Here is a 72,089-nt window from a genome sequence, read left to right as displayed (position 1 = left end):
TCACGGACAAAACAAAGGAGCGGCTCGCCACATATGCTCCCACTTGAGCTGATCAAAAAAAGCCAGTTGTCATTTATTTGTAGAGGTTAATGGCCAAAACCTGAGCTTGGATCCTGGCTCGAGTGGGGGAGATTGTGCATTCCTGTCTGAGGGGAAAGTGGACTCATTCCATCTGGAAAAGCCCTCTCGCATAGCGGGAATGGGACCAGCGTGCAGCTGGAGCCATTGGGTAGAGTGGCATGGAGACAGACTGTCACGCCAAGCCCTCATTGTGCCCGCTGGAGATGGGTATTGTGGCACGGCGAGGGCTGCCAGGCTCCGACGCTGCTCATTTTAGCTCATTTTTTTTGAAAGCTAACGAGCACACATGTCCTCGGTCTGAGACGTCAACCGACATGAAATTCGAGACAAAGCCGAGCCTACAACTGCAGCACAAAGGAGGAATTCTGCTGCCAAGCTCCGCCCCCTTCCACACCTCCTCCCCCGGAGCGAGCGAGCGAGAGAGAGAGAGAGAGCGAGAGAGAGAGAGAGAGCGAGAGAGAGAGAGAGAGAGAGCGAGAGAGCTAGCCAACCAGCCATGTGCGTGTCAGACCTAATTCCCAGTGTGTGTTCAGTGCTGGAGGCACATGTGGCCACTTCCCAGAAGGACGCTTCAGAAACCGTTGGCAAACAAAGACGTGCTGCGCCCAGACCGTATCAGTATTGGTAATCTGCAGATAAATACAGAGGTGCATTAGAAGAAACTGTGTTTTAGTGCCGGCTGGGTTCGATGTGTCACTCAGAGCACAACACAAACAGATCCATTATTCTCGGCGCGCGCCACGGAGACAGATGAAGCCTGGCGAGATCCCTCAGGGTTCGGTCCACGGCCTGCTCACATTCTGACTGGTGACCGTCATTACACTTATTCGGTACCGAAGACAAAAGCATTCCAATGGGAACAGTGTGCACAGTAATGTGCAATTCACACCAATGGTTTAGGCCACGTCTACATTAATCCGGATACATTTGAAAACGGTCTTTTCGTTTAAAAACGCTCTCCGTCCACACTGGCGTTTCCGAACGTTTTCCAAACGTTTCTCATCCACACTGAAACATGTGAAAACGCCACATTTACCTTACTGCGCATGTGTAAAACCTCACAAAAGCTCACTGAGATGATACAGACTGAAAAATACATAATAAAGTTATCGTGCAATTCTTCTGACAGGATCATTTTATCCACTGATCGTCCATGTCGCACTCAGTCACCATTATATGTTTGGTCTAAAACGCAACTGAAGTGTGCAAAGTAACATTTTAGCAATTGTGTGAAAGTGAATAGCACATAAAAGGCACAATACCGGTATAAACATGAATATCTATGGGTTCAATATGCGTCACATGGCTAAACTTACGTCATTGTTTTTGAATACCTCTGTTTTGACAGTCCACATGAAAACAGTGTTTTCAAATGTATCCACTTTGGAGAGCGTTTTCAATAAGCTTCTTTTTCATTAATAAAAACACCGTCTCAATGTGGACGGAGGCCAAAACGGAGAGAAAAAGATGCGTTTTCAAACTAAAATGTATTAGTGTGGACAAGGCCTTAGACCGGAAAAAAAATACTCACTATTCAACAAAATATAACTCTTTATAACTCTCTGAGAAGCCATGTTGTCACAGCCAGTGTTAAAGTGCAGTCCATATTTACCATGTTTACATCACAGCCATCATTGGTGATTTGCTAAACTGCAAAACAATGTCCGTATTTTAGTATTTTTGTCTTATTTTCCAGCTAATTATTCAAAAATCAAGTGAAAAGCAACACTGCATAATATTAAGACATTAACAACATCCAAAAACCCTTATAACAAAACAGATTTAATAAAAGTAACACTGCATAATATTAAGACATTAACAATATCCAAAAACCCTTATAACACAACAGATTTAATAAAAGCAACACTGCATAAGATATTAAGACATTAAAAATATCCCAAAACCCTTAAAACACAACGGATGTAATTTAAGCAACACTGCATAAGATATTAAGACTTGTTTTCATAGATTTCCTGTTTAATATGAGTAATTTTTACACTGTTTTTAAGTATAAACAAGTTAAAAACAAGTGTAAAAAGTGCAGGAAGAAAAAATACACTCAAATACATATGAAAGAGACCGTATCTAAAAACAAGTCTTAATATCTAATGCAGTGTTGCTTCAATTAAATGCATCTTGGTTTAATAACTTTTGGATTATAGATAAAATCTAAATAAGTAGTCATATTTTTCCCGTGTATTCCAACATTTTCGTTCTAGGATTTGACAAAAATGAGTCCAAGATCTCCTGAAACAAAGACCAAAACTGTTATAATAGACATTTTAAAATGTTATTTAGGAGTACACACTTGCATATAGATTAGTCTCAAAGCTAACAGACAGTGACTAAAAGACACAAAAAATGTGTCTTGACCAATCACAAAACACTGCTCCAGCCGACCAATCAGAGCACAGTGTGCTTTTCAGAAGGAGGGGCTTCATAGAGACAGGAACTAAACAGAGCGTTACTGACAGACTGGGAAGAGAGGAGCCGCAACAATGGAGAATATGGGGAAAATAAGGTGTTTTTTGAACATCACAAGTCATGATGTGAATGCAGCATAAAATGAAATAAAAACAGGGACCCAATGCTTTAGAGAAAAATAGACCTTGCTATTCAAAACTGCATGCAACAAATCTCCAAGTTTAATTATGTGTGCTTGAGTGTTTCTGCTTTTTCCTCTCCACAGATGCAGAGCAATGTGACAATACCCATTTAAAACTTTAACCTTGTCAAGAGACAAACATGCCAAAACCTTAGGAATGCAAATGCCACCCACGCCTGCTGGCAGCCAAGTGTGTGTGTGTGTGTGTGTGTGTGTGTGTGTGTGTGTGTGTGTGGACAATCAGGTTCGGCACAGCTGTGCTCAAGAACTTTTTTAAAAGCGTGTCAAAGTTCCAGCAGACTTACTGCAAAAGTCTGCCATGCCAGTGTGGCCGCCTGTCGCACGACCGCAGACCAATTTTCCTAAACGTTAAACATATTACTTGTGTTTCTGAGAAAAAAAATGCTTACTGGGGAGTTCTTAAAGACCTCTGGCCTGGTGTTAAATGATTCCTTATCCAGAAAAACTCGTTTAGAGGATATGAGCCACTCCAAACCACGTTTGAACAGTTACTGACTCACTGGCTGCTTTTATGGGGGTGCTATGAACTCTTATGAGGCACAAAAGCAGGCTTGTAACCGAGTCAAACACAAAGAATGACTTATTCGCTTATCTTACGGCGCGACTCGAACAACTCATTCACTTAACTTCAACTTAATGTGCCGATGGCTTCAACCTTTCATCCCAAACACAAAGACTAATCATTCTGGTTAGGCAAGAGGCTGCAAACTAAACAAAAGGATCACGGTGTCTTTTACAAGCAATTTTGCACAATTCCATCATGTAGGAGTAAGTCAGATTACAAACGGGTGAACTCGCATAAAAAAATAAATGCATTTCCCAAATGCTCCCAACCCTTTGTTTTCTTTCTCCGTGTGTAATTTACAGACTGCTAACCCTTTTGGTTTAACACGGGTGATTTATCACGCCGCACCCCATTTCTGAATCCAATTCCGTTTTGTAGCGTTATGCCTTTTCGCACGGCTTGCGGACGGAATTACAATCATTATTACAGTTCACAACTAGCCTCTTTCCACCGGTGTTCACGGCATTGTCAATATCCACGCTGAATTAATGGACGCCGCCCAATTCTCACAGTGCTAAATATGTCATTTATGGCATATTCTGGAAGAAGTCAGGCCCATCCATTCGTCTTGCTTACGCACCCATAAATCTCGATCGGTTTTAGGCTCTGCCAGTGAATTGACACACACTCCCGCCTCCCGCGCTCCACTAAATAAAAATGATAAAGGCCTGTCAATAGTTTGCATACTCTGGCTCGGAAAGCAAATCGAGCCTCCGCAGTGCCGCAGCGTTTCCATTTCCCTCGTCTGGCAGCCTCATTTCAAAACCTGATGGGAAAACATGCCACCACACACACACACACACACACGAAAACAATAAAACAGCACCTTCTGCTATAGAGAATCATCATCACGTCAGGCTTAAAGGAATAGTTCACTTAAAATACAGTCATCATTTACTCACCCTCAAGGTGTTCGGTCTTCTGCTGAACACAAAAGAAGATATTGTGAAGAATGTCGGGAACCGAACAGTTGATGAACCCCATTGACTTGTATAGTAGAAAAGGAAATACTAATGAAGTCAATGGGGCACTGGAACGGTTTGGTTACTCATATGCTTTAAAATACCTTCTTTTGTGTTCAGCAGAAATTCATACAGGTTTGAAACCACTTGAGGGTGAGTAAATTATGACAGAATTTTCATTTTTAAGGCGAGACACGGCAGGCAAAAATATTGATTTTTCATGCGGTGGTCAGTTTTGAGATTTTGGGCTAGTTTACTCCTTCATTATGTGTTCTTTCAAGCTGCTATAAAGAAAACGTTGAAAATATACATTAAGATGTTTATTTTATTACATTTTGTTTACTTGCGGCAGTAAGTTTCTCCCGAATTTACCAGGAAGTTAGTATTCCAACACGACACGCCGAGATCCGTCTGTTCACTGAAGTCTGTCATGACCGGTGTCGTTGTAAAGCTCGGAGTCTCCTGCACAACGCTATCCCAAATATGGGCATTTCCTTTCTATCAGTAACCAATCGTGAATGTCCAAAGGGGGATTTAAAGCTAACGACGATTTCTCATTTAGAGCTATTAAACTCTTTAAATGCCGTTTTCTCAAAATGAGTTTGTCATTCTCCAGTACAAACATCTCAGCCTGTGTACACCAAACTCTCCAGTTATACACTTAGCAGTATTCTGAAGATATTTTCAGAGGGATTTGTTAATAAATCATTCCTGGCCTGATTTATGTGACATTTTAATAAAAAAAATATGTCGAAAATCTATTTTTTAAGGCTATGGACAGTTTATTTTGATTCCCTAGGTAATGAAAGCATATATCCTGAATTTTTATTTTCATCTTGTGTGTAAACAAAACGAAAAAAGAATTTTGCATCTGGCTTTATCAAATGTTCAGATCTATCTACCGAAAATATATGCAAAATTGTGCATATTTAATGAGATAATGCCTAATTTGCATAATTAAACATACAAATTTCTAAAACTTGTAATACATTTTTTTAATATACTTGTGTAAGTAATCAACTGAGGAAGTTTCATGGTGACATCTTTTATTTTAAAATTTTACCCTATTCACTCTGTAGTGAACTATTCCTTTAAAGATAGATAAACACTGAAAAGCACAAGCACATTTTTGTGAATAACTGATGAATCATTCACAAAACTATAAACATGCATTAAGGAAGTAGGCAGGCGCAATTGTGATTCACGTTTGATGACTCCCAACACACACTTCCAACCAAAGAGCAAATCTCGTGTGCAGCGTCACCAGCCCCACGCGTCACCTGTTGGACTTCAGGATCTTCTGGTTCCTGCACCGACTGGCACTCGCTTCTCGCCGGGGCGGCTGAAGGGTGAGACCATGATGGGCGAGGCGTTGGATCAACAACACGATTCACACGGGGCCTGTGTGAGCATGTGCGGCCCCCGGAGGAGCCTGCTTTTGTTTTGTTTACCTAAAGCCGGGGCGTTTGAACAGGACCGGCCCTGGGAAGGTTAAACTCTCAGCGTCCTGTTCTTCATAGCTCATTAAAGCCGGCGAGCAGACGGAAGGAGGAGGTGTGTGTGTGTGTGTGTGTAAGTCTATCCAGCACATGGGTCCCAGAAGGGGGAGCTGCAGCAGGAAATGGTGGATAAGTGGTGACCCGGGTTTGCTTTTGAAACTGATCGTCAGGAGCACAGCTGCTAGCTCTGCTCCGTGGTCAGGTTAACCACGCTTAGACAAAGAGAAGAAAAACAAGAGAAAAGGGAAATAACAGCCCCTCGTCATCATCAAACGTACCGCATCGAGCTCCTCCTCGACACACTCGCAGCGGGCCTCTTTAAAGGGAGCGTTCAGACAAAAATCGAAAGCATGCGATTATTTACTCGCCCTCAAAACCCGTATTCATTTCTTTCCATTATGAAACACTAAAGGAGAGCTTGAGCTGAAGGTCACGGTAGCTTTTTTTTCATTCAACAAAAGTAGTATGAAAGTAGTCAAACTCCTAAAAAAGGACTAAAAAAGCAGCACCATACAAGTGCAATAATAATAGAGCTGTTATTATATACAAATTGAGAATCACGATTTTTTTGTGTGTATCAAATAGAGATCATGATTCTCACGCACAACTAAACATGGTTCTGACAAAATATTAATTGCAGCAGTCCATTTTATAAATGTTTTATTAATCTGAATTATTATTTTTATTTTTTAATTGGGTGAATGATTCAATGACTCACTCAAAAATACTTCACTTGTTTCATTTGTCGCCACCAATCCTTATTTAAAGTGTCAGGTTACTTTCAAAAGGTGATTTGCTCTATTTTGATCTTTACCGTAGACATCAGTGTAAATATCCAAACTTTTATCCCAGTTCTTCTATGATAATTGGAATATTTGTCACACAGAAATAATGATAAAGTGTGTTTGAAAAGACAGTTTGTGAAGCGGTTTCATACCTATACATGATAACGGCGCTCTCTGGATCAAAACGCAGATCTTAATGTTCACAGTGATCATACTTGTCAAAGAATAATAGACAAGCAAATCATTGTCATTTAGGAATGAGATCACGGCGGTGTTTTAATCGAGATCGCGATCTTTTAACGATTAATCAATGCAGCTCTAAATAACAGTAGTCCAGTTCTGTCAACAAAGTGCAAAAATCCTTCTGTTGACAAAAACAGACAGGAACAAAATAACACAGCGAATATTAATGTTTTTGGAAGAAGAAAACTCAAGTAATGCAATCATAGTCAATAATGAGGGCTGACCCGGTAACCTGAAGACCCGGTAACTCCCCCAAATGAACCCAATACATATGCAATTAAATCAGTTAATATATACAGGTCATAAGCGTAATATTACAACTTACATCTGCACAAAATGACATTGTAAACTGAGAGGAATCCTTCAAGAGACAGTATCTGTGCATGAGTCTTATGAACTACTTTACTGGTGCTTGTTTGTCATTATTGGAGCTTGAGGACGAGTAAATGATGACAAAACATTCTTGTGGTGAAACATTGATTACATGATGGGCCAGAGCAGTTTTAGGGTCTTAAATTTGCAATGTTTTTGTGTCCCTCGATGGACTTTACATGTCAAAGCCATGCTGCACTTCACACAGAGGCCTCCAAACAGCCATTGAGAACCCAAAAAAGTAAAAATGGTTGCTTTAGCATACCAAAGTACTTGAAGCGCTTTCACCGAGCCTCTTCAAAGACACACAAAGACATTAGCGGAGAGCGGCGCACCAATCAAGCAGCGAGCGCCAATCTAAAGCTCCTTATGAGCAATAGTTAGCTATTAATGTGAGCTTAAAGGTCTCATTCATCACCACGCCGTTTCCAGGTCTCAGCTGCGGCCTAGATAATGAAGACCGATTGGGTCTTGGAAACGAGGGACTCGCGGTGCAGCGAGGGTTCGGGACAAATAACCCGCTCGCCGTCCATCAACATATGGTTGCGTTACGTTTAAGGCCGGTCTCCCTGCGAGACTCGCCCGGTTTGTGCGTCAGCGCGCTTCGGGGTATCCGTAAAAACCCAGACTCGCTGCCAGGGTCTCGCTGTAGCCTGGATTAGGGACAGGACAGGCAATCTGGCTTTTGAGGTAATTCCCTGCATTCGGGTCCAATGCCGTGAGCGCGGGAATACTGAGCCTTTTTATCGGGCCTGGTGCCGTATGGACCTGCGGTGAGCCCTGATGTCCTCAAACGCAGGCCAGGAGAACGAAGCGGGCGTAAAGCAGTGTAATGGAAAACAAACAGAGCCAAGAGAGAGTCCTCGGCATCCCTGCCCCCACAAATTCAACTCCTCGCCCCCCTCGTCCTCACCCTCGCTGAAGGTTAATGGTGCTGGAGGAATACAGATCAGCGCAAGATGGATGAAGAGGTGCTGGAAAACTCTCCCGCAGGTCTGGAGTCTAGAGATTAACTAAATATTAACTAACAAAAAAACCCATACAGCTGCGGCCCTTAAAGCAATTAAAGACGCTCACTCCTCCATCAAACGCCTCCCTGTGAAACAAACCAGAGAATGAGCTAATAATATTTAGACTTCCCATGCTCCTTGCCCAAGTGCAAGCTGAAGGTTAGTACAGAAAATCTCTTAAAGGGGAAGTGTGCGGTGTTCAGAATAACATACTACTCGAACTACTTCTGCACTGTTATATCCCATGAACACTACCAGTCAAAAGTTCGGAATTATTCGAATAATATGCTCAGCAAGGCTGCATTTATTTGATCAAAAATACAGTAAAAATTGTGAATTTACAATAACTGTTTTCTATGTGAATATATTTTAAAATGTAATTTATTCCTGTGATCAAAGCTGAATTTTCATCATCATTACTCCAGTCTTCAGTGTCACATGATCCTTCAGAAATCACTCTAATATGATGATTTGATGATCAAGAAACATTTATGATTATTATCAGTGTTGAAAATAGTTTTTGCTGTGCTTAATATTTGTGTAAACCGTGACACACTACCATTCAAAAGATTTTTTTTAAAAGACAGAAAGTAAATTAATACTTTTATTCATCAAGCATGCATTAAATTGATCAAAAGTTACAGTAAAGACATTTATAATGTTCCAAAAGATACTATTTAAATTGTGAAAAAAAAAAAAAAAAAAATCATGGTTTCTACAAAAAACATTAAGCATCAAAAACTGAGCATAAGTGATTTTAAAACATTTAAAAAGTCGAATTATTCGAACCTTTTGACCTGTGCATGGCTTGCATACTCAGATAGCATACTACTATTTCTGGCATAATAAACAGCAAGCAGAGCAGAGCACACTGCACTGGGCGCTATATCCCACAATGCAATGCTCTCGACTTGACCTTCCATTTTCTAATTGACGAATGAACCGAAAGTAGTATCAGTCAGCAGTCACATTTAATGACTTCTTAATTTAAAAGAGGAGAACCGGATGCCACTTGCTAAATAACACACAATCTGATGTCATGTGACTGCAGCATTAAATATCTGACATGTTTACCATTGCATAATATTTACATACTATCCCATGCATGAGGCCACAGGAGAGCAGGATTTGTGAATGGCAAACTAAATGTGAAATGACAACACAGCGAATGTAGTACGTCCAGATCACATTCATACATAGAACATACTTTTTTAGTGGTCGCAGAGTACTTATTAAAAATAAGTGGATGCTAAGCTTATAATGTTGCACGTCAACGTCAAATACAGAATGAAACGCGTTATTTTAATGTGACGTAACTGTTGCAAACATTGGGCTGTCAGTTAATAAACACTTGTTGACACAAACTAGATGTATTTTTTGAAATGGTAACAAACCATAAGTACTTCAAGTATTGTTTTGATAAGTACCTCAGTAGTCATGCAACCCCTCTCTCAAAGACAACTAAAGAATAACCTTTTGAAATCACTGACCCCGGCCTTGGGTTCGTGTGCTTGAACTCTCTACTTCAGCTCGATACTAACTCGACAATCTCCACCACCAGAGGAAAAATTGATTCTGCAACAACAACATTGAATTCCATTTGCATTTCAATTTAATGCTGATAAACACCCAATGAATGCACTGAAAAACACATCAACGGCTTCTTTCAATGCACAAAAAGCATAGTTTATTGCCATGCATTTGAATGATCACCCATTATCTTCATCTGAATGTATTGATTCAGACAATAAAGGGAAACAATGATGGGGAGAGAGAGCGAATGAGGGCGAGGAGTCTTCATTCAGACTGTGAACACAACCCAAATAATAAAAATACTAAAATCACAGTCTACAAACACCTATAGCTTCATGAGGGCTTTGGTGCTGCACGAGCCAGAACGCATTATAACCTCTAAGATCACTGATAATGGAGAGTGAGATTCAAAAGGTATTCGCTTCATATGACAACACCATATGCACAGATGGGCCGCATATGGATCTTAAGCTGAAGAACAAAGACGCCGACTTGGCTGAATGCATGCAAAGGGAATAAAGCAATAGCCAGTCAACATATGTAAAATGTAAGGATGCATGCATGCTAAAGTCTACACTATTATATTCTGAATCCAGTCTGACTTCTGACCTATAATGCTGCCTGAATCATAATCATACGCTGTTCGCTCGTTCTGAACAGAGTCTGGTTTCTCCCAAGGTTTTGGTTCCTTGACACCGTCGCCTTTTTCGCCTTTGGATTTTGGCCTGCTAAGTTAGGGACATTTAATTTAATATTCAACAGTATTATTGATCTGCCTGCATTGACACCATTATGTGAGAACTGAACTGAGCTGGACGATGACATCACGGATTACTCCAGAGCGGAACTCCAGAACTAAATACTTTTTTACAACAAAAATGAACCATCACTGAACTTACTTAAGATGGACTATGACACTATTTTCTTCTAGAAACAAACTTTGTTGCATTATTTTCCTGTTATCTCTGTAAAGCTGCTTTGAAACAATCTGTACTGTAAAAAGCGCTATATAAATAAAGGTGACTTGACACTTTGACAGAGAGAATGCCAATGCATCTCCATTATAAAAACAGAGCAAAATAAGGTTTACAACCAAAAGTTGCAATGCAAATCGTGCACTTCAAGAGCTTCTGTTTGGAGCATGTTAGGCGTTAGAAAGTGATTTAAGATAGTGGTGTTATTCATTTAGGGCCTTGTGACCAAACTCCACCCGTCCAGGGCACTGGATGCCGCTCAAGTATGTAGATGTTGGGAAGCGGAGCACATTCCAGTCAATCACGGTCTGAAACGCATACACAAGCGCCTACTGGGAAACATCTTACTTCAGGCTTGAACATAATACAGGGAGAAACAATACTGACGTAAAGGCAGTGTGTCGTCGTGCCGCGACCCTGTCGAGAGGAAGTCCAACTCCTTGATCCTCTCCAGATACTTGACTCTCAGACTGAAGTGCGCACATACCCAGAAACACTACGATCCTCCAGAAAAAGGTCAAACGCTACAGAAAATGACTGCCGACTGCTTACTGTACGCACTTCATTTACCTCATGTTTGAGATACGAGATTCAGTGATTTTACCACAGCCACAAACCCTCAAGTACTTCATTTCTTCTATAAAATGGTGATAAAAGCAATATGATAAAAGTTCAATAAATAGTTAAATCTACTTATATTACAGAGTACATAACACACACCGTTTCTGCCCATCTCTGATTGGTTAGTTAATTACTCAGTTAATCTTGAGTACTTATAGAGTACAGTATTGCATCCTTCATATCTCTAAAGAGTTTTAGTTTGATCAGATTTATAAAAGGCCAACTCTTTAACTGTCAGAATGCATGAAATAGCTTTAGACATCCCCTTTAATAATCAAAATAGTTAATTGCATTAAAATATAATGTGTATCTGCAATTTAACACTCTGAATTCACCTTATAAAACACAAATAAATATATATTTTTAGCAGTTTTAGGGCATTTTGAGGGCTTTGAAGATCAAATAAACCACTGCCAATTCATAAAACGCATATATAATGATAAATCCTACAAATCAAATTGGAAGCTCGCCGATATTGATCATGATTATGTGTGAATTTCAACTTGTACGTCACTAATTTAGCTGGGTTTTATGGCAAAACTCTATTTCCCATCATTCCCTGTGGAAGCATGACTAAAACACAAGGCATCGATTAAACACACACCTAATGCATACTATAAAAGCTTCCTATCTTCATTCACAAAGAAATGTGAGGACGCCCAGCAAGTCTTTATTCTGACCAACATCACTTAAACCCTCATTTGGATTACAACCTCTGAACTCATGAGAGACGGATGAGCCGTAGAAGCTCAACACCAGAATCCTCCATCTTTGCTTTGACGAACACAAAGCATCAACCTGTGTCATGCATGGAAACATTTGAGTTAAAAGCTAGGATGACTAGCTAAGCTTCTGGTTTTCCCTTTCCTGAAACGAGGAGCTTTGGGGCAACGCAGTAGTTTGGAATGTAACATTCAGGCTAAACTTCACGATGAAGTCAAAATGCAGTTCGTTATGATGTGATATTTCGCAACGTAGCTCTCCAAATCTCTGCAACGGACCGAATTCCACAAGAGTGAATCTCTGGGCTTTTATGTGACTGGTAATGCTAGTGATCAAGCTCTTGCTTAAGCAAGCCTTTTAACTGAAGTATGAGTTGTGTGGAGCAAACTAGCGTCTGATAGAGCAGACCCTGCAGCAGAAGAGCACAGCTTATGCCCTCCACCACAAACTACATCAAAGAGCATTGTGGGTGGAGCGCTAACTTTCAATACATGGTGCAAATCTGTAGACTTACTGTCAATCTGACTTCTCAAAGCTGCTCAGGGACACGGAGCGTTCAATGCCAGTCAGTGCTTTAATGCTAAATTACAAATAATGGTGACACTTTACAATAAGGCTTCATTTGTTAACATGAACAAACCATGAGCAAAACATTTATTACTTGATCTTTGTTGAAGTTAGTTAATAAAAAAATACAGCAGTTCATTGTGTGTTCATGTTAGTTCACAGTGCATTAACTAATGTTAACAAATACAACCTTTGATTTTAATAATGTATTAGTAAATGTTGAATATAACATTAACAAATGCTGTAGAAGTATTGTTGATTCTCATGTTAAATAATGCAGGTAACTAATGAAACCTTATTGTAAAGTGTAAGCAAAATAACTTAAATAATGGTAACACTTTACAATAAGGTTCATTAGTTAACATTAATTAATGTATTAACTAACATGAACTTACAATGATCAATACATTTATTACAGTATTTATTAATCTTTGTTAATGTTAGTTAGTAAAAATACAGCTGTTCATTGTGTGTTCATGTTAGTTCACAGTGCATTAACTAATGTTAACAAATACAACCTTTGATTTTAATAATGTATTAGTAAATGTTGAAATTAATATTAACTAAGATTAATAAATGCTGTAGAAGTATTGTTCATTCTTAGTTTATGTTAACTAAGTTAGTTAACCAATGAACCTTATTGTAAAGTGTTACCAAAATAACTTATCTAATTTTAAAGAGAAAACTTGCATTACATATGAAATGCAGAATTTCTGGGAAATTACTTGCATCATATGAGCTTGCTAATTATGAAATACTGCATTCTATTTAAAAAAACAACAACCGGTTTTTCACACACTTTTCAAATGTGTAGTGCAAATCATCTTAGAAATAAACTCTAATTCTGCATTTTTAATCCAACTTGAAATAAAAAAGGACTTCACTTTTGAAGTCTCATTTAAAAAAAAGTGTGGTTCAGTGGTGTATCAAGTCAACCACATTGCATTGTGGGACACAGTAGAGTATTCTATGCATTTAAAAAAATGTGTATACATGCATACGTGTTATATATTGCTGGAATAGTATGCTAATTACATCACGCATCAGTTCATTTACATATTTTGACATTTAATAATTTATTTCAGGAACAAAGTGAGAAAAGTCTTGGTATCTTCCTCCAAAACATCTCAAATGTGTGATCGGAAGGTGAAGAAGCGGCATCGCGTCATGAGTCTTATGAAGCATCATAAAGCAACAACACAGACACACTGACCTCGAATCTACCAGACGACAGCCTGAAACGCCCAGATGCCTCTCTCTCAGACACACATGGCATTTCTGACGGCCACAAAACCAACAGCCTCATGCAAGATTTAAGTTGTACATCTTAAATTTTGCACTTCTGTGTATGAATGACAGAAATGTTAACGCAGGCATAAGGCTTTTCTTTCCACTGGTTCAGTGAGCTGGAACACACATTACAGCATGTGCATTTTTTATTCTTTCTCTTACACACACACACACACACTCTCTGGGTTAATAAGGCTGATGGAAATCAGCATCTCCTCTGATGCGAGATCAATAAACAAATCAGTTTATTCTGTCCCGTTATATCATTACGCCACTATGACACCGTCTTCTTGATCTGATCGATACACCTCAGGGACTCGCATATGGTTCTGCCATTAACATCAATGCTAGAATTTCAGAAAACTTGAGTATTTCCGAGAACAAGCCGCAAAACGTCCTGACTCAAACTATAATAATGGAAAATGACATCACTCAGTCTCTTTGAGATTTAACCGTCAAGTTATTACGGCAACTGAAAGCGGTGACATATACCATGTTGACCTCTGACCTTTGCAGCCGCCTCTGTTATTTTATTACACATCAAACGGCGCACGCATCACATGATCCACCATATCTGCTGTTAATTCCCATTGATCTTTAACAGCTGAGCATATTGGCAAACATATCGCAACCAAAAGGCACCTAATAGGATCAGCATTAAATAACCGATCGGCAAGCCTAATAAAGTCGTGACAGATGGAAACATAACACACGGCTGGAAAGAGGGGGGGGGGGGGGGGGGTGAACTTGAACCTGGTGACCTTTCAGGCTCGCGTGATCAATATGAGGATCACAGCAAGGGATGCATAAGCGCTGCTTATAAATATATGACGTTTGCGACTGCAACCCTCGTTCCCAGAGCTTTAATGCCACGCTGGTTTCCACAGCAATCCGTTCGGAGGAGCGCACGCTACAGGGAGCGTGCAATAATCCCGCAGTGTGCTCCTACATCAATTGTTGATGAAAACAAACACACTTCTCCCACAAGATCAGATTCATCCTTCACATTCTCTACGTGCACAAAAAAAGATGAGGTATGTAAATCTAGGGTAACATGGCCAACAGGAGGAAGCCACGGCCATGTTTATGAGAAATATGGCTTTATTGCATCCCCTCCCCCTACATATGATAGAAAGCAAAACAAATTCCTGTCCTGAATTCGGTCTCGGCTCGTTCGTCACGGTGAGCTCTACCTATCGGGGCTAATCCGGGTCTGCTGAAAGCACACACACACACACACACCCCACCACCAGCCCTGCCTGCGTCGCAAGATTGCATCTTTTATTTATCGCTGCTTGGCTTTATTTTTGCAGAGCATTCCATACTGGGATGCAATCAGCCAAGAAACCCTCCCCGTGCGCGCAGGCTTGTCATTTCCCATCGCCGGAGCTCGGAATGAGGCGCACACAAAGGGAAAAATCGCTTCTCTCTGAATCAAAAGCAGAGAGCTCCACGTAGTCTGTTGGAAAAAGGGCAAGAGCCCTTGATCTTCCGAGACAGCCAGTCCGTTTTTAAGAGGCTCCGGGCAGGGAAGACACACAGGCTTGTGTGTGTATGTGTGCGTTCCTGAGAGCAGAAACCCATTTTGGCTGAAGGGTGAGGGCATAAAGCCCAGCTGAGGCGCCTCTCCTCCAGCAGGCTACGGACGTGGAGGAGGGGGGAATGGTCATGCAGAAAATTATGTTTGCTGATTGCATTACAATTCAAATTAAGCAAAGGCACTAATGTGATTAAAATCTTGAATTGTTTCCAAAGGGCGGAGAGCCACGGCTAATTGCGGGGACTTTTAAAAACAAAGCTGGATAAAGTTGCAATACGACAAAACGGGTGAATCATTAGATATAGTGCTGGATAACGCATTTGCAGCTACTCTGACAATTTCGAGAAGCACGCTGACGTCACAAGGGTCAGCTGGAACGTAGGGGCCATTTAAAAAAAAAATGAGGCACTGCGTCTTTAAATCGCCATTCCTCCCACCCCTTTCCCAAATCTTTTCCATTTAACAAGCAGTGAAAGAAAATAAAAAGCCGCTTTTGTTTCCCTTCCTTTTGGAGAGTGACAGAAAGCTGAAAAGACACAAGCGAACATGAAAATGGGAACAAAGTGCCAATTTCAATAGGGATGCCTGACGGCTATTTGATATGCGCACCCACTAAATAAAAAACCAATAGTGTTTCGCTGCGAAAACAGAGGCTTTGCTATAAAAAAAAAATATTCGCTTATACCCCAGTACTGCTTTTTAGTTGACATGACAGCTCTACATCCAGAAGTAGACTTACTACGCCAATAATACCTCCCCCCCACCACCATCACCACCCCCCACGCTTTCACTTCAGAAAAATAAACAGACCAGACAACCTTCGCAAGATTTGACATTTCAACCGCCATACGTGAAAATACACGATTAATACGCCACCACACCGACTAAAGTTGAACACCACACAACACAGATGCGACAGAATAACGAAAACAACGCGTTTTAAACGCTGAATGGATTGCGCGACATCGAGCTCCACTTCCGCGCTGTTTATCTCGCACGGATGCATTGTAGCGCTTTTGTATTTAGAACGTTCGAAAAATGTATCGATAAGTTCGAAACGAAACGTCATCCAGGCACCCTGTCGGGAGATTTAAACCCGTTGTATTCCTCCCTTTGTTCGATGCAAATTCAATAGTCCCTTTCATTCCGACTCGTGTTCCTCTTTTAAACGACAATCGAACGTTTTCTCTCGACCGTGTTGATGGTGACTGGAATATAAATAAATGTAAATATTTTCCAAGCCGCGAGAGTTTACATCCACACACTCACCGACTTGTAATACGTTGTCCACACAGCCGCTCTCCAGCAATGCGATGCCGCGTCGGAACGGTAACCGCGTCTCGTCAACGCTCTCCCCGCTGGACGCGCTCTCCTCTCCGCCCGTGTTGAACGAGGAATACATGCAGATCTCCCGTTCGCTCCTCGGGAAAGACCAGTACACGATCCGCCGCTGTACGGGCTCCGGGATGCGCTCGAAACGCTCCTCCACCCGTTGGAACGGCCACTTCTCCGCTACTTTCCGCGCTGCAATGTCCAAAAGCGATTCGGGGCTCTGGGTTTTGCTGGATCCCCCTTGACCAGAACCCGAACCTCCGCATACGGTTCCACCGGCTCGCTGCCCCGGTCTACATGTCGTGCTATACCCGGGTCGGCAGCAGAGCCGTTTAGCTGGGGGCTGCTGAACGCGCTCCGCCATGATCGCACTGCTTTAACGGCAAGGGCGGAAGTCGCCGTACTATATAAACGGGATAAGGAAAGGAAAAGGCTGCGACGCGCATCGATTGTTCGCCGTGTAAGGACAGCCTGGACTTATTTGGTCAAAAGGGCGGGGCTTCGGAGTCTTTGTGTAGACTAAATAAGAAAGGGGCGTGGCCTGTGCGTCTGCAGCCGTGCTAAAAAAGGAATGGGGGCGGAGTCATTGCTGGAGTCATAATGAGTGTCATAAGTTCACAACAGGAAGAGGCAGGAGAGGTTGGAATATCCTTATTTTGACACTGAATTAATCTCACTTCTTAAATCTCTTCGTTATATAAATAATAATAAAAATCCCTAAGATTTATGAAGAAATATTTAAAGAAAATACAAATGTGTATTTGTATTCCCAAATGTGTGCAACTACTGAGCAAGACACCTGATATTGGTGAGAAAAACTCTTTAACACAAATAACGTAAACATATCGTGCATTTAAGAAGGAGCAATATTCATATACTGTACCGGACTAAAGTTTGGAAACATTAGGTTTTTTAATGTTTTTGAAAGAAGTGTCTTCTGCTCACCAAGCCTGCATTTATTTCATTAAAAACACAATAAAAACAGTAATAGCCTATTGTGAAATATTATTACAATTTAGAATAGCTGTTTTCTATGTGAATAGATGTTAAAGTGTAATTTATTCCTGTGATCAAAGCTGAATTTTCAGCATCATTACTCCAGTCTTCAGTGTCACATGATCCTTCAGAAATCATTCTAATATGATGATTTGATGCTCAAGAAACATTTATGATTATTATCAATGTAAAAAAAACCTTTTTTTAGCTGCTTAGTATTTTTGTGTAAACATACTTTCTTGAATAGAAAGGTCAAAACAGCATTTATTATAAATATAACTTTGTTGTCATATTTATTAATTTCATAAATGTATTTACTGTTTTTTTCTATCAATTTAATGTGCCTTTGCTAAATAAAATTATTATTTTATTTTATTTATTTATTTTATTACATCTTACTTGCCCCAAACTTTTGAATGGCAGTGTATCATGATTTCCAATTTTTTTTAATTAATAATATTAAGCAGCTAAAACTGTTTTCAACATTGATAATAATCATAAATGTTTCTTGAGCAGCAAATCATGATTTCTGAAGTAATGATGCTGAAAATTCAGCTTTGATCACAGGAATAAATTGCACTTTACTATATATTCACATAGAAAACAGTTCTTTTAAATTGTAATAATATTTCACAGTTTTTACTGTATTTTTGATCAAATAAATGCAGCTCTGCTGAGCAGAAGAGACTTATTTCAAAAACATTAAAAAAATGTTTCCAAACCTTTGACCAGTACTGTGTGTATATTAGAAAACTTTTTTTTTTCTCATTTCAACCCTTAAATAATAAAATCTTTCTCTCATAACATCTGTACACTAGTTTGAAAACCCCTGACCTAAAGGGAATATGGGCTGGTAACTACTAAACTTTGGACATTCATAGATTTTACGGTTACACTTTATTTTAAGGTGTCATTGTTACAGTGTAATTATATATTTAAGTACTGAGTAATAATAACTACATGCACTTACTATAGGGTTAGGGTAGGATTAGGGTTTGGTTGAGGGTTAGTTGCATGTAATTATGCATAAATTACTGTTATTACTTTGCTAAGTACATGTAACATATGTAACAAGGACACAGTAAAATAAAGTGTTACCAATTTTACATTCCCAAATATAACGACCTTGATATACTTGGTATTGCATCTAAAAGAAAATTAGTGTATTTGCTCATCATTCCTTTTATAAATATTTCTTCCCTTGTTCAAATGTTATCTTTCATGCATTGCTAAATGCCAAACAGCTATAGATAAATGAGATCTATTCATCTTAAATGTGCAGTGTAAAGGGAAAAGGTTCGCTCCCAATTTAAACGGATCAAACATATGCTCAGAGAATTATCCTCCACATATCCTGAAGGGAAATCCATGCACACTTTAGGAGTCGTATCAGTTATCATGCCTGTCTTTCATATTTGGCTTGTTTTAACTCGTATCTTTGCTACAGTCATACACGCTCATATTAACTCCAGTTCATGAGGGGTAAAGTCTTTTTCATTTTCTTTCTAGGTGATTCCTTGTCCTGCATCTGATCAGGTGACAGATCTGAAGCCCACAGCAGGTGTCTGTGATAAAACTACAAAAGAAGAACTTGCCACCTAACGAGAAAGAACGCTAATTTAATTTCATGCAAGAGTCTCACCGGTGATATTAAAAAGTGTGGCCTCAGGGTAAGTTTAATTGATTGAGAAATGTGATGTAACTAATTGCAACTCATTGGCGGGATGTTGTAATCTCCAGCCGATCAATGCAATGCATTTCAGATTAGCGTCCGCACAATTTGAGCTTCCCTCATCTGTCATTGCAGATTTTTTAATGGACACATGCAGCGAAGCATACCGTGCCGTAGCGTTTAGTAGACTGAGTTTTTGATGAAAGCATGTGGTTCAGTTTAATACTTCTAAAAATGAAGCACTTATCTTTTCTATTTCATTTACTGAACTGTTTTTTATATAGACTTAGTTTACATACTTAGGTTTTTTAAACTATTAAAAGTTTGTTTACATGATAATGTCAAAAAACCACATGCACTTCAAATCATTCATAATAAACTCTCTTAGAAAAAAAGGTTCTATATAGAAGTCTAGGGTTCTTGACTTAATTTTAAAGAACCCTTTATGGCAAAAAGCTCTTATATAAGGAGAAATGTCTTAAAGTCCCCCTGTAGTCAATCATTTTATCTTAAAGAGGTCATCGGATGCCCATTTTCCACAAGTTGGGATGATTCTTTAGGGTTTTCATGTAAAGTTTATAACATACTTTGGTTAAAATTCCTCAATGGTTGTGTAAAACAACACCCTTTTACTTCCTCAAAAACAGCTCTGTTCACAGCGACCCATTTCGGTGCATGTCTCTTTAAATGATAATGAGCAACTGCTGAATATTTGAGACTATAGAATATATATAGATCTGAGTATGTGAGACTATAGCTTGAATTAATCACTTTTCTGTGCATGACACATTGACATTACAGTACAGAATGACTCTTGCCTCTTTCGGCATAATCCTGAACATTGTATAAGCATTTAAGGTAGAGTAGGCAATATCTGAGAGGCTGGCAATAGCATTTGAAAGAATGAGATCCCACCCTCCTTTCAAAAGCCACGCCTCCTTCAAAATATCTGCATAGCGTCACGAGTAGTGGTCGACCGAGATATAGTCCGATATTTGGCATTTTTAAAATTAATTTTAATAGTTTTTCTTTTTGGCCGATGTGTTGGAAGTGGGACTTTTATTTTGACAGCGCTGACAAAAGCATTGGATTCATATATTGGCCATCGGCCACTCTGCTCTTTAAGATATCGGCATCGACCATAAAAAAACAATATCGGTCGCCCACTAGTCTCAAGACGAGCTGCGTTAAATTGCCTCATGTCTCAAAGCACATAACATTACAATAATAATGAACGTAAACAACTTACAGAGTTCGAGTTGTATGACCTGACTGCTGCAGATTAATTTCGCCGTTGATAGTGTTGACATAAAAATGCATAAAACATATGCATATAATGCATAATAAGTCGGGGAAGGCCTTGTTTTTTAAGTTTGTTACAAGCTGTTCACACAGAAGTAATAAAAAAAGCAATTAATACATAAAAAATCGTACATATATTTTTGCATAATACTTTCATGTTTAACAAATTATTTCAATTGCTTCTAGTGATGTTTACATGTTGTTTAATGCATATAAAATCTAAGGTAACACTTTATTTTACAGTGTCCTTGTTACATATGTTACACTTACCATAGTAATAACAGTAAATTATGCATAATTACATGCAACTAACCCTCAATCACATCCTAATCCTACCCTAACCCTATACACTGTAAAAAATTATCGTGATTTTAACGGTAAAAGACGGTAAAAATGCTACAGTGGAAAACTGTTAATTGGTTAACAGAACGTTTTCGTACTATATACGGTGAATAACTGTGATAGATCTAACCGTTCATTTCATGTAATTTTACAGTAAAATGCCGTTAAATTTACAATTTTTGGAAGTGAAAAAGTAATTGTAAAATTTACAGTGAAAAAACGTAAATTGATCGGTAAATTAACATTATATCGGATTATGAAATATTTTTTTTTACTGTAAATTTAACTTAAGTCTGTAAAATCTAAAATGTTGCTACTGTATTTTTTACGGTAAATTTCTGGCAACCACAGCTGCCAGTTTTTTACCTTAAATTTAACAGAATTTTTTTTACAGTGTAGTAAGTACATGCAGTTGCTTTATATTACTCAGATGTATAATTACATTGTAGCAATGACACCTTAAAATAAAGTGTAACCAAATCTAATGAGTTTGTCCGTATAAAATCAGCATAAATACGCTAATCAACATTCAGTTGTTGCTTTACTCTTGAAAAGTTCAGATTGCTCCGTCATAGGACAAACTTTTCTTCATGCATATGGAGTTGTATCCTGGATAACTGCCCTGCTAATTAGGATAATTGATCAAAGGATCCGTACTGGCTTGGCCAAAACAAATCTGTTTGATCTGACAACATTTTGGCATCATGTAAATGACAGCTGGCAAAACAGCGAGTCTGGGGATTTGGACTGGCCCGAGTCCCCTGTACTCTGATCTTTCCCATGTTTTTAATTATACAGACACACATATTCACCAGAGCAAGACTTCTTTGCTGATATATTAAACTCTAACACTTTTGTTTCCCTGTAAAGTGCGTCGATGGATTTACGACGGCTTCGGCTCGTTTCATGTCAGTTTCAGCATGACGAGTGAAATGTCACATGTGCAAACATAACTATATTTCAGGGATAAAGCATTTATTCATTTGATTCTAACTCGTTAATTATTTTCTCGGCCTTATGTCCTTCCATACCTGTATGCCTTGCTTTTTTCTGCGATTCTGTGAATATTTGTGAGTATTTATGTTTCTCTTTTCCATATATTGTTCGTATGACTTGTGTACTCGATTCTTCTGAAGTCATATATGATAGCTTTGTTCTTTTTCAAACTTGATGTGTCATGTTTAGTGACAAGACTCACTGACATTAAACCTGACACGTCTTCATAGGCCATATATGATTGTAATATTAAACATAATATAATATTTTAGTGTCATATTGATTTAATGTTGCAATGATTAAACATAATGCAAAACAAAGTTTCAAAATATACCTGTTCTAACAGTGTTATTTTATATTTATTAATATTTTAAATGAGCTTTTATTTATATATTTTAGTTTCATTTTTAGTTTTTTTTTTCTTCCATTTTTTTAAATTGTTTCTATTTAGGTCACATTTATTTTAAGTTTTTTTAGTTTTAAGTTTAATTTGAGGTTTTTTTTTTTTTATTTTTTATCTATTTACAGTTAATAATTTGAGTGTTTCAACTTAAACTTCTTTCAGTTTATTGCCAAGGCAACATTTCTAATTTCTGGTATCAAAACTGCTTGTTTTTAAACTTTATTTATTAACAGAAACTGGGTGTATGGATGGATTAAATTAACCACAATTCATTTTGTGATTTCATAAGTTTCAGTATGTTGTTGAATTAATCAACAGTTATTGAGGGTAATATTTTCATTATTAAATCATTTTTATTACATTATAATAAATACATTTCAGTTGATTTATGTATTGTTTTTAGCATTTTTCAATAAGATTAGAGTTCAATTATTTAATAATATTTAATACCAATACTTTTTTGTCATCTAAAGTTTGTTGAGAAGCACTAGATTAACGTATACACTGCATGTACATGGCTTCATTCTGTTGGTCACAAACAAGAGATATGGGAAGAATAAACAAGCTAATATCCAGCAAGCCGAAGCTTCTGAGAATTGTGGGTATCCAGTAACGTTTTGCATTGTTCCCAAATACCTGTGTGAATCTCATTAGCGTCCAGTAACCCCTCCTGGTGCCGAGCAATCGGACCAGCGCTGTCATATCTCTGCACTCGCATCACGCTGGGGAGAAAATGTATGGGCCTCATTTTGAATATCTTTATTATTGTTCCATCTTGCCCTGCAGACAGGAATATGGAGCAGATATAATGACAGAAGCGCTTCTCCCTGCGTGAGCCACTGCGGGGGGGCAGGAGAGGCCATTCATCTATACTCTTAGTCACGTGCACATTTCATACGTTCATATGCATATAACTTTATGCACATAATTCAGCTTTTGAAGGGGACTCAGTACTCCAAAATTTCACGTTTAATTCAAAGCCATTTCTTTGTAATTATTTGTTAAATTTAGCAATTTCTGACTGAAAATTGTTCAATCCTGCACTACAAAATGTTCAATCATGTGTGGACGTTTTTTTATCCTTTTACAGAGTATCCGCGTTCAATGCAAGAGCAACTTTCTGCTTTTGACATGAAATAATGACAGAATTTCAGTGAACTATGTCTTTAAGTTGAATATTTTGGCTGTTTTTAAAAATAAAATCAAATAAGTAATCAAATAAGTATCTAAAATACGTTAATATTTATAAAATGTATTTTCTTTGTGCATGCATGCTCACAAAAGCTGCAATAATTTCGTCTGTTTTTACACAAGATTCCTGAGCAAACAGCATTACACAATGTACGTTTTCCATTCGGCCTTTTCCCTTTCTGTACGGAAAGCTATTTCTATCTAGTGCCATTGTCCTAATTGTTACACGGCAATGAATAGTTCTTTTTATCATGCTCCTTTCCATTCTTAAGCTGGCTTTTTACATGGCCCGCTCCATCCCTGCACATGGACCAAAAAAATCTATTTAGCCCGAGTCATTTCTTTCCTTTGCTGGAGACAGCCACGGCGAGAGATAACTAACGACACTTCTGCCAGCACCTAGGGATTCTTTTATGCCAGGCTCATTTGCATTCTGATTAGTATGCATGAAATTTCTCACTGAACTTTAATACCCTAACTGCTGCATAATACACTTTAATGAGCATAAAAGTGAGCTTGACAATTAAAACTCACATTAATCACTAAATGCTACACTCATGGAAGGGAGGGAGGGTGTCGTTGGGGGTGTTGGCGAAGGACTGGCGAGAGACGGAAAAACACCAATGCAATGAACAACCAGCCATCGCTGCATCGCTACAGGCCGAGGAGGAACAGAGCGCTAAAGTCAGGTCTCTGATGATTTCTGATACCAGCATAATATTCATGTGGTGTAATTAACATCCATACCTTCCTAAACCCTAAACCGACCCTTAAAACAGTGCAAATATAGTGTATCTGATATTCGCCAAGGCACCGGAACTTCCATTTTTGATTTTTAACAATAACTTTTAAAAACAGCCTGTGAGCTACGAGGATGTTAATTGATAGTATTTGCTTCTGTTGAAGCCGTCAGCTCGCATTATTTGAACCTAGTTTTTGAATCTTCATGTTTAACTGTGGAATTCGTGGTGAAAAACTACATTACCCATGATGCTGTGCAGAAAATTCCACCAATCAGAGAGTATAAATATGGAAAATCCGCCAAAACAGCTCTCTAGCTCCGCCCACTTTTATGAATCCATATGATCTCTAAATACTTAGCTATTTGTATGCATGCATAGTATGCAATAAACTTAAAATATATGGTTTATATCTCTCTATAGTTTTGGAATTCAGTTATGCTGTTCGCAATGCTTCATGGGATTGTAGTTCTTTCCCTCACTTAAGCCGTTAAGCACAGTCTTGTATTTTTCTCAATTTTTTTTTTTTTTTTTTTTGTTGGTTTCAAATCAAAGTTTGGTTTGCTTAATTTTGGTAATGAAGACTTATTATATAATTATATAAAATAAAATGGGAGAAACAAATGGAAATAATACATCTGGAAACAACGCCGCTGAAAAAGTGGGCTCTTATAGAGCTGAACGGTTAACGCCCACTTATTCATTAATTTTTTCCATTGCTATTTTTATAAATTCTAAGCCAATAAACTCCTCCTCCCTTGATGCTCTGCAAATGATGTCATCGAAGAGCTGCAGTGATGACACGAACCAGGAAGTACGCATCATCCTGATTCCCTCAACAAAAACCCAATAGGATTTTGGTCGATTCTCTCGATAATGGATAATAAGTCACTTGTTCAATAATCTATCCTTGTTTCAAGTGAACTTGTATTTTTATTAAAATTTTGTTCATGTTTTTTAAGGATGAGGGCATTTCATACAACTTTTTGGGAAGCTTCTACCAAGAAAAAGCAATTTGATTGGATTTATATCAGACACATATCATTTGCTGAATAGCGCACGTTATATGCTCTCCAAGAAATACTCTATACAGCATACTGCAAAAAACAACAACCTTGCAATCCTTGCCTGGGAGCTGGGATTCATTCTGGATTACACAGAACAAATCATTTGCCCATGCAGACAAAGAAATATGAGGGAATTAGCATTTTCACATGTTGTTTTGTTTGAAACTCTCGAATCCTCTTCAGCCCTGTCCGCCCATGCATTTGCACATACAGATTGTGCGCTGCCAAATGCACAATGCATTCAGGCATGCTTTAGCACACGTGTGCACACATGCATACAGACATGTGCTCTCACATCCCCCCTTCATATGAAGACTCAAACCACTGGGCAATATGTGCGCCTACACAAGCTCAGCTTGATCCAGATGGGCTGAATCACACCCTCTTCCGTCTGGTGAACCAACACCACCCGCTCAGACAAGAACAGATCCTATAGGCCTGTGCATACACTGTATATACAGCATTTTTGTGCGAGTACGTCGCTGTTTATTTGGGTGTGTGCGCATGCTAGCAGTGCAATGTTTAAAACATAACCTCCATGCACAATTTATGATGATGCACCACGGCTCTGACAGCGCATGGCTTATTAGACGGCCGGACCCCGAGGCCCTGCTCTTAGGATACTCAGCTATAATGGACAAATGTGCTCCACAGATTTATGTATGTAAATGCAGGATGGGGGAGTTGCCTCCCGCTGCAACGGCTCATGCAAATCTGCACTGAGGATGAAAAAAAAAAGGACAAAGGAGGGGCAAATATTCCTCGAAATGCCTGGACTATCCGACTATATGTGTGGATTGCTTTAATTAGAATTGGAGCTTTGCTGTGACATTATTGTGTGACAAACATCATACGTGGCCTATATCCGTTTGATTTGATTAGCAAGGGCAATGCAATTTGTAGTAATCCTGTATCTGGCAAAAACACCTCAAATTTCGTTAATTGCATCATATCAGAACATACTGAACCATTACGCTTGATTTCAGAAGCTGGAAACTGTGAAATTATTGACCTGAATTAGGAGTGAAATGGTACAGACTGCAATCTTTGACGGTGATGCACTTGACTAATGCATTAAAGAAAAGCATGCTAGGGTGTTGTTATGTGGTTGCTAGGGTAATCAGGATGATTGCTAGGTGGTTGCCAAGTCAAAAGAGCCACTATCAAACGTCTGTGATTTTTGTCCCTAAATATGGTTCGTTTATGTGATTTTCATTAATCCTGTTTTATTGTCCACTAGTATGAACGTAGTGAATACCAAAATTGAAATTTATGTAAATACCACAACGTTAAAAAAATAACGTAAGCTTTGGCTATTGAAGACATGTCAACAGTCAGTGATAAAATGAGAACAAAGAAACTAATTACAAGCAAAAGCACAAAGAAATAGACCAACCAGAAAGACTTCAAGCCTACAGAAATTGCATAAAGTAAGCAAATGTATTAAACACTGCACATCTTCACTATGAAAATTAAATATTTATTTATTCTTATCAAAGGGAGACAAAAGTGATTCGTTCAAGAGATTTTCTCTTGATTAACATGACACTTAATGACACAGATGACCGCAGGAATATTAGGCTTAGTGCTGGGCGGAAATAAAAAATTCTAGATTGACTTAGAATGCCCTATTTTATTGTCATGAGTGAATATTGTAGAAAAAAATCCACACTAGTATTAATACAGGTTTTTTAAGGCTGTTTACAAAGAGGTGCCAGCAGGAGGCGCTGTAGGAGCGGCAGAAATAGCGGTTTCCCCGGTAACGGCTGTACACAAAGCAACAACGCTCATAAACGCTGCTTTATCAGGAAAGATAAAGAAAGATTCAATCGTAATAACAAAGAAACTTTTCTAAAGACCGTCAGTTCACTTCAGATACATTCATATAAAAACACCCGCGCCGCGTTTTGATTTTGAAACGTGCAGTGCTCATGTTTATTCAATGATGTCAATGCCAACCACAAATAGATTTTCCAAAAGGCTATGTTGATATTGTGAACCAATGTATGGGAAACTGACAGCTATAATTTGACAGCTATCAATTATAGTTTAACCTATCCACCTTCAAAGTCACGCTTAGTAACACGTGCATCACCACAGTGCAACAGTGAAAAAGGACCCTCTCAAACAGTGTCGTTCCGTGCGTTATTAAAGCGACATACACTGGTACTGCGGTATTTTAAAAATTCATATCATAAACACCAGTATTCGGTATGAACCGGTACACCGCCCAGTACTAATTAGGCTGATGTCACTTTCATGGATCCAATATATTGATACACATGCGTTTTCTCTCTCAACTGTTTATCGCCACTTAAGACATAAATGACTGTGTTTACGAGGATACTCAACATTCAAACGATAAGCTTTCTTGACTGCACAGCAACATCACATGAGTGTAACCGCGACAAAAGTCCGAAATCTCTACCAGTTTCTACCATTTCTACCGTTTAATCGTGTCTAACGGTATATTGCCCACCCCTAGCGTTGTTTTTGTTGAAGTCCCACTGAAGTGCCTTGAAACGTGCAGCATTATTCAGTGTGTTGATGTAATTTCCACTGAAACAGGGAGAAGGGGCGGGGCATATCAAGATGCTCCTCCCCTTTTTAATAGCGTTTAGTTTATATCACAGCTCGGTAAAGCTGCAGTTTCCTCCTAATCTCTATCCGTTTCTCCTCCTGATCTCCTCCATATCGCTTTAAAATACAGCATTATGTCCAGAATTCAAATGGAGCCGATTCGTTTTCTGGTCTGCGGCGACTCGCTCATGATCGTGACTCTGGACCGAAGCTGTGGCGGTTCTCGTGACTCTAACGTGAAACCAGACTTCATTCGCCCCAATGGAAAGCATATTTACACTGTCTGAATAATTCCCTATCCCCTATATAGTGCACTATGAGCCGTGTGGAAAATAGTGAATGAGTGAAGAGTGACCGATTCCAGTCGCACCTTTCTAGTTATAGTGTAGGGGGCGGAGCTTCAGATTCTAGAGAACATTTGATTGGACAGAAAATCTGATGAGAAGCTGAAGTGCAGAGTGATGTCATCAAAATCATTAATCCATATTGGCGGAAGTAAGAGACTTTGAATGCTTATATCTTACAAATGTAGTTTGGAGCACACAGTAAGGCTAAAATATTCATACTAAAAGCCGAAAAATTTCTATTTTGATTTTTAATGGGAACTTTAACTAAAACAATATATATATATATATATATATGCTTTCCATATCAGTTACGTGTCAATGTTTTATTCTTACAGTTTGACTTATGTTAAAATGACTAACTCAAAGTGTAAGTAATAGTTCCAGTACTGCTTCATGTTGTTGAATAAAAAGGTTGTCATGCTATTCAAAACAAATAACTGTTTCTGATATTTAATCCACTGTGAGTGTTCGGTTAAGCATGTGTTCCTCTTTTTGAACAAAAGTAGAATGACCACGCATTGAAAGCTCTCTGCACTGTATTTCATTGTATTTGTTTGCCTGATTCTTATGTAGTGTGCAGTGCACTAGAACAGGACCTGATTGAAAGCAGGCTCAGTCGCCCTTCATGCTGTAAGTCACTGTCAGAGGGCGTTTGCATTACCAGTTGTGACGCTGCACTACTCAGGGACGACATGTGCTTCATTATTGTCTGTTTATATATTCAAAGCGCACTACAGTTTAAGGAACCCCCTGTGTTCAGGCTACGGCGAGTCCACAGGTCCAGTGCTGTCTGCTCTGGTGCTTCTCTTCTCTTGTGCCTGTGGATTGGTTCAGGATGAGGGTGACAGGGTGTGGAGAGTGCGAATCTGCCAGGTTTGTGGGAGGCTGGGTGTGAACAAGCTGTCAGAATAACCATATTCATTATATTTTCCATAAAAGGAGCCTCCCCCACCCGCGCTTATGATTAGTTATTCTTTCATATCCTCCAAAGGGCTCTGGAAACCCTACGAATTCAGCTAAAGATACGTTTTATTTTGCAGTGTGCACTAAAGCATGCATGACTATAGAGTGCATTAGTGCCCACTTTTTTAGCGAAGTATTGTTTTCATTCATTTCTCCAATAGGGATTAAAAGAAAGAAAAAAAGTTTACGTTGAAGCATTACAAGCCATGAGCCATGAGGCAAACATCTGTGAGGTGAATCACAACATTACAAGCAAAAAAGTATTTTGAAAACCTGACAAATATAGGCAAAAGGGACAAGACTGTGCGCTTAATCCCATGAAGCACTGCGAACAGCATAATCGAATTAAAAACGAAGGAGAAATATACTCATTTAAATATATTACATATATAAAGACTATATTTTATGTGTACTGAAAAAATATGCATATGCATATTTTGAGACTGTATGGAGATGCGTCCCAATTCGCACCCAATTTAAAATCCTCCACATTTAATTTAATTTAATTTGTAAAGAAATTAAAAAGTAGTTGCATGTTGATCTGCCAGTCGTGGGTCTTTCATGCGGAGACTCTCCTCATGTGTTTGCATACGGATGCTTTTAAAAGTTAATGACCAAACGTTGTTGTTGCAGATGAAATATAACACCGATAACATTAAATAAATAATTTTTTTATCAGGTTAAATGTTGATTATTAGTCACTCAAACCTCTTTATCTAAAACTTCCCACTTAACCATCGGTCTCGCACATCCGCCATGTTTGTAGTTTTTCAACACTTTTTATTCATGTTTGTAGTTCTGAACCTAATCCTCCTCCGAAGCGCAATGGGTTGTGGGCAATATTAGCTGAAAATAGTAGACCATCTGGGGACTTTTGGCATACTCTTTTCAACATACTATGCTTTGGGACACACTTATAAATCTCACATACTAATTAGGATGCATACTATCCGAATTGGGACGCAAAGTGAATTTATTAGATCATTCGCAATGCTTCATGGGAGTGGGCGGAGCTAAAGAGCTCTTCTGGTGCATTTCGCTAGTCTTGACTCTCTGATTGGTGAAATGTTCTGCACAGCATCATGGGTAATGTAGTTTTCCCACCACAAATTCCCACTGTTAAACATGATTATTTTAAAACTATGTTGAAATAATGCGAGCTGACAGCTTCAACAGAAGCAAATACTGTTGACTAACAACATTGTAGCTCAGGGCCGTCTTTAAAGGTTTATAAGTTAAATAAATAATTTTTCCTGATGGAGATTTTACTTCTGGAACCCGACTGTTGCACTCCATTGCTATTGCTTATTTTAGCGCATAATTTAGCGCATATTTGTGCTACAGACATCAATGATACCCTGGATCCTCTTTTTCTGCTTTCCTTGAGACTCCCGCTACTTGCATGCTAATGGCGAGCTTCATGAAGACTTGCATGTGTTGCTCAGGCACCTGCTCTCTCCCACCAATTTCCTTTGTGATAAGTGATGCAGCAAAGGTCGTCATGGTTACGACCAGCCTATCTTTAGCCAGATAACATTTGAATGTTTGCAAATGATGAATGCAGAGCAACTTCTACAAAAGTCTGCTGCATTTTTGATGAGTCTGATGTCACTTTTGATGTTTGATGCTTGCAATTCTTTTGTAAATAATAAAGATTCATTAATAATAGAAATTCACAGCATTTGGTCACTGGATTTACAGAAATCATGTCACTCAAGAAGTGTTTTCTCAACGGTGCAACACTGCAAATAGGGCCTAAAACTAAAACTTTTTGCCACATCTGCCATAAATATTCTTGAAACATAAAAATCCTTATTAAAGTTACAAAAGTTGTTCAGTCAAGAACAGTGAGTGATTTTTTTCCTGTCTTTTGTTGTTTGATTACCATTAAAAACACAGATGACAGCAGGAATAGGCTACTGTCACTTTAAGAGCTAATGCACAGATCCAAAATACTGTTACACATGCATTTTATTTCCCAACTGTTTACTTTCAGTTAAGACATAACTGACTGTGTTTACAAGGATACTTGCCAACACAGGCATTTTGACAATTTTGTTTGTAATGTGTCTGTTCAAGCGCAAGAAGACTCAATTCAGTGTTCATGTGCTTCTTGATCTTGAATATTTAAATTGGCAAGGCTTAAACTGTCAACTGTCCCACTTGGCGAGTGCTAATTTTAGGCCCTGATTGCATATCTAATCAACTCAAAATCGAATTATCACTCAGTGAGTCACTCAAATGTATTAATAAACATGTAGAAGGCTTTAGTCTTTCAAACACATTCAAATTTACAAATTCACGTAATTTCATATTTACATCCAATGCAGGGATTCCCCAACTTTTTTGTCAGCTGAACCTCTTTGACTTATAGTTGACCTGAAATAACCTCTTAAATTTTAAAGGGGCATTTACACGTCACCGTTAAAGGCTAAAGACAGAAAACTTTTGATGAGTTTTGGACATTTATTTACACAAGTGTTTTGGGGGCTTGAGTTTGCGTAAACTTTTGAAAAACGGTTTCACTGTGCAAGTCAACAATTCCGTTTCGGTGTAAACGGTGACGTCATGTGCATGAGTATTACGTGTTCAGTCTATAAGCGCGTAGTGTTTCTTTACAAAGTGACATCGCCATCTACTGGCCTGGCATGAATAACACCGCGTTTTTAGTCGTTTTCGTGAATCCGTGTGAACGGGGATCTTTCTGTACACGAAAAACCTAAAGGGAAAATCCATTGTTGTCTCGTAAATGTACCCTCAAGATAATACGTTGGTTTATCCTATTCAAATCAATGTGATAAATGAGTTAGGTGAAAAGTAATGTAAAAGTAATCAAAAAGTAGCCCGATTATGTTACCTTAAATGTGTGATGTAATAAATTTTGTTAATCAATATCAGTAACCGACTACAATTTGTAGGTAATCTGATTATCCCATACTAAAACATATTTTAAGCACCTGTAAAATGCTGGTTCAAGGGGATGTGGATAATATACAACTACATAAAACCATTTTTAAAGATTCAGAGCTGTTGTTTCATCTGAGGAAGCATTAGCTTGAAAGTTATCTCACACATGCCTCGTATTGTTCCCTTTTTAAATAGTTTTTTATTTTTATGCAATGCTTTTTAATTGTCAAACAGTGATCAAGTCTCAGAAATCTCAATTAGGCAAACAACAGAAATCTGCTCAAGTGTGTTTGGAAATATAAATGTATAATGCGCCGAGATCTCCATCTAGTTTTAATAATTAAAGTGCGTATATTGTGTTAGGAGGTAATTCAGCTGTGCATTCTGCATTAAAGATATTTTCATTTAGATTTTACTTTATTATCAAAGTGTCGGATAATAATTGAGAGGATTGTGAATGTATAAATATTTAATATCCTTCTTCCCAATTTTGCAGTGCAAACGGAGGCATTTGCACCCAGAAAGTGCTATATTAATTTTTCATTTGCTTGAATAATGAAGGAAAGGCTGTTTGGGGCGGTGCAACTCTGACAAACTCATTTAAAATGAACTAAAGGCTCAGGTCTTGGAAGACATCAGATATTTATCTCTGCGTAGTCCTTAGGACAGCACAAGGTCGTTCTTTCGAATCATAAAATCTTGCACGCGATGTGCTGTTTGATGCATGGTTTATCTTTTCTTGTATTTCATGCACTTTGAACTCATCTGAAGCATGTAGGGCTGTGATATTATTAGTGCTGGTTACTGTCGCATTGGTGGGAATAGCCGAATTACAATTTCACACTTCCGACTTCAAAACATATCAAGGTCACATGTACACCACAAGGGGGCGCCATGACAAAACAAGAACATTTCATGTTATTATGCCAACGACTGTGAAAACAAGTCCTGATTGCAAAATGTTCACGTTCACTTTAAAAACAGCTAAAAATAAAAATATCTGTATGTATTATATTTTTTAAACTTCTGCCATGTTTGAAATGACGCCAATAGACGCTCTTGCTGAGATTGGGGCGCACACATGCTTCATTACATCAGCAAAAAAGAGGCAGAGAATGATGATGTAATAATATTAACTAGATGAATTTTTTTTTTGTCAAGACAAACTTTGATGTACGCTTGAGAAAGCTTGACCAGAAAGGTTTGAAGGTTTTCTGTTTGAAGTAGTTTGAAGGCTTTGAAGGTAATATACAATTTTCTCATCATCAATTTATTTACATTTACAATTTTCAACTCAACATTTTGTTAGCATAATTTAGCATGTGGCTAACATGTTTATAACACGAATTAGCACATTGCTAGCATGTATAAACATTTTCTTAGCATTATTTAGCATGTTACTTACATGTTTATAACATGATTTAGCACATTGCAAGCATGTTTTAACACATGGCTACTATGCTTTAGATTGTTATGCCCCCCTCAATGAAAGTCTATGGGAATTTGGGATTGTTCAGAAGTCATATCAGTTAGAAAAGTTAAAGCACACAAAGTCAGAGCAGTTTGATAGTCTGAGCCAAGTTTTCAAGGTGTAGCTTGAAAGCCCTAGGAGTTAAGGGCCATTCACACCAAGAACGATAACTGTAAAGATAACTATAACGATAACTATATTTGCATCCACACCAACGAACGATAACGGTCTGTTTATTCTAAGCTCACGTGCTGCAGTTTCAAAGTGTGTACAACATCATTGAACATGTTTTTGCTGTTCTTGTTGCATTTACACAGCTTTAACCAGCAGATGTCCTCAGCATACTATGTTTCGAGTAAAGCGTGTAATCGATCTAATAATCTAAGTCAATATAGTGGAATAAAAACAACACTTAGAGCCCTATCTTGCACCCAGCGCAATTGACTTTGTACAGCGACGCATGTATCATTCCTATTTTGCACCCGACACACAGCAGACTTTTCCCTCCACAGACGCACGTCAGTAAATTAGGGAATGAACTTGCGCTCCCGGGGAACGGGAGAATTCCGTGAATGAAATTCCGCCACAGACCAGGAGAAACCGAGTCTAAAGTCAGTGGCGCGTTCAGATGCTATTTTAAGGGCGCATGCTTGGCCATAATGTAGCGTGTGCACAACACACATACACTTTGCTTCTCTCATCTACACACAGACGCAGCAGTTCACATTTTTGCAAACCATACATTATTACAAGGTAAAATATTACCACACGAGGGAAATCATTGTTGTGTCCATGAAGATGTGAAAAATAGGCATAAATCAAGCTTACACATTTACACAGATTATTATACGCCTGTTTAACCGAAGCTAATTTGGGTGTGTTTCTCCATCCCTAATGTCACTTCTCTGTGTTTTACGGCCCTGACGAGAACGTCGGTCTCCTCGGCTGTGAACCGCTCCTGGCAAATCCGCCGTTATAACAGCGATCCGCCATGGAACAAGCACGCCTGCTCTTAAAGGGAATGTGAGATGATGCTCTTATTGGTTTACTTCACGTTACGCCCAAACCACACCTATGAGTAATGAAGCTACTTCAGACCAACACTTTTTAGATTTGCGTCGGGCGCAAGAGTCATTTATCCCGCCGGTGTAATAGCAACAGCGCCCGAGACCCGCCCACAAAGTTACTTGCGTTTCACGTTTGATACTTGCGTTTCAGATCGTTAAAATAGGGCCCCTAGTCTTTTTCACCACAACTTCAAAGGAAGAAAGACAATGTTGTCGAAACGAGCGCTGGATACCTGAGATACTTCTCACCGTTTATTCAGAGGGTATTAACGATTGTTTTCCATATTCATTTTCTTGGAAAGAGGCTTGACTTGTCAAATAGTGTTGGATTTTTCTGGACCTCAGCAATTAACTGTAACACATTTTAAATGCGCAAGCCCTTAAATTAGGATGGATTCTGATTGGCTGTCAGTGTTTTATCGCTCAACAGCTGGGAAAAAAGTGATCCCAATATCGTTTCTCTGTATCATTATCGTTATAGCTGTGGTGTGATCTCTGCTATTTTTTAATACTGAGAATGATTTTTAGAACTATATCTTTATCGTTATCGTTATCGTTATCGTTATCGTTATCGTTATCTTTATCTTTATCTTTATTGTTATCTTTATCGTTATCTTTATCGTTATCGTTATCGTTATTGTCCTTGGTGTGAACGGGCCTTTAGAGTCAGAAACTGCCGTCTCAGTTGAAGAATAAGAAGCTTAAATAGCATTTCTCAAGCCAACATAATAATAGCTAGTTGTGTTGTGATTCATGTTGTCTTTGAAATGATCTTTAAATGTCTTTGTTTGACTTTGAATGATCAATTCCTCCTGTGGTCAGTAATATGTGTCGTGTGATCGTCTAGGACTGGGTCCTGAGCCCACACATCGTTTTTTTCTTTGCATCTGTGTCTAATAAAACATAATATATTAAAGCGTCTTTGGTCTTTACATGGTTTAAAAAAAAAAAAAAAAGGAAATCGAGGGTAACGCAGGTATGATGTCATTGACAGGCAACGCAAACTGGTTAAAACTGCATATTTCTCTGGATTTAAACATTCTTAGAAACATTTGGAATAACGTAAGTACGCAAATCAACAAAATATATAACATTGTTCTAGTGTTTTTTTATATTTTTATCCCAAATGTATACCAACAAATCTATACTATGCTTTAGATTTTTGTGCCCCCCTCAATGAAAGTCTATGGGAATTTGGGATAGTTCTGAAGTCCGATACGGAATTTCCCAAAGTCGGATCAGTAAGAAAAGATAAAGCACGCAAAGTCATTACAGTCTGAAGGTCTGAGCCAAGTTTGGTAGTTGTAGCTTGAAAGCCCTAGGAGCTAGAGTCAGAAACTGCAGTCTCAGTTGAAGAATAAGAAGCTTAAATAGCATTTCTCGAGCCAACATAATAATAGCTAGTTGTGTTGTGATTCATGTTGTCTTTGAAATGATCTTTAAATGTGACCCTGGACCACAAAACCATACAGGTAAATTGAGATTTATACATCAGGGTGCAAAAAAATCTAAACATTGAGAACATCTCCTTTAAAGTTGTCCATTTCTGTTGGCGATTGTGCTGCATTCACTCACAAAAATACATTTTGTATGTATTTGCGGTAGGAAATTTACAAAATATCTTCATGGAACATGATCTTTACTTAATATTTAAGTGATTTTTGGCATAAAAGAACAATGGATAATTTTGTCCCATATTGTTGGCTATTGCCACAGATATACCAGTGCGACTCGAGACTTGTTATGTGATCCAGGGTCACAAAAGTCTTTGTTTGACTTTGAATGATCAGTTCCTCTCTGTTCTGAGCTTGTGGAGCAGATCTGGATGTGATCTCAGTGTTAAGCAGCGTCTCCTGCATCAGGCCTCCTGTGGTCAGTAATATGTGTCGTGTGATCGTCTAGGAGCGGGTCCTGAGCCCACACATCGTTTCTTTCTCTGCCTCTGTCTGTCAGGTTTTCTTCCCCGCAGGCGTCCACACTTGATGGCCTTTATGAAAATATCATAAATTCAATCAGGGCCTGCAAATTTCATGAGCCGTCCATCTTCCTCCTGAATTTCTTAACGGGGTGTCAAAACAATCTGCCGCGTGACGTCTGACAGTTCGTACGGCGAGGAGAGAACCGTCTGGAAACCTCTCGCTCCGTCTCCCCCTGCACTCCCACCTGCATGGAAATTTGAATTTCATATCAGGGAAATATTGAGATGCATGCAGACAATACGGTGAGGCGATACGTTCTGTCTGTCAGGAACTGACTAATGCTGGTCATTCAACAACAAATGTGCCATATATATATATATAGGCTATATATATATATATATATATATATATATATATATATATATATATAGGCTATATATATATATATATATAGGCTATATATAAATATATATATATATATATATATATATATATATATATGCTATATATAAAAGTACTGTGGTGGTATCAGATGAAAATACCATAGTAATCTGATCTTAACCATAATACTATTTAATTGCATTATTCATATACAGTATAATTCAAAAGATTAGGGTTGTTTAGATTTTTTTATGTTTTTGAAATAAGTATCTTCTCACCGAGGCTGCATTTATCTGATAAAAAAATACAGAAAAAACGGTGAAATATTATTGCAATTTAAAATAACTGTTTTCTATGTGAATATATTTTAAAATGTAATTTATTCCTGTGATCAAAGCTGAATTTTCATCATCATTACTCCAGTCTTCAGTGTCACATGATCCTTCAGAAATCACTCTAATATGATGATTTGATGCTCAAGAAACATTTAGGATTATTATCAATGTTGAAAAAAGATTATTTAAATTGTTTAAATTTAAATTGACTTTTTATCTCACAATTCTGAGAAAAGAAGTCAGAATTATAAAGTTATAAAGTCAGTATTTCTAATTATAAAGTTGCAATTGCGAGAAAAAAAGAAGAATTGTGAGTTTATATCACGCAGTTTTGACTTTCTCAAAATTCTGACTTTATTTCCCGCAATTGCGACTTTTTATCTCACAATTCAGATTTTTTTTCTCACAATTCTGACTTTATTTCTCGCGATTGCGACTTTTTATCTCACAATTCTGACTTTATTTCTCGCAATTGCGACTTTTTATCTCACAATTCTGATTTTATTTCTCGCAATTCTGACTTTTTATCTCACAATTCTGACTTTATTTCTTGCAATTCTGACTTTATTTCTCGCAATTGACAATTTCTCACAATTCTAACTTTATTTCTCGCAATTGCGACTTTTTATCTCACAATTCTGACTTTATTTCTCGCAATTCTGACTTTTTATCTCACAATTCTGACTTTATTTCTCGCAATTCTGACTTTATTTCTCGCAATTGCGACTTTTTATCTCACAATTCTGACTTTATTTCTTGCAATTGCGACTTTTTATCTCACAATTGCGACTTTATTTCTCACAATTCTGACTTTATTTCTCACAATTCTGACTTTTTTTCTCGCAATTGTAATTATGACATATAAATAAGCAATTGTGAGAAATGAAGTCAGAATTGTGAGAAATGAAGTCAGAATTGTAGGATAAAAATTATCGCAATTATCGTCATTACCCTTTATTCAGTGGCGGAAACAATCTTCCATAGTGATCCTAGTCGATTCCAATGATTTCTTTTTCCTCTCTTTCTCTTCAAAGACCCATAAGATTAGTGGAGAAACATCTGGAGGGGCTTCAGAGTTAGGAAGGGTGCTCTGCGCCCAAACACTCTCCTCAGCTCCGCCAAATGAACCCATTAATATTTTAGATTAATGCAAATACCCACAAAAATGAAGAATAATTGCCTAAAATCAAAATTCAATTAATGTTTAACACAGACGAATCATCTCTGTACAATCCAGGAGGGAAATACTGTAACCTCTGAGGAGCTTTTCAATAAACCTGCGCTGATAGAACAACATCTCATATGGGACAAGAAACTTTGTATAAGTGATAATATGGTGCTATTAATGATCTGAACTCTCTAAAGAAGGATTATCATCATCAGTCAGACATCATATGGTCTAGTCTCTAAAATACTGCTGTTTGAGATGTTTCAGCATGGCCAGGGATTTCAATTCTAGTCACAAACAATCAATAACTAAAAATAAATGATATCAGAAGACTTGATGGATCATGGCATCTGTTGTGAAATGTCCTGGTGGTGATTGAGATATAATTGTTTGAGGAAAATTAGGAACAATGTCCGCCGCTCACACAAAGCCAAATGAAGACGACTGCACAATGATTCTGTAACAAACGACTGACTTTGTGTTCATTGTCTGTCTGTGTTTCTTGCATTCTGAGCTCTTGGCTTGATCACAAATGCCGAATTTCCCCAATTTTACCCAGGGGACGACTGGCGACCGACAATCCGGCAATCTGGAGCGCGATTCTCTGCGATATTTCCTTCAGGTTTGGGGCTTGAGAAGAACGCACTGACACTGAGCCATCTGTTGTTGTGTTAAAAACAAACCGGTGGTCCTTTTCCCTGATGCCTGACATGGCTGGGGTGTCTAAAGTGTACTATGAAACATGACAACAACATATTAAAAATATTAGCATGAGCCTCAGTAACACTAGATTTAGACATCTTCAGCTAAAAAGCCCTTTTTAGTCTTGATGTTGTTTTTGTGCTCTACTAGAACAGGTTTTCCTGCTTAAATGATAATTATTTTCCTCATATTCTCCATTGTTGCAGCTCCTCTCTTCCCAGTCTGTCAGTAACACTATTTACTTCCTGTCTCTATGAAGCCCCTCCTTCTGAAAAGCACACTGATTGGTCGGCTGGATCAGTGTGTTGTGATTGGTTGAGCGCTTCAAGTATGTTTGGGAAATGTCCCGCCCCTTACCATAACCGCCAGTTTAACACACTACTAACTAACTCAACCAGGCCCCGCCCCTTTATTCTGCATATGAATTATTTAAATGAGGAATATTGTGACGTGTTCGTTCCCGGAAGAAACTCAAGACTACAATGGAGGCGTTTCAGGAGTTCAGAAACACTGACACTGATATAGAGAATAACTTTGTAACTTTACAGAGCTTTTTCATGCTTAAACAGCAACATTACACACTAAAGAAAGATGAACATGGAAAAAATCATAATAGGCCCTTTTTAACATAAATGGGATTTTGAATAATACATAAAGGCCAAGATAATGAACAATGTTTGTACTATTGCTGGAATCTTCAAACATTTCTTTCTTCTCATCTTTTTTGTGGATAAACGGCGCCCCTAGTGGACAAGAGGCTTTTCAACACACTGGAAGAGACGTTTCTGACAGTCTTTTGTTTTCCACATTTCATAATTATAATGAATGAGTCAACAACTATTGCATAACACTAAAGGAAATATGGAAATTGTGTAGTGACCAAAATATGTTTAATAAGGGAAATCTCTCTTATATTTGAGCTGCTTCAGAAGATTCCTAGTCTTCTCGCTCTGAACATTCATAAATGAACTAAATCAGGTGCATTCTGGGATGCTTTTAAACACTGTTGAAGGAGGAACGCGTATGATTGACACTATTTACTCCAAATCATCGACTACAAGTGAATGAAAACTGACAACTAATATCATCATACTTCCCCATTTTGATCAATCACATTAAGACAATTGCATTGTGTTTTCTGAAATGCTATGCATGTTTAAATATGCAAATGATGCATTGCCTAATTAAATATGCACTTATTTGCATAAACGTCCAGCACAGAAATCTAAACACTGGATAACACCATATTGAAAATTCTTCCCCCATGGAAAATAATCTGTTTATTCTGATACAGCTGCTAAAGTGACTTCAGTCATGTTATTGCCTGTCTCTCCTCAGTGAGATTCATCAGAATAGACGGTTTTGACGTGTGTTTTGTCGTCCGAACCTGTCGATGAGGTCGCTCCTTTATGGCTGCCGTCACCTGCTGCTCTGTGACCTTTGACCTCCATCAGCCAGAGCAGATTCAAGCCTTTATCACCAGAGGAAATCCACTCAGCCCGACACACTGTCCTTGAGCGTCCTAGAGAGAGAGAGACTGGAGCAACGACATGCCTTGATTAAACACTGTGACAAACCAACCTGTGGAGCATGAGACTCACACTACTCGTCATGCACTATATAGTGTGCACACTGCACATAGTATGCAAATGATTGGATGACTTATGTTAATGTGCAGAACAACAGACAAAACTGTGTGTGTGTGTGTGTGTGTGTGTGTGTGTGTGTAAACATTTTAAATAAAGATTCCACATGCAACCAACATAATGAGGTTATGTAAGATCTACATATACTACTGTTTGAAAATTGTAAGTTAATACATAGTTTACATCTACGTTTTAAGCAGAGCGACAGCATGCTAGTAGTATTCAAATCCACAATGATCTTGATTCATTTCCAGTGTTCAGTATCACCACTAGGTGGCGCCATTGAGCGCCTATAGGATAAGACGCTGTTAGTGGGATTTTACAGCAGTGAATTAAACGCTGTGCGACTTTTGTAAACAGTGAGTGTGAATATGTGATTTTTAGTTCAGGTCTTATCTGATTCAGACAGCTGAGGGCTATAGGCTAAAACATGCAATGAGCTCCAGGGTCACACAGAGTCCTGACTCGAAAGAGAACTGCCTTGAATAAAGCACAGCTTTATATTCCTTGACTGTCAGTTAAAGCAGGAGTGATTATGGAATAAAGAGAGTTCCCTGTGTGATGAAGGAGATGGAGAAAATCTAGTGTTTGGCGCTCTCTAGTGGACATAATGAGACAGGTCAAGCAATAAAGATGAATTATTATGAATAAACGATTAATATTAATAATATTATGCAAAGTATTAAGGCCCATTCATTCTCACCAAGGACAATAACTATAACAGTAAATATGTAGTTCTAAAAATTGTTCTAAATATAAAAGAATAGCACATTCCACATCACAACTATAACAATAACGGCACAGAGAAATGAAATGGTTGGAATCACTTTTGGAACGATTTTCCCTCCAGCTAATGAACGAGAAAAACATTTACATCCAATCAGAATCCATCCTTCTTTAAAGCACTCGAGCATTTTAAAGTAGTATGAAAAAAAAAATACTATGGAAGTCAATGGGGTCTGATTACCGAAATTGTTCAGAATATCTTCTTTTGTGTTTCGCATAAGAAAGAAATTCATACAGGTTTTGGATCAACTTGAGGGTAAGTAAATGATGACAGAATTTTCATTTTTGGGTGCACTATTCCTTTAATGCCCGTTCACACCAACAATGATAACTATAACGATAACTAGCCAATATTAGCGTCCACACCATAGACAGTATACCATACCAGAAGAGGATATCATTCTGTTTATTCAAAGCGCGTGCTTGTCTGTCACTTTAAATGCACGAGCTCGTTACAGCAGGATGGATTCTGATTGGCTGCCAATGTTTTAAAATCGTTCTGGGGCGCATTTCCCGAAGCCGAGTTCAATGGAAATTGTGATCATAGTTGGCTATGCTTTTGGGAAACGCACCCCTGAAACACATTCCAGCTATGTCGTTTCTCTACCGTTATTGTGATACTTGTGATGTGTACCTTGCCATTCTTTTATATTTAAAACCATTTTTAGTAGGCCTTTTTCGTTATCGTTATCGTTATCATCCTTGATGGGAACGTCCTTAAGAACTATTTTTAGACATATATCTCTATCATTATAGTTATCCTTCTTGGTGTGAACGGGCCTTAAGCACATTTTCTTCAGAAATATCTAGTAGGACCTCACTTATAACTTTAATATGCGATACAAAAAAAATATAAAATGTTGCAAAAAAACGATTGAGGAGTAATATACAATATAGCACAACAAAATGCAGTACAGCATAATATACACAGTAAATGTCCCCACGTAAAATGCTTGTCTAACTCTAAGAAAGTGATTAGTTCTATAACTTTAAGTAGTTTTTGTCACTGCTAAAACCAATATAAAACTGATTCATTCAGAGGCATTGCTCTACAGCGCCACCCATTTTCCCCAATGTAAATCTGTGGTGAAAAATGGAACTGCAGCTTATACCTTACATAAACCTCACTCCAGACCTAAAAGATATCAATCCGCTTCAGCTAAGTGTTGTGTGTATAGTATACATATTACTAACTAGTTGGCATGTCTGTTATTAAATACTATAAGTGCCTGTCAATCATCATTAGAGCGCCGCCTTCAGGCAGAATAACGTAAGGACAATAAAATTCTGCCAAAAGTGTGTCTAATATAAAGTTACAAAATGTTCATCATAAACTAGCACTAATACACAGAATAATTTGAGGCATTATTAGCCCATTAATCACAATTTCAGTGAATATCCTAAGTTATTCAGGCCAATAGCTGGTTTTAGTCGAGAACACATGTGCAGTTCTGTTTTCATGAATTTGAATTTTAACTGCGAATTTCAGCCTGATATGTGTGTATTTTCATAACTGATATGAGCGCAGACAATAATCTTTTATTGTTACCGGTAGCTAATATTCATAACGACAACCATCCAAATATAAATGGCTTAAACCAGTAATCTCATTATTTAACATATTGTTGTGTTTAACAAGATGTGCATCATGTTCGAAACAGTCCAATGCTCTTTAACTTTACCAGCTGAACCTGTTGTATCAGGAACATAATTCACATATTTGTGATGTCACACAACACCCTTTGTTTATTTCAGGTGTTTGACTATATAACCACATGTTATATAACACATTTTTTGTGCAAGGGCTTCTGTACACTTACCACTCATCAACTGAAAGCTGTGAAGTACACAACATTGTGTGTTTGTTTTATTTTATTGTTTTCATTTTACCATATACAGATGAGATGATAAAAGTGGATCATAGAAATAAGATCATAAAACAGTCACATTGCATTAAAAATAACAGTCATAACCTCCATCTGCATTGAAACCCAGTTGATTTAGTGTAGACTTATTATACAGTTTATGAGCTCAACCTTTACAGAACCTACTACAGTTTTTTCCAATTGCTAACACACAATTTTGCAAACTAGGCTGGTTTTATCAAAACACTTAACACAATTCACAAAACCACACACACAAACCGCAAAATATATCCTGCAAAATGAAGCACTGCAACCAAAACTACACATAGCAATATCAAAATCAAACTTTTGCATGAAATGGCACATTCATATTAGCAGATTTTTGTCTAACCAACTACACACTGTTGGGCATCATGAAAAACACTCATCTTTAGTGCTCTGCCATAATGCTAAAATAGTTCAAATTGTAGAAAATCCTTCAGATTTTTTCACAGGCACAGAAATATTTGCAGACACACACACACATGCTGTTGAAACATTTATTTATTTTTAGTTTTCACCAAACAAGTCAGTGCAACATATGCACAGCAGATATATTTACATTGGTCTGAACAAAAATATGCTCACAAAAAACAGTAAACTGAAAAAGATTGAAGTGTTAACAACTAACCATTGAGGTGTTTGGCCAGGTGGATCATGGAGTGTCATTTTGAATGGCAGTGTTTTGAAATGGCGAACATGTGACTTTATGTCAGATTGTTGTGTCTAATGCAGAGAACCGTGTTCAGTGTGTTTAAAAAGTGCCATTTTGAATTTCAAAAAGTGTGTAAAGCAGAAAATGTGAGAAGAGGTTTTGCTCTCTGTGTCAGTTTAAATAATTGTGCTGTGCATGTCATTTTAGTGTGTTAGCAATGGGAAAAAACTGTAATAAGACTTGGAAATGTCACGAAAATTAAAGAAAATTTGATATATTTTATTGCTAATATCTATTTATACATCATCTCTACAGACACCTGGTTGAAAACAATAACAATAACAATAAAACAACAACTTATTTTTATTTTTCGATAACAGTATTGGTTTCAAAAGCGTGCACTTTGAAACCTGTTTTCAAAAGTTTGCTTTTCCCCTAATACGCATAAATGAAAGGCCAAAACACATTCAAAGTTTTTAGTTGAAAACGGTGTTGTGTAAACGGCCCGTGAATGTAGTGATAAATCCTGACAGAGCTCGATTATCCGGTTTCACTGAGCAACAAGAACAGGAACACTCAAGTTTCTGTAATAACTTCATTCAGATGAGTCCTTTACAATGGAATTCATGCACACCATAACAACATTTTTTGTGTCGCTGTCATTTCTGAAGTGAACAAACTTGACGTAAGGAAAGAGAATCAGCATAGCATCCGTTTCGGGCTGTATTGGGTTTGTTTTAATCCATTTTTAATTGTAAGTAAAATTCATGAATTAAGCAGCTTGTAAACATACTTGATCACTAGAAAAACGGAATAAAAACTGTTAAACATGGAAGTATGCAATCAGTCAAGACATTTCTTTTCCATATATAGAACCTTTTGGCATAAAGGGTTCTTTAAAATGGAGTCAAGAACTCTAGAGTTCTAAATAGAACCATTGAAGCTTTCTTCTAAGAGTGAAAGATGCATCTGTTTATCAAGAGGGGTTTGGTGGCTTTCACAGTCATTACTGCACAAAAGAAGAGTTGATAAAACTAGAGATAAAAAACAGAGAAAAGAAATGAAAACACAGGCTCATTGATCCCAGCATTTCTATATGGCTTATTTCACACATTTTATTTTGAAATCTTTCATATGTGCTCTCACATGTTTTGTAAAATGATCATCATGATGGAATAGTTCTATTGAACCGCTGTGCATTGCACTGGCCCTTTAAATTCAGTTGCATGCTATATGTGCACAGTAAGAACAAAAACTGATCAAGATCAAATGCATTAACTAATCTGAAACCAAGCAGATCCTTTTAATGAGCCTTTGAGGCATGGATACTTGGATAGCCTTTGGATCTTCAAGAATGCACACATACATGATACACACATCAGCTAACCTTGAACATATTTGAGCTGTGACAGATCAGACCAATCCGTTTTGTTCAGGTAAAAAATGATGCCATTGTAATAAATCACAGCCAGAGGCTCATCTTCTTAAAAGGGACAGTTCACCCTAAAATTAAAATCGTGTCATAATTTACTCACCCTGGTGTTGTTCTAATGCGGCCCTCTCTCATTTATGGACCACAAAAGGATAAAAAAAATATATATTTTTCTAAAATTCCCGTTCACGCTCATCCATATAATGGCAGTGAATAGCGACCAGCATCAAGCTTTTTAAAAAAGACACAAAGGTATTACAGAATGATCCCTTGCAAAATGTCTGAAATGTTTGTCACAGCTCAGGTATGTTCAAGGTTAGCGGATGTGTTGCTCAATGTTTAAAATCATGCATGTGTGCATTCCTGAAGATCCAAAAATCAAATATACATGCATCTATACATGCCTCAAAGGCTCATTAAAAGGATCCGCTCATTTGCATTTGGTTTCAGATTAGTTAATGCATTTGATCTTGATTAGTTTTTGTTCTTACTGTGCACATATAGCATGCAACTACATTTAAAGGGCCAGTGCAATGCACAGCGGTTCAATAGAACTATTCCATCATGATGATCATTTAACAAATCATGTGTGTGTGCACATATGAAAGATTTTAAATAAAAACACAGTGATGTGTGAACTAAGCCACAAATGCTGGGATCAATGGGCCTGTGTTTTCATTTCTTTTCTCTGGTTTTATCGATGCATGGCTCTTCTTTTGTGCAGTAATGACTGTGAGAGCACCAGAAGCCTCTTCTCATTCAGGATGATGGTCTTCACTGATGGGGCGACCCAGCCCTGAAACCGGAAGACAACAGGGTGAATCACACACTAACATCTCACTGTAAAATCACAAGTAAAAATACATCACTTAGATAATGGAAATAAAGCTCATTTACATCCTTTACTATCATCCTATTATGTTTTGTAATCAATATATTAAATTCTACAGATATTATAATTTTAGTATTAGAAATATAATTCTGTCTTTTACGCTAATTCTGTTAGGCTAATTGGGGCATGTTGTCACAAAAGGTAAATGCACATCTTTTTCGCTGGGCAATAACACTGTGTTTAAAAGCTTATTTGTAGATTTTAAGGTATGTGTCTAGACAGAAATTGGCCTTGGAGGATAAACCACACTTAAGTGTGACTACCAGCCCTGTTTTCTGTTGATTCTGAGGTGAAAAAGACTGTATATTCACTCTGAAAGCATATTTGCACATTATTCCCCTATATGTTCCTCAGGGTTACTCTGGAGGGTTTGGGTAAAAGTGATATTTACCTTTCTGGTCACCTGCAAAAAAAGCTGGCTCACGAGAAACCCTCCCAACGTGGATCGTTTATCATGCATTTTCACTCAGATATGTTGTGGCAGATTAATAGTCCAGTTTGGTGGCTGAACAAAGAAAAAGGCTTGATGCTCACCGTCCAAAAGATTTCATTGTCCACAGGATAGATTTCCGAACTAAAATAATATTTTGTAAGTATAGCCTATACAATATCTAAAAATCTAAATCTCAAGTAAATAAAGGATTGAGAAGATATTAAGTGGATTAATAAGCGGTGTCAACTCAAATGACATTGGATGAAATGAGTCTCTCCCTTCGTTTACAGAAGGACAAATGGATTGTAACATACAAAATAAAAAAATAAATAAAAATAAAAGTAGATTTTCAAAATTGTACCACAACTTCTACTTGTATCACCTCATGTAACAGTAACTGTTGTTATTTTGTTGTTCTTGTATTCTTTGTCTTTTTCCTCCTTGATGTGTGCCTACTAAAAAGGAAAATCTGTTGAACAAATAAAGTAAGAAAAAGCATTTTCCTTCACCATTTTAAGCCTTTTTTCTGGGGGCAAAATAATGACACACACCTGCTGTTGACATTCGTACAGCGTTCCGCTCATATTTCCATACGGGTCACCATGGAAACGCCAATGAGAGGACGCCTCAGAGTTTCGACCTAAATTCCGGAAGTTTCATGCGATAGAATCTCCATATGTGAATAATTGTGGGCGGAGCCACGACTACAGGTTGTATAAGAACTGCAGGTTGAAAGTGAATCATGCAATTGACACACCAGGAGCAGAGCTGAGGAGGGAGCGCGTGGAAGGAGCATAACCTCGGGGTTTAAAGGTTTGAGTTTTTGTCGTAAGATTCTTATTTCTTAGGTTTCATAGACAGAATAGTTCCCGTTGAAGTAAACATGGGGGGTTTGAAAACACGTATCGCCCTTTAAAAAGTTTAGATGGTTTTCAAGCTAGTGAAATACTAAAATCCCTAAAACTAAAATAATTGTAATCATCTGGAATCTACACGTCTTTCCAGTTGTGTTCGGGTGTGGTATGGATGGGTTTGTCTCTCTGGGAGTGGAAGGAGAGTTTTGGGAAAGCCTCTATAATCCCTCTTTATAAGCTTAAAGGTTTATCTAGTAGGCAAACATTAAGCAAGAATGCATTAACGGGCTCTACAATAAGTTTTGTTAATAATTTATTCTTTTTTTCTAGAAGAGACGCCTAAAGACTCCTTAGACATGGCTTTCAACACACTGACCTCTCGAGCCGTTCTTCTGTATGATGAGTGGATTAAGAAAGCAGGTGAGTTATCATCATCATCAATGTCATCATTTGTTAAACAAGTGTTCATTTCTTCAATGAGCCCATTGTTTCTGCCTTAAATTATTACATTGTTTATATTATTATTATTATTATTATTATTTTCCACTAGCTGTGATTTTATGTAGCCTACGTTTCTGAAATGCATAACTTAGACCGTCACCTCTGATAGATCACTCTAAATTGTAATATGGACTCATGCACTTTCTGTAAAGCTGCTTTGAAATGATGTGTATTTGTAAAGCGCTTCACAAATAAATGTGAATCGAATTGAACTGAATCCTCATCAGCATGACTGTGCCTGTAAGGTTTCTGTCTGGAAAATGACGTCTCTTTCATCACTTGTAGATCCACGGACCGAGAACTGGCTTCTTATGGCCTCCCCGTTCCCCCAAACCATCATCATCGCTGCCTACATCTACTTCGTGACATCGCTGGGTCCTCGGCTAATGGAAAACCGCAAGCCCTTTGACCTCAAGCGTATCATGATCGTGTATAATTTCAGCATTGTGGCGTTTTCCCTCTACATGATTTATGAGGTTTGTCATTTGTGAACTCTGTCTCTGTTGCATCATGCATGTTATCTTTTCTATTGTGTGTGTGTATATGTGTGTTTCTCAATATCCCTCTCCCCTCGTTGCAGTTTCTGATGTCTGGTTGGGCGAACGGCTACACCTATGGGTGTGACCTCGTCGATTATTCCAGTTCTCCTCAGGCTCTCCGGGTATGTGAATGGAGCACATTCCTCAGACTGTGCACTTGTTTCTTTCTGATGACGTGTGCAACAGTTTGTCATTTCTTTTTCTATCTTGTTTCCTTTTTTCTAGATGGCATGGACTTGCTGGCTGTACTATTTCTCCAAGTTCATTGAGATGCTTGACACTGTAAGTGTGTTTCTCTTGCATTCAAAACAAGTTATATATTTTACAGTGGCCCATCAATGCTAAACCTCCTTTTTATTTTTTTCTCGTCTTCGTAGATTTTCTTTGTCCTGAGGAAAAAGAACAGCCAAGTTACTTTCCTTCACGTCTACCATCACTCCATCATGCCCTTCACATGGTGGTTCGGGGTCAAATTCTCTGCAGGTAAAGTATTTTACGATTGACACTTAAAGGGACAGTTCACCAAAAAAATGAAACTTGTCATTTAATTGCCCTCATGTGAATCCAAACCATAATAATGCAAAAGAAACTCCTTTTAATTAGGTTTCTGTCCCTCTATTGAAAGTCCAAAAAGGTCATGTAGGCGTTGTGAAATTAATTTATAGGTATAATCCAAGTCTTGTGAAGGGATGTGATTGCGTTATATGCTGAACCGCTTTTAAACCAAATGGAAAACAAGATTATTTTGCTTCCTCTATTGGCAGATTATGTTGCTTTTTTCCAAACAAAAACTCACTTAATTTTGACTTATTTTTCCTGAAAACAAGACAAATTTTTACTTCTCGAGAGAATGTTTCTTGATTTATGTAATTAAGAAAAGCTTTTTTGCAGTGTATGACCTTTTTTTTGGGGGGTTTAAGTTTCGGATCTTCAGTGGTGGGACCGAAACCTCTCAGGTTTCATTAAACGGGGGTTTGTAAAAGTTTTTGAAATTTAAGTCCTTGAAAACAGCCATATTTGTGAAGAGGTACTTGAATTTATTTCAAGGCCATATATTTGAAATTCGTTTAATTTTATTGCTAAAAAATATTTGTACGCAAAATCAACACTGCAACCCGTCTGATATAGATGCAGTATAGCCATGCGAAATTGCTCAATGAGTGATATTGCTAATATAAATATCCAAGTATATGATGGCTTTCATTCTTCAGGTTAATCATGTATTCATGAGGAAAAAAAAAATCAATCTTTGTCATAGTATCTTTTCAATGGTTAAAGTTACCACAGTCATTGCATGTGCTGCACTTTATTTGTACCATTTTGTTTTATTAGTTTATCTTAATTCATCTGTCCTTTTTTTATTTTTTTATTTTGTTATTTTTTTTTAAAGTTATTGTTTGATAAGTGAGATCTCTGATTATAGTCCTTGAAAACCAAAAAAGTATCTGTACGAGCCATTCACACAAATGAATATAATCCCTCTACTTTCAGCCAAAAATGAAAACCCATATACTTGTGCATTTGCATGTTTTTGTGACTTGTTATATGCAATATGAGTCCGTCATATTGTATATTTCTGTGGCGCTCACTCACTTTCCTTAATGTCCAAGCTGCTTAATTTTGCTCTATAAAGTCCTTATTTTTCAGCTTTAACGGACACTGTTCATTTGTCTTTCTTAGGTGGTCTGGGAACTTTCCATGCCCTGCTGAACTGCATCGTCCATGTCATCATGTACTCCTACTACGCTCTTTCTGCCATGGGACCGGCCTACCAGAAGTACCTGTGGTGGAAAAAGTACATGACCACCATCCAGCTGGTAAGATGACCTTTCACATGACCTTTGTCCAAATCCAGCTTTTCACGTCTCTAACTTAAACATTCATATTAAAAGCCAAAAAAATTGTTTTTTTTTTAAAATGGGGACTTTAACTAAAACTAATTTATTAATTAAATAAAACTGAAATAAAACATAAATATGAGATTAATTTGCAACTAACTGAAACAAATAAATGAAGAAAACTGAAAAGATATTAATTCAAAATATTAATAAATACTATAGTAATACTATAATAGTACTAAGTGTGTCTCCATCTCTCTCTCTCTCTCAATTATAATGTCCTTTGTTGTCCAAATCCAGCTTTTCACGTCTCTAACTTGACCATTGTGTTTGCATCAGGTTCAGTTTGTGCTAATCACAGCTCACATCGGCCAGTTCTTCTTCATGAAGGAGTGTCCTTACCAGTTCCCCGTCTTCCTCTACGTCATCGGTCTTTATGGGCTGATCTTCCTGATCCTGTTCCTCCACTTCTACTATCACGCCTACACCAAGGGCAAGAGGCTTCCCAAAGTACTCCAGAACGGAAACTACCTTCTCAAAAAATCTCAGTGATGTCTTCCCTTTAAGCTCTAACCTGTTAAGTGGGAATATTCCTTTTATTTCATGCGTTCAAGTTCCACTCCCCTGTTTTATGTTAAAACTAATGTGGAAACCCGCCACCTTATCACTGGATTTAACACTTCCGAATTTGCACATTGTTTTTTTTTGTGTTTTTTTTTACTAGAGATTCTGTCCTCATTTTTTTTTGTTGTCTTCACTTAAGGCTTTGAAATGAGAATGGGGTGGGAAGTACAGTATTTGTTATAATGTCCTCAATTTACTTGTAAATATTGAAATTCTCAGCTTTGGAATATGATTGAACTGCTTGGCCAAATATGAAGAGGTTATGAGAGCAAAGGTGATTTGAAGTTTGTTGCTAAAAGGGTTTTTGAAGGTTGGGTTTTAGTTGTAACTGAATGAGCCTGATGCCCTTTGACCCTTGAGGAACGCTTGACTGATCTACCTGGATGTGCTCGAACCTGGAAGTCTATTGGTTGCTGCAGATGTGACATCATCTGAAGTTATTTTGTTTATGCTCCGTGACTATTTATTCTTTATTTAATGTTGATTGTTTTCTTAATGTGATCTTTTAAAAAAAGAAAGAAATTGATCTGTAGGTATTACCTGTTATGCTTTTATATTCTACTGATCTGAGCTGAGGAAATGAAACACCAGAACAATATCAGAATTGGTTTACCTTGTTTTTGCCTTTTTAAAACAATTTTGTGAAAGAAATTGAAGTGTTTTATAGTGAAACAAAATAAATTATTTGTCACTATCTCTTTTCTTGTGATTTCATTACGTGTACATGAGGTTTTTTTTTAACCGCGCAGTTAAACTCCACCTCCCATACTGCACTTCGGCAGCCCCGGTAAAACTAATGCCCATATTTGGTAAAGCAGCATCACGTGGCTGATTTCGTGTGCCAATCAAATTATGTTCAGAAACGTTTCGGTTTTCAAAAGCGAGTTAACTGGCGTGGAGATGTTTACAGGGATAAACGCAGTAAATGGATAAATAATAAGCACATAATCTATTAAAACCTATTAAGACTTGAATGGATGGTAAAATGATTGGACCTGGGCCTTATAGGGCGACGAAATTGGTAAGAACAATTTTTGAAACTCTTTCCACTCGTTGTTTTTTTTTTTTTTAACGCTTCACGTGAGCTGATTTGGTGTCTCTTTAAACGGTTTGTTCAAATATATAAGACCACACACATATCAGTAGGCCTAATAGGCAAAAGTTGGTTTCTTTCATGTACTTTGGGCTATTTTGCATTCATAACTAGTCTTCTTTCTGACCAGTGGTAAGAAAACCTCCTAAATGCACCTTTAAGTGTTTATTTTGTTCAACTTTATCTATTTGCGTCTGTAGTTTTCAATGACAATACATAAAAGTTACGTTTTCTCAAAATGAGCTTTTTCTTTTGAAGCCCAAAAAAGCAAATCCATCCATCATAAAAGTAATCCATACGACTCCAGCGGGTTAATAAATGCCTTCTGAAGCGAAGCCATGCATGCGTGTAAGAAAAATATCCATATTTATAACTTTATAAACTATAATCACTGGCTAAGAACATTATTTAACACATTCAATGTATAGATTTTGTTAACACAATAATCTTTTTATTGCCTTTCTTTAAACACATTTTTTTTATCAGCAAAATCCAATATCGGTGGAGCTCTACTTCATGTGTATTGAATTCAATACATTGAATAAAACACTAAAAAGTCTTGAGTATTAAACTTGCAGACTGCAGTTATCCTCTTTTGCCGTTGAATATAGGGATGCCACCATATTGGTATCGGCCGATATATGTTAATTTTTAATGTTATTGTTATTTGGCCGATATATTAAAGCCGATAAATAATGGATTGTTTCCTTCAGCTGAGACTCTTCAGATGTGCACTGTTCAATATGATTGGAATCACTTCAAAATAGGAAAATACAGTTCAGTGCAACATGTGCAACACAAGTCTGTCATATCGGCTACATAACATTAGAGCCCGACCGATATGGATTTTTGGGCGCCGATGCCGATACCGATAAAAAAAAAAGCCAGATACCGATATATCGGCCGATATTATTTATGTGTATATTATAATACAGTAGCAATATTATTTATGTGTATTATAGTACAGTAAGTTTGGACACACTTTCCAATTGGTGTGTACAAACTTTTGATGGGTACTGTATATAGAATACACAGTATAAACAGAATAAATATATAAATGTTTTGCAATGATCACTCAAATGTGGTGATCAAACACTTGTGTGACAAAGATATGTAATGGAGGCAGGGTGAATGATAGAATGAGAATTTGAGCTGTAACCAAGCTAGTTTGCATTGCATTTTATATTATATTATATTCTAAATACTGTTGCATAATCTTCACTAACGACTTTGTCTTTTAATTTAGTCACGTTATTTAAAACATAACTTGTATCAATAAATATATCAAAAGTGTCACTGACAAAACCTTATCTTCTATTTTTAATATCTACCAGTGGAGGAAGAACTCAGATCTTTTTAGTAAAGTAAAATTAATAATATCATAATGAAAACGTTTATAATTACATATGTACAGTAGTTTTATACTATTTTAAATAAGTAGTAAGCAAAATGTACTAAACGTGAAACTAGGCTATAGGGCTGGACCCGAATATTAGAATATTCGTTCGGTGGGTTGGTATTCGATTTGAAAATTTGACATTCGTTTTTTTTTTTCACATCTGGGATCCCCCGCGAAACGGTTCTCATTCGCGCTTGAATAAGGCCGGCGACACACTGACTGCGTGGCATGGCCGTTTTTATTTCGGCTCCCATGTTAACAGGTTGGAGTTTGCACACTGCCTGCGTGAGACACGCGTCTCTCAGGCGCGGCTCGAGCCACGCGGAAAACGCATGCAAGCTAGAAATAGAACCGACGCGCAAGTGTTCCAGCAACGGGAGTGTCCTCTGGCTAGAGCGCAGAACAGCGGAGTTTGTATGGACAAAGTGCATGTCTGAGCTTGTGTTTTGGGTTAAGCTGTTGCTTTGACATTGTGGAAAATGGAATAATAGAAACAAAATGTATTAGCCTTTTTACCCGTTATTATCAATCTAAATTAATCTCGTTTTTTAATTTAACTTAATTTCGTTTTTCTTTATTTAAATTTCGTTTTTCTTTATTTAAATTTCGTTTTTTCTTTATTTAAATTTCGTTTTTCTTTATTTAAATTTCGTTTAATTTCTTTATTTAAATTTCGTTTTTCTTTATTTAAATTTCGTTTTTCTTTATTTAAATTTCGTTTAATTTCTTTATTTAAATTTCGTTTTCTTTATTTAAATTTCGTTTTTCTTTATTTAAATCTACCCTTTACTGTGTCAGTAATTTTGTTAGTCAGAAAAATATTAGACTACCTTAAAAGTATTGCTTAATTTAACAGACCTGTGTGTGTGCGTTTTATACCACTAATGCAGTGTCCATTCTCGGACGCGTTCTCTGCCTGTGAGGTGCGCCGCTTCCCGCTCACGCTGTTCTGTAGTTTACTAAAAGTGTATTAATTCTGAACGTGTCGCATCTCGCGTGTCCATCTGGCTACTCTTAATGCAAAATGGCCCTATATAAAGTGTTATAATTACATAAATTATTGGAATATTGCTTGATGTTGTAACGTAGCAGAATGAGCTTTAACACTGTGTTGCTTTAACACTGTGTCTACATGGACGCGGCTGTTATTTTTTTGCCACTTTTGCCTGTTCTTTGTGACAGCTTTTAGGTGCTTTATTGGCAGTGCCATCCTTACATAAATCACTGCACGCTGCATTTTTTTCAATATTAATTTATCGGCCATTATAAATGCCGATACCGATAGTTAGGAAAATGCCTAATATCGGCCGATAATATCGGCCCGCCGATATATCGGTCGGGCTCTACATAACATTATAATGAGAACATCATAATTGTGTGCTTGGGTCATGGCTTTCAATGGTGAGACTTTTGTTTTTGTAATCAGGCTCTCAAAAATAATATAAAAATTTGGATTTAGATTTATCGGCCAATATATCGGCTTTCAAACTTAAAGAATTATCGGTATCTGCCAAAATGTTCATATCGGTGCATCCCTAGTTGAATATGTGAATGTTTAATTATTTTGAGATTGTACGGGTTTGTTCTGCAATGACATGCGGTATTAATTTGATTTGTGCAGGTCTTCAAGTCTTACGTTTCATTTTAAAAGCTCTGCAGAAACCCTGTAAATACTACAACATTGTTACAACGTAAATGCACCACCTCTCTCAACAAATGAGCAGTTAAAACAGCATTAATGCTGAAATGTCTCCTGTTTTCTCCAGTGGAACGAGACCATCAAGCTCTTCCGGGGTGGGATGCCAGTCAGACGTCACTGGGCTCATTTCAGGAGTTACGATCGCAGTTTCACAGGAGCCGAGGCTGTCGACTTTCTCCATGATCTGCTCAGACAGAACCAGAACTTCGGGCCGGAGGTGACGCGCTACCAAACGCTCCAGTTACTGCGAAAATTCCTCAAAAATCACGTCATCGAGGACGTCAAAGGACGGTTTGGGAAAGAGGACTTTGAGGACAATGGGCATCTATACAGGTGATTTTAATGAATCTTTCATAAATGGCTTTATTTTGCTGTTTATTAATGTGAAGCTGCTTTGAAACTGTTGTAAGCAGTAAAAAACTGTAAGTTTTTTTTAATGTTTTTAAAAAGAAGTCTATTCTGCTCACCAAGGCTTCATTTATTTGATGAAAAATACAGTAAAAATAGTGAAATAATTAAAATATATTCACAGTACACACACCTGTGATCAAAGCTGAATTATCAGCATCATTACTCCAGTCTTCAGTGTCACATGATCCTTCAGAAATCACTTTAATATGATGATTTGATGCTCAAGAAAAATCTTACCGACCCCAAACTTTTGAACGGTAGTGTATGTTGCATTATAATTAAAGGGGTGGTTGATTATGATTTCACTTTTCTAACTTCAGTTAGTGTGTAATGTTGCTGTTTGAGCTTAAACAACATCTGCAAAGTTACAACGCTCAAAGTTCAAAGCAAAGGGAGATATTTGCTGTTAAAGAAATCGCTTTTTAAGGACTACAACAAACGGCTGGTAGAGACTACACCACATTCCTCCCGGGTTAGTGACATCACCAACCCTAAAATTTACATAAACCCCGCCCCCGGAACACGATTTATAGATTATCAAGACAGAATATGCTAATCAATAAGCTACATAAATTCATCAACTAACCATTCAGAAATGTTGTCTACATGTTGTCACTTCTTCTTGAGTCTCTCCATCATTGTCTGACTCCGGTTTGAACATAAAAGGCTAAAAGTTGTTGAAATTCTCAGTGCATGTCTGTGTGAGGTAATCGAAGCTGCTAAGAACAAGCTGTTGAAGCTCCGCCCCCTGTGCCGGGAGCAGCAGCTCATTTGCATTTAAAGGAACAGACACAAAACGGTGCGTTTTTGCTCACCCTCAAAAATTTACAATTTTAACATGCTATATAAAAATATCTGTGGGGTATTTTGAGCTAAAACTTCACACACACACTCTGGGGACATTAGAGACTTATTTTACATCTTGTGAAAAGGAAATTTCTTTAAGAAGAAATTAGTATTTCAATATAATTAATAATAAATGCTTTAAATTTGTCAGATTTCCTCCACAATCCCCTCTGAAGCCTGTTCCTGTGCGTCCACCTGTAAGAGATCACGGCTCAGTTCCCAGAATCCCACGCTGGGACGACTATGAGGAGATTACGGTGCCGGAGAAGATCCCCATGAAGCCTCTTATGGTGAGAGAACATTTGCCTGTGGTTGCTGTATCATCTGAAAAACTTATTCTTTCTGGTGCTATTTACAATGTTAAACCTCCTGATATTTTAAACATTTCTTAAATATTTTTATTTTGATCTTAGAATTCCGAGTCGTGGAATAAGAGGCACAGCATCGCCATTGGTGAGGTTCCTGAATGCCGGTTAATCCGGAGGACAGAGTTAACCCCGAAACACGTGGACCAGATATGGAAGTCAATGACACTAACACAGTAAGCATCAGCCTGGTCACTTCATGTGTTTTTACTGATCGGATAGCTATCTGATTTGTTAAAGCAGTTCCATTTGCACATAAATGTGTCTCCACAAAACAAATATAAATCCGATCTTCAATTCCCGTCTGCGCTATACGCAAATTTACCAGAGTTCAAATCAACGAAAGCAACAGACATGAGCTGCATTTTATTTATCATCAGCTAATTTCAATATCAATGAGCGCAATAGGAGAGAGTGGCATCAGCTCTGGTAAGATCATTTAGTCTCACTACTTTGAATGAAGATGATTGTTTTGAACATCTGCGACTTGTCCCTCCAGCGGGAGTTCTTCTCTATATCAGTGTCAGTGTTTCTGAACTCCCTGAAACGCCTCCATTGTAGTCTTGAGTTTCTTCCGGGAACGAACATGTCACAATATTCCTCATTTAAATAATTAATGCGCAGAATAAAGGGGCGGGGCCTGGTTGAGTGAGTTAGTAGTGTGTTAATCTAGTGGTTATGATAAGGGGTGGGACATTTCCCAAACACACTCAAAGCTCTTGACCAATCACAACACACTGATCCAGCCGACCAATCAGAGCACAGTGTGCTTTTCAGAAGGAGGGGCTTCATAGAGACAGGAACTAAACAGAGCATTCCTGACAGACTGGGAAGAGAGGAGCTGCAACAATGGAGAATATGAGGAAAATAATCAACATTCAAGCAGGAAAACCTGTTCTAGTAGAGCCTGAAAACAACATCAAGACTTTAAAAAAGGGCTTAATAGGTCCCCTTTAAGAAGTGGCAATATTATGCTCATTTACAAGTTCATAATTCTATTTTTGGGGAATACATTCACATCATTTAAAGTAAAAAAAAAAGTGTACATGCCGCAGCACCTCTTTTCACTCTCTGTCTGTTTTAGTTCCTGTCTCTTTAAATCCCGCCTTTCTGAAAAGCCCAGTCTGTTGTGATTGGTCAGCCACTTTTTTTTTAACCATAATTGGGTTTCAGTAAGTAGTAAGTACCAGTGTGGGGGGCTAACACATCAAAAGTAAAGCAAGGTATGCAATCAGATTACTTTTTTCAAGCAACGAGTAATGTGATGCATTACTTTTAAATTTATAACAATATCTGAGGTACTTTTTAAGTTAGAATATTACGCAAACCTGCTATAATTAAATGTTAAATTATACAAATTTCAGTTCAAACTAGACGGACATTTAGAGATGCGGTATACAGTCATACCACTTATTACACAGCATTTCGCCACATATATAATTATGGGGATAAGATATATTGATTTCAGATTAAACTGTTTTAAATTCGTTCCTGTTTGTATCTCATAATCCAATAGTCACAAAATGGCAGCATCTGCGTTTGTATGAAACGAGAGAGCGAGTCCACGATATTGGATGGCATAATTAAATAACTGTACACAAAATATTGATTCGACTGAGTTTTAATACTTTATTAGCTCACCAAATACAAAACATCCACGAAGAAAAACGTTCCTAGCTGACTTCAGTGACCCGGATGGGAATAATTTCCCGCGTGATGGCGCTATTGACCAATCAGAATCAAGTATTCCACAGAGCCATGTAATAATAACCAATATTGCAATGCATTACTTTTAAAAGTAACTTTCTCCTAAACTGGTCCATACAAAGTTTTTCTTTTGCCCTCACAAAAAAACAGTGTCTCCTCAACATATCCAAATCACTTCGCCAACTGTTCTTTGAGTGCGAGCCGAAGCAGCCAATTAACAAAAAAAACAAAGCGGCCGGGCATTATGCAGATGTGTAACAGTGACTTAGCTAAGTCAATGGCAGGACTACATATGAGACGTGCCCTTATAGATAACTCTCTTTATCAGCTTACAGACTGTTTTGGGTCTCCAGTCTCTGGACGGGGTTCTAGATGCCAAACTTCTGAGCCCGAAGCACATCGTTCACAATGTATTTGGTGTTAATAAGCAGGGCATTGTGGTCCTGAAGAACAAAACAGGTGAGCATGGGTTATATTTTACCACATTAAATGTTCTTACAGCTAATTTCTGACAGATATCTTTCTCTGTTTTGTTTCTGATCATTTTATCTGTAGAAGACGTGCCTCATTGGGTTTTATCTGCAATGAAATGCCTGGCAAACTGTGAGTGACTGATGACCTGCTGTCATACTGATTCAACTCAATGACACTACAGTTCAATAAATAATCAAAAAGCAATTATTTTACCAAGTGATATAGTTCATTAGCCTATATATAGGTTGGCAAGCTGCTTGCCATGTTAATATGGAATTAAATATGTCTGTATGCATGTATTTTTACCACCCCTGTTTCATGATACTTTATACATCTCTGAATTGGCTTCATCTTCAGGGCCCAATGGCAGTGACGCCCGGCAGCCCATGTATCCGGGGTTTGAGAGAGACGTCTTCAGGACGGTTGCGGAACATTTTCAGAGACTGAAAGAACCACTTTTGACCTTCCATCTGTATGAAATATTTGTCAGTATTTTGGGTGAGTGATGCACAAGCTTTTCATATGATCAGTGGCATTTAATCAGCCGCTACAGAGACTTCTTTCAAATCTCGCCGTATTTTAAACGGTGGTGTGTGAAGTACTGAGATACAAGTTTATAGTTCTGATATAAACACTGATGTCTGCGGAAGCGTAAAAATAGAGCAAATCACCTTTAGGAAGGAACTTGCCGCTTCAAATAACGATTATCTCAATTTCATCGTTACACCAGTAGGTGGCGACAAGTGACTGTTAAAATTGTATTTGTCATTGAATCATTCATTCAAGAGATTCATTCAAAAACGCTGATTCACTTGTTTCATTACTGGATGAAGTATGAGTGAGTCATTGAATCATTAATTTAACACGATTTAAAATAAAATAATTAATTCAAAATGAAACATTTTTAAATAGACCACAGCAAATAACATTTTGTCAGAACCTCTAGTAATTTACATGTTATTTTGTCTAGTTGTCTATTCAAGATTGTGTGATATATATATATATATATATATATATATATATATATATACACTACCGGTCAAAAGTTTTAGATGCTGGCTCCCCAATAATACATTACAACAGCGATAATCAAAAGAATGTGAACAACGGCCACTCTTTGTAAACCTGAACTGCACACGTTGCTATCTGTGTTTAAACTAAACTCATTTAAGCCCTGCCAATTTAAACATTCATGAGCAAAATATTTAAACATTGTACGCGCTGTGAGAAGAGTTGTTTGTGTGTGTGTGTGTGTGTGTGTGTGTTTGTGTGTGTGTGTGTGTGTGTGTGTGCGCACTCATCCGAAGCACGCACACGTCTCAGACAGCGTGCAAATATTGAGTTCTCTTTCAAGTCTTGCACTTAAATGGACAAATTCACACAAAAATTATGTCAACATGCCCGTCTTGATAAGTTTCCTAGCAGACATAGTCTGTTATGCCTTAAGTGAACTTATACGGTTGAGAAATACAACGCATATGTGACAGTATCAGTGTTTTGGATCTGTGCATTATGTCTTAAAGGGAACGCAACCTAATATTCCTGCTGTCTGTGTTTTTAATGGTAATCAAACAAAATACAAGGAAATCACTTGCTGCTCTTAAACAGCTTTTGTAACTTTAATAAGGATTAATCTTTAATTTATAACGTCAAATATGCAATGTTATTATTTTACATTTGATTACTTTATTTAATTTCTGTACTTGAAAACTACTGTTTATTTTATTTGTATCTTTGCTCTATTGTATTTATTTGTGCTGTTGCTTGTAGTCAGATTATTTGTTCTTATTTTCTTTATTTTTATTTGACAGTAATCCCTCTTTCCCTGAACATAGCACATAGCGAACCGTACCGAAACCGTGAACCTAAAACCATCATACAAACTGAACCGGGAGCAACTTGAATCGTTACACCCCTAATACATAGACTTTTTTAATTGTTTTTACATTTAAGAAAAAAACACATTTTTAAAGGGGTCGTCGGATGCCCATTTTCCACAAGTTGGTATGATTCTTTAGGGTCTTCATGTAAAGTTTGTAACATACTTTGGTTAAAATTCCTCAATTGGCGCTTTTCCACTGCATGGTATGGTACGGTACGGCTCGCTTCGGCTCGCTTTAAATGGTACCACCTCTGTTGAGGTTCCAAGCGTACCGTACCGATACTAAAATGTGACGTGAAAACACTGCAGATCACTGATTGGTCAGACAGAATCATCACTACCAGCGTCATTGTATTTACGACACGAGACACTAAACCCGCTAGATTTAAATAGCCAGTAGACAACAGTCAACGCTGTAGCGCCTGTTTTAAAAGTATTTGCTTAAAAAAAAAAAAAAAAGAGTATAAACTTCAAAAAAAGAAATGGCTGAATCGTGGTCAGTGGACGAGGTGCAGACGTTCCTCTCGTTGGTTGCCGTGGAGTGGATGGGGAAACGGAATGAAAAATCTGCATTTAATATGATGATGTAATGGCAGTAGAGACGGTAACTATAACGATCAGTCCCACCCACTTTGAAGCAGTACTAACTGCAGTGGAAAAGCAACCGAACTAAAGCGAGCCGAGACGTGCCGTACCGAGTCGAGTCGTACCACGCAGTGGAAAAGCGAAGCGAGCCTAACCGTTCCGCGCCGAGTCGAGCCGTACCATGCAGTGGAAAAGCGCCAAATGATTGTGTAAAACAACATCCTTTTTACCTCCTCAAAAACAGCTCAGTATACAAATGGCTGAGGGCGGAAATATGCTAATACAGGAAATATGCTAATACGGGAAATATGCTAATAAGGGGCAGTCCGTCAGCGGTTGTGGGCGGAGCATGAGCATTATGACCTCATATTGCTCAGAAAATCCAAACGGCTTGATTATTTAGAGTGTTTAGGCTTTTTGAGGATTAAAAAATAGGAGTGAATGGATTTTTTTCATTGTATGGTGGTTGTGTCCACACACTGCAAAGACATTTATACGCAAACACCATATAAAAGTGAATTTTGCATCCGATGAATCCCCATCCGATGAATCCCCATCCGAAATCCCTTTAAAATAATTATTGTTAATGTAAGGATTCACATCCACTAGGCTCTGAATGAGTATAAATGATTATTCGTGTGTCCTCCGCCAGGTCTTCTGCAGAGGCAGTCGGTTGCCGTTGAGGCGTTGCAGGTCTGCTGTCTCCTATTGCCTCCGGCCAACCGGCGTAAACTACAGCTGTTGATGCGTCTGATGGCTAAAGTCTGCGCCAACCCCTCACTCCCCCCTCTGAACGACACCATAGGAGCACGAACTCTGGTAACTCACTCACATACAGTAGATGCTCTGTATAGATGCTCATTATTTGCCAACCCAGAATGCAATAGCCATAATTTCACCATCTAGGTTAACTATAGACCCGATATAGTCTGGCTATGAGTAACACACTTCTAGCCAAAATAACTTTGAATTTGGTTACACGTCATTTTTGCCAAAATAACTTGCAAGATGTTTGATATTCCATCATGTAAGCAAAGTATCAGTGATTACAAGGTGTTCGGTTTCATTTCTTCATCTAATTGATGACTAGTCTATTCTTGGGCGATGGTTTAGACGTCTATTAAATTTTCACTGACAGCCCAAATTTTGCCTCGTTTTAGCCTAGACGTCTGGACTATGTTTGGACCAGGGTTTCCGTTGTCCGGTAATTACCGGACATTGGCCGGAAAAAAAATGAAATGTCCGACAAAATTAAATCTCTCCGGTCAAATTGTCTGATTAAAATTGCCTTATAATCCCGCCCCCCTAACACAATCTGAATTTGAGAATAAGCCTAAAATGAATAAAGCAAAAATACACCGACCTTTGGCTATGTTATAAAGGAACAGGCTCTACCGTTTGAAAGTTATTAAACATTATTACATGGCGTGGTTGAATTCCAATGTGGAATGCGGTCTGTTATTTGTTATAACATAACAGCAACAACAGCTGTAAAGATGAAGTTGACGATCGCCATCTCCTTATGAACGCGCCTATAGAGAGAAATGCACATCATGGATTAGCCTACATAATCAGAGAGTAGCCTATTTCTTTTCATTTTAAATTGTTAAAAAGACATTTCAAGCTTTCTTAAGATATATTTCATGTCTGTGAGGCCTACGCTGAGTTTCGTTAAATTAGGATGAGATGCGCTGCTTATTTATTAAATACAGGCAATTGGTTGATAAAAAAATTATTAAAATTAAGATACAATTTATACAAAACGAAATTCACTTCAAAAAAGTCTTTCTACAAAACCAAACTTAATTAAGTGGTCAAAATCATGTCTGACCCGCTCCATGTCTCTCGATATTGCGCATCCTATCCTACTCGTGCAGTTCACTTTTCATAATCAACATAAATTAAAAAATAACATTATAATATTTTAACAAATATTAAACTAAATGAGTTTATTTAATGGCTACAACACGTATAGTAGACCTAGACTCTCTATTTGTACAAATTGCTGCACATTCTTTTTATTCAGAATTTTGCACACATAAGTTGAAAGGCATTTGTTTGTGCATGCATAGCAAAACATATCTGCAACATTTATCAAGTTCACTGATAATTATGCGCGCATTTATTAATTATTATCTTAATGAATAATGAAACAAGGACGAACCATATAAACTGCGTTGTTTGTTTAGAATGAAATGGATCGCAAATAGATCCGAATGAAGAAACGTACAAAACCATAGTAGAAAATGGGTCTCGAGTGTTCCTGCAGAGAGGGGGTTCTCGCTGCAGAATCGGATCAAGACGAAGCAGCGAAGTCGCCTAACAAGGTTACGCGGCTTATGCGCATTGCAGGTTGTGGAGAGACACTGGGAAGTTCGCTTGAGTAAAAACAATAGGCTTCAGATATTCTATGTGGGGAAGGGGGATTGGTTTGTTAAACTATGAATGTGAAACCATAGTAAAAACAATTGGCGTTGATTGACGCCAATCGGACGTTCATGTTTTTTTATTTGAAAGTTAGGCTAATAAACATGTTGCATTCGGCCTGATTATGTCATTTTTTAAGCTACATAGCCTTCCTCCAGTTTTCCTCAACTTGACTAATTAAGAGGCGATATTTGACCAGCATATCATCAAAATGTCCGGAAAACGAAACCTCTGCCGGTCACTTTGACCGCCACCATTTTTTTCTAGCGGAAACTCTGGTTTGGACACTATTAGACGTCTTTTAAACGCAAAATTGTTTGCTGGGAAATAGCTGATAATCCTTAACCGTTATAGTTAATTTATAATTCAGCTCAGCGTTCAGTAGATTGGACAAGCATCTTTCACACGCTCTGTGTCTTGTGGGCGCTGATGCTCCCATACAGATGGTCCAGACCTTCTCGCGGTGCATTCTGGGATCTGCGGATGAGGTGGACTTGGATGAGCTGTTGGCCACAAAGCTGGTCACGTTTATGATTGATAACCATGACAGTGTGCTGAAGGTGCCGTCCAACCTGCGGAAATCTGTCGAGGAGCATCTGTCCCACCTCAGAAGAGCTCAGGTCAGCGGCCCACATCATTCATCACATGCTTGATCACTGACTGAAAATATGAAACGGCATATTTAATAACTTCTTTAGTGTATTTCTGAGAGAAACTAAATAATAAGTGGGAACTAATCAGTGTTGGGTAAGTTACTACTAATTATATCTTCAGCAGTGTAATTAGATTACTGTAGTAATTACTCTCTCTATTGCATTACTTATTCCTAATTACTTTCTAAATCCCACATCAACCTCGAGCAGATGAACTATACAAGGAGAGACAAGAAACTGCTCTTTTAATTCAATCAAATAAATAATATAAAATTGCATAAATTATTCTTGAACTGACCAAAGTTTTTAAAGGGAGAAGGTTACATTAACCCTTTAGAACCTGAAGCTAAAATTGGTGTTTTTCACATATTTTTATTTTTTGACTGTTACATTCTAAAACAATGTGCTATCTTCATGTGCAAGGTGTCATCTTTTTCAGAAGAAAAATAGCTTTCAACAAATTACAGTAATTGACCATTACTCTGTGTGGTGAGTTTGTAAAAAAAAAAAAAAGAGAGTAAATTTACTGATTTTTATTTAGAAAAAAAACAGAACAATCACGAACGAAAGAAACTAACACTTTAAAGTAGAAAAATTAAGTATAATACATATAAGTCTTTTTTGTGACATTGGGTTGCACAGTTTTCATTTAGGACACTTTTTTTCATACACGAATTTTTTTTATTTTTTTCATACACATACCATGTTTTTGTTCGTTCACTTCAAATCTCTCTGTTCAAATCCTTCCTTCCCGCTCTGCCAGAAAGCTGCTGTCATTTGCTGACAGAGTAAAATTACCACACTAAGCCATGTATTGCTGAAAAGCGCATGTTGTCTACTGTCAGGGGTAATTTGAATGGTTTTGATAGTGCAAACGGTTGAAGAGTTACGGTAAAATGAATACAGCTTGCTGGAATGTGTCGGCGACGACACAGCCGGTTTAGAAAGGTTAAAACATACATTTTAACATTAGATGTTAAAGGGTTTTATATAGAATTGTTCTATAGTTTATACAGTATTTAATGCAATTACATCAGAAGTGTAATCAGAAAAATTAAGAGTAATTCCTTTCTTTACTTTTTCAGGGGGAAAGTAATTAAATTGCTTAGTAATGCATTACACCAACACTGGAATTAATGTAATAATTATTTTATAGATATATTTGATTAATTAAGATTTAATTGGATTGTGTAAAGTAGACTGTGATATTATTGTTTTGATATTATTCTTGCCTGCCCACAAAGCCTTGCTTATATCAGAGCAGAGTTTCTAAAAAAAAATAAAAAATAAAAAATTTGGTCACACATTATTATAAGGTTTCATTTGTTAACATTAATAAACTACATTACTCAACATGAGCTAACAATGAACAATACTTCTAAAGCATTTATTAATCTTAGTCAATTTTTATAGATTTCTTAATAGATTTTTAAAGTCAAAAGTTGTCTGTTAACATTAGTTAATGCACTGTGAATAATAACATTAATAATTGTACTTTTAGTAATGAACATTAATAAAGGTTAATAAATGCTGTAAAACATATTGCTCATAGTTTGTCCATGTTAATTTATGCACTAATGTTGACAAATTATTGTAAAGTGTTACCATTAAAGTATTAAAGTAAGAATTGTAAGTCAATTTTGATTCCCTGTTGACTTTTTGTGTAGGGCTTATTTCACCACTCAATAGATGGAAATATGAATTATGTTGAGAAGCTTATGTGTAATAAAGTGAATGAGTCTTTCTCAGCCCACATTCTGATCACATGCGTTGGTTTGTTCCAGATAAAGTACGCGGGTGCGGACACAGACTCTTCGGTGGCGTCTCCGCCGCACTCGTTCTGTCGTCAGATCAGCAGAGAGGAGTTCGAGCACCAGAGGGTTTCAGCGTCTCAGGGCGCCATCGTGGAGCTGCTGGAGAGCATCATACAAGACAAGAACATGTCCATTAAAGACAAGAAGAAGAAGCTCAAGCAGGTCAGAAAGGATTCTTTTGACATCCGTTCGGTGATAAAGGAATATCTGTGGTAATGCACAGCAAAAATTGCAGAATGTATTTATTTACAATAATAGATTTGAAGGTGTTCTATAATGCCTTTTTACATGTTCACAAAGAATATGAGTTATTGTCTATATCAGTGTCACTGTCGCCTCCATTGTAGTCTTGAGTTTCTTCCGGGAACGAACACGTCACAATATTCCTCATTTAAAGTGTAACTTGCAGGTTAACCACCACAACCAATTAATGTGTAAATTAAAGTGCTCAGTATGTATATATGTAAACATTTCGGTCTTAAAATTTGTTAAAATAACATTTATTGGGGTTTCTTCAAAGGTAGCGCGTTTTTACAGCAACTGGGTGATGACGTCATTAAAGGAAGTTGCAACCATACTCTGCTAGACTCCTACTGTTTGTGGCTTGATTATGGAGAACGACTGGGAGACTGAGGAGGTGGGAAACTAGTGATGTCAAAGTACCGGTACTTCGGTACTGAAAATGTGACGGTACCAGCATTTCTGTAGTACCGGGTATTCGGTACCCAGTAATAGGCAGCTGCGTTAAGTCGCTTCCATGTTTATCTAAGCACGGGGCTCCAGACTAACTTTTATTACTATGAGCACTGTAGCCGATATATACCACGCTATAGTGTCTGTGTATTAAACTGCAGAAACACTATTTAAATATTAACCTTGCATGTTCTGTTTGTGTCTGTGTGAATGAATGGCGCAGACGCGCGGTGTCATTTACCTCACACACACACACACTGAAGCACGAGTGATGCTCGCGCTGTTTTCAGTCTAGCTGCTGCCAGTCACGATATGATGACATGATGAAATTCATCTCCAGAGCCACTCTGAGTCATTTTACCGTTTCATTTGAGAAAAACTATCGTCATATCATACACACACACACAGAAACTCAAAGGTCTTCACGGCAACCTGTCAAAATAAAAAGGGTACCAACTAAAAAGTACCAACTTTTCATATTATATTCAGCATTTTGGTATGAAAAACATACAAAACAGTGGTGGGTCGGTTCTTATCTTTATGTTTATTGCATTTTCTTCGTGAAAAATTTTACCTGCAAGTTACACTTTAAATAATTCATATGCAGAATAAAGGGGCGGGGCCTGGTTGAGTTAGTTAGTAGTGTGTTAAACTGGCGGTTATGGTAAGGGGCGGGACATTTCCCAAACACACTCGAAGCGCTCGACCAATCACAACACACTGCTCCAGCCGACCAATCAGAGCACAGTGTGCTTTTCAGAAGGAGGGGCTTCATAGAGACAGGAAGTAAACAGAGCGTTACTGACAGACTGGGAAGAGAGGAGCTGCAGCAATGGAGAATATGGGGAAAATAATCAACATTCAAGCAGGAAAACCTGTTCTAGTAGAGCCTGAAAACAACAAGACTTTGGGCTTAAATAGGGATCTATTATACCGTTTTTTTCATAGTGTACTTCAGTTGTGATGCGACTCCTTGCATATGCACACAGCACATCCTTTAAAAGTATAGAGTGCATTAGTGCCAAAACACATTTTCAGCGCCGTTGGTTCTGGAAGTATTTTTCCTCATTCATTTTTCACATAGTGATTCTAGGAAATCTTGGTTAAAGCATTATAAGCCATGAAGCAAATCAACTAGATACAGGGTGCATAACAACATTACAAACATTTATTTGAACCAAAAATGTATTTAAGTTGGACAAAAAGATAAAGGTTCAAGACAAAAATAATGGAGAAAGATAAAAGTATTCATTTAAAGTTGCTGATATCAAGCATGAATGTTTGTTGTATGAATGTAATCCAGACGTCCTACATTCATCATGCTGTCATTATCATGTGACCTTCCAGCATCAGTTGCATCGCTTCACTGCCATCCATAAATGCTCTCCCGTGGCCTCATGGGATAGTAAAGTCTCAATCGTATGCACACTTCAGAACCGGAAGAAGTAGGTCATCCAGATACTCTTTACTGCTCCTTTATGGGTACTGTGAATTCAGACGTACTACTTTTGTCACTTACTGTTTTTCGCCTACTATAGAGTAGGGACGTATGCGAGTATAATGCAGTGCATCATGGGAGTGGGTGGATTTGATGTCGTTTTTCACTACGGGTTCTGCTGTTAAACAAGATAATTTAAAAAAAGTTGAAATAGTGCAAACAGATGGCTTCAACAAAAGCATATACCATTGATTAACAGCCTCAGTTATCATTAAAAATCAATTTCTCTATGGAGAAAATGATTGGAGTGCTATGCATATGTGTAAAAACCCAAGTATACTTTATAATGGCTTTATTTTTCTTGAATTGTTTTACCCTGAATATTTCTGTTCTGTTGTTCCACGAGGCTAATCCGTTCGGTAACTTGACTATATTTCATATCTTCATGTGGGGAAACTGTTTATTTTCCCCATGTGATTTTTCCCCTTGTGATTGCTGTCAGTTCCAGAGATCTCATCCTGACATCTACCGAAGACGCTTTCCCACCGCTGAAAGTGAGGCGGTGCTTTTCCCAGAGAGACCGCAGAGACTCAAACCTCAGCTGATGTTCCTGACGCTGAAGAAACCCTTCCAGCCCTTCCAGAGGAGCTGGAGCTTTCGGGCCTGAGTCTCGTGTGTTACTGTCGAGGAGAGATGTTACTGAACGTCACAGGTGGTGCTATCACATCCTGAATCCACATAACACCACGTTCACCTCGTCAGCGATCAGCTGACTGGACTGTTGGATTGATGAAAGTATGATGCTGTGCATTAGAGCCCTTTAACGCAAGACACTACAGGCAAAACCAGCTCAATTTGGAGATTTTGGGCTATTTTGCTTCCATAGCTTTCAGACTAGTGGACATAAAACATCCAAAATACACATTTAAGTGTTTATTTTATTACATCATAAAAAACATTATTTGCGTCTGTAGATTTCAGATACATGTTTTCTGAAAATGAGGTCCACAGAAATCTCTACTTCAGTAACTGAAGGGTTTTTTCATATATCACTCATCTGATATATAGTTAACATTTTATTATTAAAAAAAAAAAAAAAAGGTCAAAAATAGTTTTCTGTCTGTTAACAGTATATGCTGATTTATAAAGAGTGATAAAAAGTAAAAACCTTTAACTCTAATATGAGACAAGAATTCTGAACATGCTTTATCCAGTGTTTAGATTTCTGTTTTTGTATGCAAATTAGTCCATAATTATGTAAGTACATCATGCCTCATTTGCATATTTAAACATAACATTCCTGAAAATATGTAATACAGAACAATTGTCATAATGTATTGTGATTAACTGGGGAAAGTATGATGTCTAGTTATTTTCCCCCTACTCACCTGTAGTGTCTTGCTTTAAGAATGGGCCTGAAAATAATAATAATAATAATAATAGGGTCCAATTCTCACCTCAACTATGACTTTTTCCTCAATAACCTCCTAATTACTGCTTATTAATAGTTAGTAAAGTAGTTGTTAAGTTTATGTATTAGGTGGATTAAGGGATGTAGAATATGATCATGCAGAATAAGGCATTAATATGTGCTTTATAAGTACTAATAAACAGCCAATATCCTAGTAATATGCATGCTAATAAGCAACTAGTTAATAGTGAGAACTGGACCCTAAACTGAAGTGTTAGCAGATTTTATCTATAAAATAGCACGTTATTATCACCAGAAACACGGCAACTGTAGTGCTTGTTGTTTTTATTCGTTTGATTTAAATAATCTGTAACATTTACAATTACTTGCGTTCTATATTTACGGAGCTGTAATTAGTTTAGCTTTACCTCCAGCTGCAGGTGTTGAGGAACAGCTGTTCAGTTCTCAGTTCTGCTTAATCATGTTGTCAGTGATAATCAGTCAGTCTGAGGAGATCTGTGCTGGTCACCAGAAGACTCTCACTGTCACTAAAACTACTGATACAGGCTTTATTTTTATACGTCTTCTCTGTTCTTTGTAGTGTTTTCACTGTGATGCTCTAGTAGTCCATGTATCTTCCGTTATTTTGTGTTTATTTGCTTGTAAAGTAGTTATAGTTTGTAAAGTGTCAGTCATTATTGTGAACACACATAACACTAAAGAAAACCTTCACATTGTATCACTTGATTATTTATAACTGATTGTGATCGACTCACGGTACTGTAAGTATAATGTTCAAAACACACCATTTAAGGCTTCCCTGATATTTACTGTAAACTGGATTAAGCCAGGCAGCTTTTACAGTCTTTATGTGTTTCTAAAATTATGGATTGCAAACTTGAAGTACAGTAACAGACTAATTTGATTCGGTGTTTCTTTCAATAATACTGTTTTCAAAGTGTTTTGATTCTGTGCAAATTCTGGAGTTATTGTTACTGATGTGGACGTCTGCACTGTGATCACAAATATTGATCAGAAAACAAATAAATCTCTATAATTATATGATGTTATTCTTGCACATTTCATTTCAGCATGTTGATAATATTGCAAACTGACAGACATGCTAAACATCATCCTGTCGAAAATAAATATGGCACGACTAATGTATTCAATTCAATGCAACACTGTATGTATTCAATTCAATGCAATAATTTTGTTATGATGTCTAATGTACACCTCAATTTCTTTGAGACTTTTAACATACATTTACTTTTTTTTTGGATCCTCTTTTGTTGGAGGTTTTAAACTGTATTTGTGTCCTGAAGCGTACTTCAGCTCTCTTCCTCAAGAGGTCAGCAGAAGTGCACTATTATTCATCTCTTAGAAAACTGGCAAAAACACCTCAGAACGCCTGCTGTATTTCACCTGCCACGACGGAAATAGAAAAATACTATGTTTAATAATAATAAATTAGGAATATTTATTTGTTTTCCCTTTCAGTGTTGTTTTTTATTATTGTATTACCTTCTAATCATTCTCTATCTCACTCTCTGTGTAGTGAGATACTCTCACACACACACACACACACACACACACACACGTAAACCTTTCAGAAGGCCATTGCAATGACATGTTCAACATCGTTCACTCTTTTGTGCACAACAGCATTATGATCTCATATAAACACATGAAGCTGCAGCTTCTCCCTGAAACAGACTGATGTTTGTAGACACATCTCAAACACTCTCATATCCTTCTGCAGTTTGGCATTTATACAGCAACAAAGAAGACAAGAAAATGAAACCCTAATAGCTTA

The 72,089-nt window shown here is 37.6% G+C and overlaps 3 protein-coding genes across 3 annotated transcripts in view; 2 read left to right on the top strand and 1 right to left on the bottom strand.

Annotated features, from left to right (window-relative positions):
- Positions 1–17,218, bottom strand: part of LOC311076763 (zinc finger SWIM domain-containing protein 6) — an 81,271-nt gene extending 64,053 nt beyond the window's left edge. Inside the window, exon 1 of the mRNA XM_084105187.1 lies at positions 16,661–17,218. Coding sequence (XP_083961313.1) covers positions 16,661–17,087 — 427 coding nt within the window. The 5' untranslated portion in view covers positions 17,088–17,218. The remainder of the gene's footprint in view (positions 1–16,660) is intronic.
- A 30,546-nt stretch (positions 17,219–47,764) lies between these two features.
- LOC311076636 (very long chain fatty acid elongase 7-like) lies at positions 47,765–52,069 on the top strand. Its single transcript, XM_084104973.1, has 8 exons — positions 47,765–47,833; positions 48,205–48,294; positions 48,661–48,851; positions 48,956–49,036; positions 49,140–49,196; positions 49,292–49,397; positions 50,595–50,731; positions 51,092–52,069. Exons 2-8 carry the CDS (start codon positions 48,231–48,233, stop codon positions 51,302–51,304), a joined length of 849 nt encoding a protein of 282 aa, XP_083961099.1. The 5' UTR covers positions 47,765–47,833; positions 48,205–48,230; the 3' UTR covers positions 51,305–52,069.
- A 169-nt stretch (positions 52,070–52,238) lies between these two features.
- Positions 52,239–69,946, top strand: LOC311076058 (DEP domain-containing protein 1B-like). Its single transcript, XM_084103916.1, has 11 exons — positions 52,239–52,397; positions 55,635–55,900; positions 56,976–57,114; positions 57,238–57,365; positions 59,225–59,355; positions 59,452–59,499; positions 59,728–59,868; positions 62,490–62,656; positions 64,708–64,884; positions 66,702–66,893; positions 69,365–69,946. The coding sequence occupies exons 1-11, from the start codon at positions 52,350–52,352 to the stop codon at positions 69,527–69,529; spliced, it is 1,602 nt and encodes a 533-aa protein (XP_083960042.1). The 5' UTR covers positions 52,239–52,349; the 3' UTR covers positions 69,530–69,946.
- The last annotated feature ends 2,143 nt before the right edge of the window (positions 69,947–72,089 follow it).

The sequence above is a fragment of the Abramis brama genome (assembly GCF_963993115.1).
Source record: "Abramis brama genome assembly, chromosome: 25".
Taxonomy (NCBI): domain Eukaryota; kingdom Metazoa; phylum Chordata; class Actinopteri; order Cypriniformes; family Leuciscidae; genus Abramis; species Abramis brama.
This window is presented reverse-complemented; position numbering and strand designations above follow the sequence as displayed.

Excerpts from the sequence above, each read along its gene's own strand:
- LOC311076636 (XM_084104973.1), top strand. The coding sequence starts at position 48,231 with ATGGCTTTCAACACACTGACCTCTCGAGCCGTTCTTCTGTATGATGAG. Across the intron at positions 48,295-48,660 it reads TGAGTGGATTAAGAAAGCAG|ATCCACGGACCGAGAACTGG; the intron begins GTGAGTTATCAT and ends CATCACTTGTAG. Across the intron at positions 50,732-51,091 it reads ACATGACCACCATCCAGCTG|GTTCAGTTTGTGCTAATCAC; the intron begins GTAAGATGACCT and ends TGTTTGCATCAG.
- LOC311076058 (XM_084103916.1), top strand. The coding sequence starts at position 52,350 with ATGGATGGTAAAATGATTGGACCTGGGCCTTATAGGGCGACGAAATTG. Across the intron at positions 52,398-55,634 it reads CTTATAGGGCGACGAAATTG|TGGAACGAGACCATCAAGCT; the intron begins GTAAGAACAATT and ends TGTTTTCTCCAG. Across the intron at positions 59,869-62,489 it reads AATATTTGTCAGTATTTTGG|GTCTTCTGCAGAGGCAGTCG; the intron begins GTGAGTGATGCA and ends GTCCTCCGCCAG.